Below are 71,640 nucleotides of genomic sequence, written 5' to 3' on the forward strand. Positions count from 1 at the left end.
GCTCTTATATTCTATGCCTCGGCTAATGAAGGCAAGTATCCCATATGCCTTTTTAACCACCTTATCTACCTGTTCCGCTGCCTTCAGGGATCTATGTACATGTACACCAAGGTCCCTCTGACCCTCTGTACTTCCTAGGGTCCTACCACTCATTGTGTATTCCCTTGCCTTATTTGTCCGTCCAAAATGCATCACCTCGCACTTTTCAGGGTTAAATTCCATTTGCCACTTTTCCGCCCATCTGACCAACCCGTTTATATCGTCCTGTGGCCTGAGGCTTTCCTCCTCGCAATTTACCACCCCACCAATTTTTGTGTCATCTGCGAACTTACTGATCATACCTTTTACATTCTCATCCAAATCATTTATGTAGATCATAAACAGCAAGGGACCCAGCACCGATCCCTGAGGTACCCCACTGGACACAGGCTTCCAGTCACAAAAGCAACCTTTGACCATCACCCTCTGCCTCCTGCCACTCAGCCAGTTTAGGATCCAACGTGCCAAGGCACCCTGGATCCCATGGGCTCTTACCTTCTTGACCAGTCTCCTATGCGGGACTTTGTCAAAAGCCTTACTGAAGTCCATGTATACCACATCCACAGCATTTCCCTCATCCACACACCTAGTCACCCCCTCGAAAAATTCAATCAGATTGGTCAGACATGATTTACCCTTGTCAAAGCCATGCTGACTATCCCCGATTAATCCTTGCCTCTCCAAGTGGAGACTAATTTTGTCCCTCAGAATTTTTTCCAATAATTTCCCTACCACAGATGTTAGGCTCACTGGCCTGTAATTCCCTGGTTTATCCCTGCTACCCTTCTTGAATAATGGTACTACGTTAGCTGTTCTCCAGTCCTCTGGTACATCCCCTGTGGCCAGAGAGGTTCTGAAAATTTGTGTCAGAGCCCTTGCAATCTCCTCCTTTGCCTCACACAGCAGCCTGGGATACATCTCATCCGGGCCTGGGGATTTATCCACTTTTTGGCCTGCTAAAACCGCTAGTACCTCCTCCCTCTCGATGCTAATATGTTCAAGTATATCACAGTCCCCTTGCCCGATTTCTATGTCTACATCGTCTTTCTCCATAGTGAACACAGATGCAAAAAATTCATTTAAAACCCCGCCTACATCATCTGGCTCTACACACAGATTGCCACTTTGGTCCCTAATGGGCCCTACCCTTTCCCTGGTTATCCTCTTGCCCTTAATATACTTTTAAAACATCTTAGGATTTTCCTTCATTTTGCTCGCCAGTGTTATTTCATGGCCCCTCCTCGCTCTCCTAATTTCTTTTTTAAGTATGCCCCTGCACTTTTTATACTCCTTTTTATGCTTCCTCCGTCTTTAGTCTTTTGTAACTGCCAAAAGCCCCCCTTTTTTTCCTAATGCATTTTTGTATATCCCTTGTCATCCAAGGTTCCCTTTGCTTGTTGGTCCCACCCTTGACCTTTACGGGAACATGTTGGCATTGTACTCTCTCTATTTCCCTTCTGAAAGTCTCCCACTGCTTTGATGTGGATTTTCCTATAAGTAGCTGCTCCCAGTCCACTTTGGCCAGATCCTGCCTTATCATATTAAAATCGGCCTTCCCCCAATTTAGAACCCTTATTTCCGGGCCGTCTTTGTCTTTTTCCATGACCACCTTAAATCTCATCGAATTATGGTCACTGTCGCCAAAATGCTCTCCTACTGACACTTCCACCACTTGCCCGGCTACATTCCCTAGAATTAGGTCCAGTACCGCCCCCTCGCTTGTAGGACTTTCTACATGTTGGCTCAAAAAGCTCTCCTGGATGCACTTTAAGAATTCTGCACCCTCTAAGCCTTTCACACTCTGACTATCCCAATTAATATTGGGGAAGTTGAAATCCCCCACTATTATTACCCTATTATTTTCGCACTTCTCTGAGATTTGCCTACATATCTGTTCCTCTATCTCCCCCTGACTGTTTGGGGGCCTATAGTACACTCCCAGCAAAGTGCTTGCCCCCTTTTTGTTTTTAAGTTCTACCCATATGGCCTCATTAGAGGAACCCGCTAATATATCATCCCTCCTTACAGCAGTAATTGACTCCTTAATTAATATTGCAACACCCCCTCCCCTTTTACACCCCCCTCTGTCTCGCCTGAAGATTCTATACCCCGGAATATTGAGCTGCCAGTCCTGACCCTCCCTCAACCATGTCTCCGTGATAGCAACAATATCGTACTCCCATGTGTTCAACAACAACTTCAGTTCATCCACCTTATTTGCAAGACTCCTTGCATTAAAATAAATGCCTTCCAGCCTTGCCATATTCCCTTTTGCCTTCACATATTTGCTCTGCCTTCCCAGCTGACTTGTTTTTTCCTCCGTATTTGGCTGTAAATCACCCCCTACTATAGCTCCACTCTGTATCCCATCCCCCTGCCAAGTTAGTTTAAACCCCCCCCCAACAGTGCTAGCAAACCTCCCCGCAAGGATATTGGTCCCCCTCTGGTTCAGGTGTAAACCGTCCGACTTGTACAAGTCCCACCTTTCCCAGAAGCAGACCCAGTGATTCAGGAAACTAAAGCCCTCCCTCCTGCACCATCCCTTTAGCAACGCATTCATCTGTTCTATCTTCCTATTCCTATACTCACTAGCACATGGCACCGGGAGTAATCCAGAGATTACAACCTTTGAGGTCCTGCTCTTTAATCTTCTACCTAGCTCCCTAAATTCTTGCTGCAGGACCTCATCCCTCTTTTTACCTATGTCGTTGGTACCAATGTGGACCACGACCTCTGGCTGTTCGCCCTCCCCCTCCAGAATGCCCTGCATTCCGATTGGGCACTTTACAGCCTTCTGGACTCAATATCGAGTTCAACAATTTCAGATCATAACCTTGGCCCCTATTATATTTTTCTATATATTTTTTATCCACACTTTTGGTTTGTGCCTTTTCCTTTTTTTTTCTCTCTCCCACATGGCAGCTGTCCCTCATTCTGCCAGCGCATTTCACACTTCATCTAGAGCCATCCTTTGTCTCTTTACCTGTCCTATTACCATCTCGTCTCGCCTTGAATATCTCTTAATGTCTCTCCACCTCTCACAGACCTTCCCTTTTGTTCTTTCATCCCCTCCCCCATTTCCCAGCCCCCAACTTGCTTTTTAATCTGTTCCATTTCCTGCTTTTTTCCAGTTCTGTAGAAGGGTTTCGACCTGAAACGTTAACTCTGTTTCTCTCTCCGCCGATGTTGCCTGGCCTGCTGAGTTTTTCCAGCGTTTTCTGTTGTTATTTTGGATTTCCAGCATCCGCAGTATTTTGCTATCCTCTTTAAAACCTACATCTTTGACAGTGCCTTAGGCCACATTCCTTGGTTCCCTCACCCACCTATTGCTTGAGTCTTACTCCCAACTGTGAAGCCTCTTGGGATGTGTTGCTATGTTAAAGGCGTGATACGTGCAAGTTGTTAATACATTTTGCTGACGAAAGACATCACTGAAATATCTCTGCAGAATTTTCGTACATTGTCATTCTTAAGATTACAACATAATGAAGTCCATAGAAACATAGAAGATAGGAGCAGGAGTAGGCCATTCGGCCCCTCGAGCCTGCTCCGCCATTCAATGAGATCATGGCTGATCATCCAAATTCAGTACCCTGTCCCTGCCTTCTCCCCATATCCCTTGATCCCTTTAGCCTTAAGAAATATATCCAACTCTTTCTTGAATATATTTAATGAATTGGCCTCCACTGTCTTGTTTGGTAGAGAATTCCACAGGTTCACCACTCTCTGGGTGAAGAAATTCCTCCTCATCTCTGTCCTAAATGGCTTACCCCTTATCCTTAGACTGTGACCCCTGGTCTGGACTCCCCCGCCATCGGGAACATCCTTCCTGCATCTAGTCTGTCCAGTCCTGTTAGAATTTTATGTTTCAATGAGATCCCCTCTCATTCTTCTAAACTCTAGCGAATCTAAGCCTAATCGACCCAATCTCTCCTCATACGTCATTCCTGCCATCCCAGGTATCAGTCTGGTGAATCTTCGCTGCACTCCCTCCATGGCAAGAACATCCTTCCTCAGAAGTCCATTTTAAAGCACATTGTATCCTAAAGGTTTAAAAGATACTGAAATGTTTATTGATCTAGTCTGCTTCCAACACCCTTGCTGGGAAGTGCTCATGTGGCCATTATGTGCGGATAGGTTCCAATTTGGCTGTGTTGTTCTCCGCAAGGAGTAGTCTACCAACACTCACTGCCAAAACTCAGATATGAATAATGGCTACTTGAACAATATTCCAGAGGGCAACCAGTACTGCTTGAGCCATACCCAAGTGAGAGTCAGTGCCTTCAGGAAAAGTTTTGTAAGATCCCAGAGGGACCCTGGTTCCAAATGATTGGTGGTTGACCTGTATTGGGGACGGTGATTTAACTTTATTCAGCACAAGCAAGACTTCATAGATTACAGTATTTGAGCAGCAGTTTACAGAGACTAATTACTCTGAGTAGGCTGCACCCTGTGTCCTCTTGTCTCTTATCTCTCTTCATCTCCCATGTGTCTCCTTCATTTTTCCTGAAATCTTCTCCACTTTGTGGCTGTTAAGACCCCCCTCTCATACCCTTGCTCTCATTCAAAACCTATGGAGTCCTCCTGAACCAATATTGTGCTTATACCCAAAACACACAATCCAATCATATAGATGCCACATCTGCAGCACCTTGGCTTACGCAGGTTCTAGTCACAAGGGCAGCAGACGCATGGGAACATCACCACCTACAAGTTCCCCTCCAAGCCACACACCATCCTGACTTGGACCTGTATCGCCGTTCCTTCACTGTCGCTGGACCAAAATCCTGGAACTCCCATCCTAACAGCATTGTGGGTGTACCTACACCGTATGGACTGCAGCGGTTCAAGAAGGTGGCTCACCACCATCTTCTCAAAGGCAATTAGGGATGGGCACTAAATGCAGGCCTAGCCAGCAACGCCCACATCCCATCAATGAATTAAAAAAAAACACTCTCACATCATCTGTTTTTGACCATCAAGACTCATAGCTGGGGCAGCTATGGCAACACAAAAGAAACGTGTCTCCATGGTGTAGAGATACAGCAGCCTTGCTGTTTCAGCGAGAGGCCTATGTTTTTAATTCACTGCAGACGTCAAACATTCCAAACGCAGTGGCAGCTAGACCTGACCTTGCATCCCGGGCTAGCCGCATTCTATGTCTCATCCTCACTGTTGGCTAATATCCAACTTTCACCCACAGCCTCCCTATTCGACCATGGCCATCCTTTTTCTCACCCCAGGCTGTCTAGTTACAGCTTACTCACACACGTTTAATTATTGTAAATCCATTACAGGTGATTATATCACAAAAGATAGAAAACAAGTATTCTAAAAACCAACTAATCCATGATAATTTTACAGGGGATAACATTTGTAAGCTAATGGAATATTGGCCTTTATCTCAAGAGGGCCAGATTTCAAGGGGGCTGGATTACAAAGGGGAGGAAATGATGCTTCAGGTGTCCAGAGCCATGGTTAGACCCCATCTGGAGCACTGTGTTCAGTGTCGGGCACCAAATCTCAGGAAAGATAGAATCTTACAGCACAGAAGGAGGCCATTCGGCCCGTTTTGTCTGTGCCGGCCATTTGAAAGAGCTGTCCAATTAGTCCCACATCCCAGCTTTATCCCCACAACTCTGCAAATTAGTCTTCTTCAATTACATGTCCAAATGCCTTTTGAAAGTTCCTATGGAATCTGAGTCCACCACACTTTCAGGTAGTGTGTTCCAGGTCTTAACAACCCTCTGTGTGAAGAAATTTCTCCTCTAGTTATTTTGCCAATTATTTTAAATCTATGACCTCGAGTTAACGACCCACTTGCCAGAGGAAACAGTTTCTACTTGCTCTATCAAACCCCTCATAATGTTGAATACCTTTTAACCTTCTCTGCTGTGAGGAGAACAATCCCAGCTTCTCCAGACTCTCCACATAACTGAACTCCCTCATTCCTGGTATCATCCTGGTAAACCTCCTCTGCACCCTCTCCAGGGCCTTGACATCCTTCCTAAAGCGTGGTGCCCAGAATTGTACACAATACTCCAGCTGAGGCCGAACCAGTGATTTGTAAAGGTTTAGCATGACTTCCTTGTTTTTGTACTTGGTGCCCCATTTACAAAGCCAAGTATCCCATATGCTTTCTTAACTGCCTTACCAACTTGCTCTGGCACCTCCAAAGATTTGTGAATATGCACCCCCAGGTCCCTCTGCTCTTGCACCTCCCTCAAAATAGTACCATTTAGATGATCCTGCCTGTCCATGTTGTTTCTCCCAAAGTGCATCACTTATCCACATTAAATTGCATCTGCCATGTATCTGCCCATTTCACCAGTCTGCCTATGTCCTCCTGAAGTCTGCTACCAACCTGTTCATTATTTACTACATTGCCAAGTTTTGTATCATCCGCAAACTTTGTAATTGTACTCCCCATACCCAAGTACCACCGCATCAGTCTACTCTCGATCATCAGCAAAGTGATGGAAGGTGTAGTCGCCAGTGTTATAAAGCGGCACTTACTCACCAATAACCTGTTCACTGATGCTCATTTTGGGTTCCGCCAGGACCACTCGGCTCCAGCCCAATGTTCCCTGTAATTTCTTTTGGCCCTGCACAATAAGGGGCTGCGCGGGCCATTCAAAATACCATGCACACACAGTTTTTACATTGAAAAGCCGGCAAGCCAGTTGCACGGTGATGTGCCTTCAATAACCACAAAACTAGAAGTTATAGGCTTTAACAAGTTGGCTTTTAATCACTAAGATCAGAGCTAACACCTCAACACACTGACTGGCTCGCAGGAATGAGTCATACAGATCCTGGGATCTTTATGTAAGAGAAGTCAGGGGCGGAGCCAAGAGCTGGAACATTCCAGGTTAGTCAGGAAAGAGGAAGTGAAACAATACACCGTGTGGGGGAGGGTAATATACATGAGTGTAAAACGAATACAGGCAAGCCAAACACATTTCATTACACACGGATTAAAGAGAACATTGTCCTGACTCATTAAAGCCTTGGTCCAAACATGGACAAAAGAGCTGAATTCCAGAGGTGAGGTGAGAGTGACTGCCCTTGACATCAAGGCAGCAGTTGACCGAGTGTGTCATCAAGGAGCCCTAGTAAAACTGAAGTCAATGGGAATCAGGGAGAAAACTCTCCACTGGCTGGAGTCATACCTAGCACAAAGGAAGATGGTTGTGATTGTTGGAGGCCAATCATCTCAGCCCCAGAACGTCGCTGCAGGAGTTCCACAGGGCAGTGTCCTAGGCCCAACCATCTTCAGCTGCTTCATCAATGACCTTCCCTCCATCATAAGGTTAGAAGTGGGGATGTTTGCTGATGATTGCACACTGTTCAGTTCCATTCACAACTCCTCAGATAATGAAGCAGTCCATGCCCGCATGCAACAAGACCTGGACGACGTTCAGGCTTGGGCTGATAAGTGACGAGTAATGTTTGCGCCGCACAAGTGCCGGGCAATGACTATCTCCAACAAGCGAGAGTCTAACCACCGCCCCTTGACATTCAACGGCATTACCATCACCAAATCCCCCACCATTAACATCCTGGGGGGTCACCATTGACCAGAAACTTAACTGGACCAGCCACATAAATACTGTGGCTACAAGAGCAGGTCAGAGGCTGGGTATTCTGCGGTGAGTATCTCACCTCCTGACTCCCCAAAGCCTTTCCACCATCTACAAGGCACAAGTCAGGAGTGTGATGGAATACTCTCCACTTGCCTGGATGAGTGCAGCTCCAACGACACTCAAGAAGCTCGACACCATCCAGGACAAAGCAGACGGTTTGATTGGCACCCCAGTGGTGAACCCCAGGGTTCAGTACTAGGACCACTGCTGTTTTTGATATACATTAATGACTTGGACTTGGGGGTACAGGGCACAATTTCAAAATTTGCAGATGACACGAAACTTGGAAGTGTAGTAAACAGTGAGGAGGATAGTAATAGACATCAATGGGACACAGATAAGCTGGTGGAATGGGCAGACACATGGGGGATGAAATTCAATGCAGAAAAGTGTAAGGTTATACATTTTGGTAGGAAGAATGAGGAGAGACAATACATGCTAAATGGTACAATTTTAAAGGGGGTGCAAGAACAGAGAGGCCCGAGGGTGTTTGTGCACAAATCTTTGAAGGTGGCAGGACAGGTTAACAAAGCAGTTAATAAAACATATGTGATCCTGGGCTTTATAAATAGAGGCATAGAGTACAAAAGCCAGGAAGTTATGTTAAACCTTTACAAAACACTCATTCAGCCCCAGCTGGAGTATTGGGTCCAATTCTGGGCACCACACTTTAGGAAGGAAGTGAAGGCTTTGGAGAGAGTACAGAAGAGATTTACTAAAATGGTTCCAGGGATGAGGGACTTCAGTTACATGGATAGACTGGAGAAGCTGGGGTTGTTCTCCTTATAGCAGAGAAGGTTGAGAGGAGATTTGATAGAGGTGTTCAAAATCATGAAGGATTTAGGTCGAGTGAATAAAGTAAAACAGTTTCCAATGGCTGAAGGGTCGATAATGAGAGGACACAGATTGGCAAAAGAACCAGAGGCGACATGAGAGAAAAACAATTTTACACAACAAGTGGTTAGGATTTGGAATGCACTGCCTGATAGGGTGCTGGATGTAGATTCAATTTTAGCCTTCAAAAGGGAATTGGATAAACACTTCAAGGAGAAAAAATTGCAGGGATATAGGGAAAGGGCGGGAAAGTGGGTCTAATTGGATTGCTCTTCGAAAGAGCTGGCACAGACTCGATGGGCCGAATGGGTTGCTTCTGTGCTGCACTATTCTATGATTCAGTGATCTTAAAGTTAGAGCTAGGCCATTTAGAAGGATAATCAGGGAGCACTGTTTCACATAAATGGTAGTAGAAACCTGAATTGGCTGCCGCAAAAGGCTGTGGTGCTGGGACAATTGGAGCTTTCAAACCTGGCATGGATAGTTAGGTTAGGGTATCAAGGGATATGCAGCTAAGGTGAATAAATGGAGTTGAGGTACATGTCAGCCATGATCTAATTGAATGGCACAGTGGATTGGAGGAGCTGAATGGCCGCCTCCTGTTCCTATATTTCTAACGTGGGGGAAGCAAAAACCATAAACAAAGACTTGCATTTATATAGCACCTTTCACAGACCACTGGACATCTCAAAGCGCTTTACAACCAATGGAATACTTTTGGAGTGTAGTCACTGTTGTAATGTAGGAAATGCGGCAGCCAATTTGTGCACAGCAAGCTCCCACAAACAGCAATGTGATAATGACCTGATAATCTGTTTTTGTGATGTTGATTGAGGGATAAATATTGGCCAGGACACCGGGGAGAACGCTCATGCTCTTCTTCGAAATAGTGCCATGGGATCTTTTACATTCACCTGAGAGAGCAGACAGTCCTCGGTTTAATGTCTCATAGCAGAAAGAGACAGCACCTCCGACAGTGCAGCACTCCCTCAGCACTGCACTGGAGTGTCAGCCTAGATTTCTTTGTGCTCGAGTCACTGGAGTGGGACTTGAACCCACAAACCTTCTGACTCAGAGGCAAGAGTGCTACCAACTGAGCCACAGCTGCCACCATACAAATGAAAGACTAACATTGTCACCCATCAATGCCACAGGGGAGGTGCCAGAGGACAGCTAACGTAGTACCATTATTCAAGAAGGGTAGTAGGGATAAGCCAGGGAATTACAGGCCAGTGAGCCTAACATCAGTGGTAGGGAAATTATTGGAAAAAATTCTGAGGGACAGAATTAGTCTCCACTTGGAGAGGCAAGGGTTAATCAAGGATAGTCAGCATGGCTTTGTCAGGGGGAGATCATGTCTAACCAATTTGATTGAATTTTTCGAGGGGGTGACTAAGTGTATGGATGAGGGTAGTGCAGTTGATGTAGTCTACATGGACTTCAGTAAGGCTTTTGACAAAGTCCTGCATGGGAGACTGGTCAAGAAGGTAAGAGCCCATGAGATCCAGGGCAATTTGGCACATTGGATCCAAAATTGGCTTAGTGGCAGGAGGCAGAGGGTGATGGTCGAAGGATGTTTTTGTGTTCTGGTCGCCACACTATAGGAGGGATGTGATTGCATTGGAGAGGGTGCAGAGGAGATTCACCAGGATGTTACCTGGGCTGGAGCGCTTCAGCTATGAAGAGAGACTGGACAGGCTGGGGTTGCTTTCCTTAGAGCAGAGAAGACTAAAAGGGGACCTGATTGAGGTGTACAAAATTATGACAGTGACAGGATTGGACAAAGTCAACATGGATTTACAAAAGGTAAATCGTGCTTGACTAATCTACTGGAATTTTTTGAGGATGTAACTGGTAGAATAGATAAGGGAGAACCAGTGGATGTGGTGTATTTGGACTTTCAGAAGGCTTTCTTTAAGGTCCCGCATAAGAGATTAGCGTGTAAAGTTAAAGCACATGGTATTGGGGGTAAGGTACTGACTTGGATAGAGAACTGGTTGGCAGACAGGAAGCAAAGAGTTGGAATAAATGGGTCTTCTTCCGAGTTGCAGGCAGTGACTAGTAGGGTACCGCAGGGATCGGTGCTAGGACCCCAGCTATTCACAATATATATTAATGATCTAGATGAGGGAACTAGATGTAATATCTCCAAGTTTGCAGATGACACAAAGCTGGGTGGGCGTGTGTGCTGTGAGGAGGATGCAGAGAAACCCCAGTATGATTTGGACAGGTTGGGTGATTATATTACATTTGCCATGCATCTGCTCATGTGGAAAAATGCGAGGTTATCCACTTTGGTGGCAAAAACAGGAAGACAGATTATAATCTGAATGGCAATAGATTAGGAAAAGGGGAAGTGCAACGAGACCTGGGTGTCCTCATGCACCAGTCGCTGAAGGTAAGCATGCAGGTGCAGCAGGCGGTTAAGAAGGCAAATGGTATGTTGGCCTTCATAGCGAGAGGATTCGAGTACAGGAACAAGGATGTCTTGCTGCAGTTGTACAGGGCCTTGGTGAGACCACACCTTGAGTATTGTGTGCAGTTTTGGTCGCCTTATCTGAGGAAGGATGTTCTTGCCATGGAGGGAGTGCAGCGAAGATTCACCAGAGTGATACCTGGGATGGCAGGAATGACATATGAGGAGAGATTGGGTCGATTGGGCTTATATTCGCTGGAGTTTAGAAGAATGAGAGGGGATCTCATTGAAACTTATAAAATTCTAACAGGACTAGACAGACTAGATGCAGGAAGGATGTTCCCGATGGCAGGGGAGTCCAGAACCAGGGGGTCACAGTCTAAGGATAAGGGGTAGGCCATTTAGGACAGAGATGAGGAGGAATTTCTTCACCCAGAGAGTGGTGAACCTGTGGAATTCTCTACCACAAAAGGCAGTTGAGGCCAATTCATTAAATATATTCAAGAAGGAGTTAGATATATTTCTTAAGGCTAAAGGAATCAAAGGATATGGGGAGGAAGCAGGGACAAGGTACTGAATTTGGATGATCAGCCATGATCTCATTAAATGGTGGAGCAGGCTTGAGGGGCCGAATGGCCTATTCCTGCTCCTATCTTCTATGTTTCTATGAGGGGCATAGGTAGGGTTGATAGAAAGGAACTTTTCCCCTTAGTAGAGGGGTCAATACCAGGGGGCATAGTTTCAAGGTAAGGGCAGGAGGTTCAGAGAAGATTTGAGGAAAAACATTTCACCCAGAGGGTGGTTGGAATCTGGAACTCACTGCCTGAAAGGGTGGTAGAGGCAGGAACCCTCACAACATTCAAGAAGCATTTAGATGAGCACTTGAAATGCCGTAGCATACAAGGCTACGGACCAAGTGCTGGAAAATGGGATTAGAATAGATAGGGCTTGATGGCCGGCGCGGACACGATGGGCCGAAGGGCCTCTTTCTGTGCTGTATAATTCTATGAATCTAATATTTTCAGGAGAATATATTTAGGAGATCAATTTATCCTGGTATTATATAGCAACATTATAAGGAAATTAAGAGTCTTGTTACATTTTTCTTGATTTATATTGTCTCAAATACACTCCAGTTGAGTGCATTGCACTGATTTCTCTGAGCAGAACCGAATAATTGACCGCAAGCTGTCCACTCGGAAATGAATGAGTGTTGCACGGACACGGAGCCGGCCGGTCCGATAGTGGAGCACACCACAATCTGGAGAATGGGGAGATCAGAATAGTAACTCCGTGTGATAGAACATAAACCCACCACGGTCACCACGACTTTCATTTACTATCGGTGAGTGGGCGCATGGAATGTGAAGGCGTTGCGAATAATGGGGATTAGACGTTAGCGGCGGGTTGATGATTTAATTGCCGCCGGGTGGAGATTCCCCCTGTGCTGCTGAGTGGTGCGGGCGGGGGGGTGACAGCGAGTGCGGCTGCGCAGGCGCGGTCTCTTTGGCTCTCGGTGTTGGCCGGTTCGCATCGTTCAGCTCAGTGTGCGCAGCGCAGTAAGTACCGAGTGGAGCCGGGCCCGGACCTGCACCCGGGGGATGGGGGCAAACGCCGGCAACCACAGCCTTATAAGCAGCCGCAGTCAGCGGCCCCTGGCGTGAAAAATCTCGAGAGTTTACGGCGTGTGACTGGGTAAAGAGGGAAGGTGGGGGGAGGGGCGACTGTCGTCCCCTGCCGCCGCACAACACCCGCTCCACGTGGTGCAGCTCCTGGCCAGGAAGCTGGCCCGGCTCTGTACTGAACTGCCCGGCACTGAACTACCCTGCCCTGCTCTGTACTGAACTACCCTGCCCGGCTCTGCACTGAACTGCCCGGCACTGAACTACCCTGCCCTGCTCTGTACTGAACTACCCTACCCTGCTCTGTACTGAACAGCCCGGCACTGAACTACCCTGCCCGGCACTGAACTACCCTGCCCTGCCCTGCACGGCACTGCACTATCCTGCCCTGCCCTGTACTGAACTACCCTGCCCTGTACTGAACTACCCTGCCCTGCCCGGCACTGAACTACCCTGCCCTGCTCTGTACTGAACTACCCTGCCCTGCCCTGTACTGAACTACCCTACCCTGCCCTGTACTGAACTACCCTGTCCTGCCCGGCACTGAAATACCCTGCCCTGCTCTGTACTGAACTACCCTACCCTGCCCTACACTGAACTACCCTGCCCTGCCCTGCCCTGTACTACCCTACCCTACCCTGCCCTGTACTACCCTACCCTACCCTACCCTGCCCTGTACTGAACTGCCCTGTCCTGCCCAGCACTGAACTGCCCTGCCCTGTACTGAACTGCCCTGCCCTGTACTGAACTGCCCTGCCCTGCCCTGTACTGAACTGAACTGAACTGCCCAGTACTGCCCTGCCCTGTACTGAACTGAACTGAACTGCCCTGCCCTGCCTGGCTCTGTACTGAACAGCCCGGCACTGAACTACCCTGCCCAGCACTGAACTACCCTGCACTGCCCTGCCCAGCACTGAACTACACTGCCCTGCCCGGCACTGAACTACACTGCCCTGCCCGGCTCTGTACTGAACTACCCTGCTCTGTACTGAACTACCCTGCCCTGCCCTGTACTGAACTACCCTACCCTGCCCTGAACTACCCTGTCCTGCCCGGCACTGAAATACCCTGCCCTGCCCTGTACTGAACTACCCTACCCTGCCCTGCACTGAACTACCCTGCCCTGTACTACCCTGCCCTGTACTACCCTACCCTACCCTGCCCTGCACTGAACTACCCTGCCCTGTACTACCCTACCCTACCCTGTACTACCCTACCCTACCCTGCCCTGTACTGAACTACCCTGTCCTGCCCGGCACTGAACTGCCCTGCCCTGTACTGAACTGCCCTGCCCTGTACTGAACTGCCCTGCACTGTACTGAACTGCCCTGCCCTGCCCTGTACTGAACTGAACTGAACTGCCCTGAACTGAACTGCCCTGCCCTGCCTGGCTCTGTACTGAACAGCCCGGCACTGAACTACCCTGCCCAGCACTGAACTACCCTGCACTGCCCTGCCCAGCACTGAACTACACTGCCCTGCCCGGCACTGAACTACCCTACCCTGCCCTGCTCTGTACTGAACTACCCTGCCCTGCCCGGCTCTATACTGAACTGCCTGGCACTGAACTACCCTGCCCAGCACTGAACTACCCTGCCCTGCCCGGCACTGCTCTGTACTGAACTACCCTGCCCTGCCCGGCACTGAACTACCCTGCCCTGCCCGGCTCTGTACTGAACTGCCCGGCACTGAACTACCCTGCCCTGCCCGGCACTGCTCTGTACTGAACTACCCTGCTCTGTACTGAACTACCCTGCCCAGCACTGCCCTGTACTGAACTACCCGGCACGGCACTGCCCTGCCCGGCACTGCTCTGAACTGCCCTGCCCGGCACTGCTCTGCCCAGCATGGCACTGCTTTGCTCTGCCCTGTACTGCCCGGCACTGCCCTGTACTACCCTGCCTGTATGGCCCTGCCCTGACTTGTACTACCCTGCCTGTACGGCCTGGCACTACCCTGCCCAGCATAGCATGGCCCTGCCCTGTAATGCACTGCCTGCACGGCACTGCCCTGTACTACCCTGCCTGTACGGTCCTGCACTACCCTGTCCAGCACGGCCCTGCCCTGTACGGCACTGCCCTGTACTACCCTGCCCAGCACAGCCCTGTACAGTTCTGCCCCTGCACTACCCTGAGTCAGTTCATCTCAGCCATGGGGGCAGAACAGCTGGCTTCAGCAGCCTTGGGGTTAGGTGAAACCCAACCAGGGTTATGGCCCCTGATCCCAGTCCATTGACTTCTGGGATGTGGGAAATTGGGTGGTTAGAATATTCCACTTGCTAAAAGGCAGTTGGATGCATTTAAGGGGAGGTTTGATGAGGGAGAAAGGGATATGGGGGCAGAGCAGGAAGAGGTAATTAGAGTGGGCGGAGGCTCGTGCGGAGTATAAAGACCAGCACAGAGCTGCTGGGCTGAATGGCCTGTTCCTGTGCTGTACATTCCGTGTAATTCCAGGTCCTTAGGCAGTCCCTCGGAACCGAGGATGACTTGCTTTCACATTAAAATTATGTGATTATAAAATTCCACATAAAAATCAGGTGCAGTGTTGCTGGAGTCCTGATTCACTCTTGAAAGTACAGACCTTGTGTTGCCACACGGGCTGATATTCTGGCTCAAATCGGTGAGTCCTGAGCCTGTTGTAAAGGGTTCAGGTTCGGCCACCTGGCTTTTTCCCCACCTTCGCAATGCGATTTGTACACAGGCTGTGTTTTTGGTGCTAGCTTTGCCTCAAACTTGCGTTGGCCATCCGTTTCTGATTATTTTGAAGTTAAAAGGAGATTTTTATAGGCAGGGAATCATTAATCAATTTGTGAGACTGCAATGTGTCTGGAAGAGCTGACTTAATAGCTCTATATATTTCATACAGGTTTTGGGTGGAGTTCAGTTTAATCTAAATACTAATAAAAATCCAGGATACCTTTCTGCATAATTTTTGTTTGATTTATAACATAAGGAATAGGAGCAGGAGTAAGCCATCTGGCCCCCCTCGAGCCTGCTCCGCCATTCAATAAGATCATGGCTGATCATCTACCTCAACTCCACTTTCCCGCCCGATCCCCATATCCCTCGATTCATTTTATGCACAGTTGCTGATACTGTTCTTTAGGTGCGAGTGAAAACTTACAATTGCTCTTGTTTGTGCCGCGTATATTAAAATATCAGTTTGAACGGGTGATTTCTCCTGACCTCGGGTTGGGTAGTGGGAAAGCTCGGATTTGCTTCATGGCCCCGTGGTAGGGAGGTGGGAAATCAGCCCGAGTTCCTGCTCCCGGTTACTGTCACCGCGGTGACCGTTGCTGGGGAACGTGTGGGCACGGGGCGCGGACTCTGCTGTGATGCTCTCCGTGGCCGAATAGTTTGGCTGTCACTCAGTCTCAAGTGAAGAACCAGCATTCCGAGAGAGAGATCAGAGGGTAAGCCAGCATTACCCCAGCAGGAGGAGAGAAATTGGTAACTGGAGTGAGGGAAGCGAGTTTTCTGTTTCTGATGCAAAATCACTAACTTGAGATTCGATGTTCAATGTAGAAAGTGCTGGTATATCAGACACTGCCGTGAAGTGCTGATATCCAGTTGTCCCTGTGTGGTGTCAATCCAGGCGTGAGGGTATCCATTGTCAGCAGTTTGAGACATTTGATTGTTAGGACTGTGCGCTGCTTACTCATCCCCCTGTGACATTCATCAGAGAACGTGTAGCGATTTTAGGATTATAGTTGATTTCAAAGGGCCCTGCGGCAAAACGGTACGCGGGACACGAGATTTGCCCGAGATGGCAGGGAGGGGTGAATCGCGACGCAGGCACACAGTGTCGCAGTGCCAGGCTTGCCACTGTCTGAAGTGGTACTGCCAAGTGTGAATGGCAGTTGTGGTACAATGGGAGCTTGTCGCGGTGACTAGGTTTGGGGGAGGGGGGGGTGGGTCTGACCAGCTGAGAATCGTCCCATTGTTTGGTGCCAATGAGCATTGTTGATGGTACCAGGGGACTCGGGCACCTGTCACAGCTGCTGCTCCTGAACGCGAAGTGGATGTGTGTGTGTTTCAGGATACTGTTGCTCATCAAACAAGGGGGCAGAGAAAAGGAAAGAAAGACTTGCATTTCTATAGCGCCGGTCACAAACTCGGGTTGTCCCAACGCGCTTTACAGTCAGTTAAATACTTTTGAAGTGTAGTCACTGTCGTAGGAAATGTGGCAGCCAATTTGCGCGCAGCCAATTTGCGCACAGCAAGCTCCCACAAACAGCAATGTGTTAATGACCAGATCATCTGTGATGTTGGTCAGGAGATAAATATTGGCTGGGACACTGGGGAGAACTCCCCTGCTCCTCTTCAAAACAGTGCCATGGGATTTTTTACATCCACCTGAGAGCAGGGCCTTGGTTTAATGTCTCATCCAAAAGGCCGCGCCTTCGACAGGGCAGCGCTCCCTCAGCACTGCACTGGAGTGTCAGCTTAGATTATGTGCTCAAGCCTCTGGAGTGGGACTTGAACCCACAACCTTCTGACTCCGAGCCGAGAGCGCTACCTGCTGAGCCACGGCTGACTTGCTTCCAGATCCGGGCTGAGATGTGTGAGGCCTGTGTGAGCAGAATTGGGCTCGTGGTCTGTCACTGCTGCTAATGACTTGATTCTCCATTTTACTCAGTGTCTCCTGCTGATCTCGGATGAGGTGGAGGTGGAGGAGGAGCCTCAGTGTTGCTGGGTTGAAAAGGAGAGTCTTCACCTCCACCCCACCTTCCTCTTTCTGGTCCGCCGGTGCTCGAAAGTGCATGCAGGGGGGCATCAGGTTTGTGCTTTGGTTGTGCCTTCATGGTCGAATAGCCTGCAGACCCTCATTGCTTAGGCTTGCATAGGAAGAATTACTCTGTGGGTGAACTACCAGAGAGAGAAGGGGGTGAGGAATTGCCAAGGACGGTGGGAGGGGAGAAAGAAGGTTTAAGGCTGTAGAACACTCTAGATGTTCATCTGTCCATAAACTGCTGACGTAAACTTTGCATGAACCCCAGGGATGGACAGTTGCTGTGTCCCTCGTTCGCTGCTGCCCACTGTGGCTGGTTTATGATCTGGAATGCAGGTGGTTAGCAGTAATGCTGTACGTTTGTATCGTGCCACTAAACCACTTTAATTTTCTTCTGTTTCTCTTTTCAATGCTGGCTGTTGTAGGATAAGAAGGTGAGTACCTGTCAAAGTACAGCTTCCTTTCTCCTCCCTCCCCGGGTCTTTTCCAAAGCGCCCACTGTATTGCAGGATTAACCTTGGTTAAAGACGGGACCTTGTACCTCAGGTCAATCCCTAACTTGCTATCAGGTTGAACGCTGGAAGTGTCCTCACAGTGCCTACTTGTTAGACTGCGGCTAATTTTACTAGTCTCCGTCTAACGGACCGAGGTTAAGCTCGAGTCCCTAATTTTGGGAGGGGTGGGGGGGATTTATAAACTGCCTTTATTTTATATGTTGAAGCGATACTTTTTCCTAGTGGGCTTTAGTGCCGTTTCCAGCACAGTGCTGCAGTCTAGGTAAATCACGATACCCCACTGCTTCCCCCTCCCCTTTCCCATCGCACCACTTGACCCTCTCCCTGTCGCACCACGCTACCCGCTTCCTCTCCCTCTCACACCATCCCCTTTCTCCCTCTCCCCTTCGCACCACTCGACCCTCTACCCCCTCCCCCTCGTGCCCCTTAATCCCCTCCCCATACACCTCGCGCCACCCGACCCGCTCCTTCTCCCTCCCCCTCGCACCGCCTGACCCTCTTGTCCCTCTCGGTACGCCTGGCCATCCCCCCCCCCGCCCCACACCCGTCTCTCGATGCGCACGAGTTAGTGCTTCAGGAAAGGAGGGGAAAGGACTATTTAAAACGTACGGCCTAGTCTTGTTTGGCGTGTGTGTCTTGAACACTGTGTTTCTGGTTTCCCAGCATCTATTTAAACACCAATTGTTCCGGGTCATAGTGATCATACTGCACAGGGGGCTAAATTGGGTTAGGAGGATTGCCCTCAAAAAGCAGGGCACTGTGATATCAGAAACACAGGCCAGGTCCCGCCAGAGTAAATGCTCTGGTGTTTTGCTGGAAGTCTGTCGTGCCCGGAGTTATCCTCCTGGTTTATCCGTGATGTGCCTCGTGATAGTTAGCGCTCAGTGAGCGATGCTGCCCTCTGCTTGTGTCTTTCTTTGTTTACCGTGTAATTTCTTTCCTCCTCCTTGTGTTGTGCTGCATGCTGCAGAGGATGAGGATCCGGAAGCACCCCTACCTGCTGGAGACCATCTGGATGGACAAGTACAAGTTCGACGAGGCGGAGAGGCTGTTCCACGAGGGCCAGCAGGCCTCGCTCATTGCCTCCACCGCGGGGCTGGCTGCCCAGGAGGCCCAGCTGCTGCGGGGGGCCTGGCCGCCGGCCGTGGAGGAGGGGCGACAGGAGCGCGAGGCGGGCAAAAAGAGGCGCAGGAAGCGTTCTCCGCGCGCCAAGCCGGTGCCTGCGGCGGACCCGGTCTGCTCTGATCGGCGCTCGCCGGAAGAGGCGGAACGCGCCCGGCGGCTGAAGATGGCCGATTCCGCGCCCGGCGGAGCAAACCGTCCCCCCGCAGCCTGCCACCACCTGATCTGCGGCGTCTGGGTCAACAAGTGCGCCTTTGACGAGGCTGAGCGCCTGTTCGTCGCGCGGTCGCAAGCCCGCGGCATCCCGCGCTCTCTCCTGATCCCAGGCCCCGGGGTCACCGCTGTTCCCAAGCTGTGGGCCACTCCGGACGAAGGCTACATCAGCGCCACGCCCGTCACCCCCGTGACCCCTGGCTTTCCTGGCCGCGCGCCCGCCAGCCCACCGGTCAACGGGACCTTCCCCAGCGCCAGCTGGTGCCTGCTGGCACCCGAGGTGTGGCTGGAAAAGCCGCTGTATGACGACGCCGAGCGGCTCTACTACGAGGCGCTGCCCGGCAGGCCACGCCAGGCAACGGGTCGGAGACCCCCCAGCGCCACCCTCGCCAAGTCCTGCCCGTCGCCCGCAGCGGGCCAAGAGCTTGCGGCTGCCGCTCGCTACCTTGTTCACGAGGACAGCGAGCCGGTGTGGTTCAAGAAACCTGCGTACGACGCCGCAGAATTACTCTACCACCTGGCCGGAATCCGGAGAGCGGCCGGCAAGACCCGGGAGCTGGCGTCCCACCCACCGCGAGCACACCTGCCGGAGAGACCTGCACCGCGCCCTGCGGGGCTCCAGGATAAGTAGGCTTGCATCATATTTAATACACCCTAACTTTTCACTCCGCCTCTCTTATTTCCAGCATTACATTGTCTTTTTAGTATCATTTTTTGAGTCATCCGTCAGCCAGTGTTAGCTCTAAATTGTTTTGGGGGGGCTTTGCGGGTCCTATAATGGGCTGCGTGGCACATTCCAAATGCTGCGCATGTGCGTTTTATTGTCGCTCAAAGGCCTGTGAGCCGGCTACACAGGAGCTCCAGAGCCCCGCGCGGCTTAAAGGGAACACTGCCTTCGACACGAGTTGGAACTGATTTCCTTTACTAGATGTGCAGCAAAATGTGAAGACGGCCTGCTCCCATTGAAGTCACGGTGGGGGGGGGGCTAGAAATTCATCCCACCCGACGTTCGGTGCCACTGACGCCCCAGGCGGATCTCGCCCCCACCCGCCCGTCTTTTTGCAGCTGATACGTGTTTTCCGGTGGTCCTTTCTCCCGCACGAACTTCCACCCACGTCGGGGGTGGGATCCAGAGCCAGTTGAGTGCGTTGGCTGAGAGGCGAAAGCTGTCCGCGGGGAAGGTGAGCCGCTGCCTTCATTAGTTTCCAGTCTTTGCAGCGGGTGTTCGGGTAATCCGGGGCCACCGGTAGCACTTCCCGCGAGGGCAGCTGTCGCTCTTCCGTTTTTGCTCCAATTCGCGGGCACTTCCCTGTCTGGAATGTGACAACTAAACACGCATTAACGAGCTGGGGAGCGAGGGGCAGTGGGGGACCGTATTATATGTGCCTCGGGGAGCATGGATCACTGCGAAAGAACGATGCGATCTATAGGCTCTGATTGTATCGGAGGTAGTGAGTGAAGCTCGGTCACTTTACATTTGTTACTGGATGGGGTCGCAGCACTTTGAGTAACAGACTGGGGGATGTTATGGTTATGAAAGGTTTATTGTGCCATTTTAGGTATCTTCAGTGAAGCATTTACACCTGCCCGAGGTCTACATGTTAATTTTATTTTCAATCCTGGGGTGTTGGCAAGGCTGGTGTTTATTGCCTGTTGCTGGTTGTCCTGAGTGTTGGTGTGGGACTGGAGTCACATATAAGCCAGACTGGGAATGGGCAGCAGATTCCTTCCCTAAAATGGCATTGGGGAAGCGGTTGGGTTTTTGCGATAATCTTACCGCTCCATGGTCACTTGTATTGACACCGGCGTTTTATTTTAAATCTGAATAAAAACTCTCAAACGGCCTTGTTCTCTGGATTATCAGTCCCGGTCCCTGGATTACTAGTTCAGCAACATAACTACGTGTACAGAATCATAGAATAGTACAGCACAGAAGGAGGCCATTTGGCCCATCGAGTCTGCGCCGGCTCTTTCGCACAGCAATCCGGTTAGTCCAACTCCCCCGCTCATTCCCCATAGCCCTGCAATTGCTGCTCAGCCACCCTAATAGACACCATGCAGATAATATTTACACCAACCACCCACCCTATCGTACACTTCCTATATGCCAAGGATTCTGGAAACAGTTACCCGCTCCTCTTGCCGTACAGTCACCAGTTTTCATCCCTGCTGGCCTCGCCCTTTGTGGGCTCGGCTATTTTTCCTTCCTTCCGGGGCCTCCTATTCTCCCTGCCCTTCGCTACGCCCGTGCAATCCGTGGCCTTCCCTGCGCGGCTGGTGCCCTTTGGCCACCCGGGGCCTCGTTGCCCGTGTGGGGTCCGTGCCCTCGTTCCTTCTGACCTGCTGCGCTCTGCGTTGACCGACCCACCAGGCATCTGATCGTTCAGTAGTTAACAGCAGATGTTCTACGTGAGCGGCACGAGGAGGAGCAAGGCGACGTTTATGTTGGGTGGGGCGAGGGGGCCCCTGCAACTGCTTCTGATGTGGGGTACTGCGCCTAAATGGTACCTCGTCCTTTCTTTTTCCGGACCTGTGCGTTTCGAGCAGTCAGTGTTTTTATTTCCAACCCGCCCAGCCCTTTCATCTCGTTTGTTACTTGAATCCCGTTTATGTCGCTGCTCCTTATTCTCTGCCTCTTTAATATAAATGACACGCGGCCTCAGTCAGTCACGACATGTAATAGTGTCTCAACCTTTTCCTGCCTGCCATAGCCTATAACCAAAACACCCTCTCCCCCTGTCGGTGTGAAATGATTATCTTGCTGAGAATGGCCACCGTTCGTCCCACAGACATGATGATGATGCCTAGTTAGCGGGCGTGGCGATCTTGCTGTAATCCGAGCAGTGCTTTTAACCACGTGATCGCTGGCTAACCACTCCTGGCAGTCGGTGATGGAAAGCCCCTTTAGTTGATTTGGCGTTGTGTTTGTGAGTCGGGGTGAGGGGAGAGAGCGAGCTGTGGCTGGGAGACATCAAGCGTTGGGCTGCAGATCAGTCGAGTTGCCGTAGCAAAGGAAAGTTGGACTGGGAATTTTTTTTGGGGGGGTTGTGGGAGCAGAGGACTGCATAGAAACATAGAAGATAGGAGCAGGAGTAGGCCATTCGGCCCCTCGAGCCTGTTCCGCCATTTAATGAGATCATGGCTGATCATCCAAATTCAGTACCCGGTCCCTGCCTTCTCCCCATATCCCTTGATCCCTTTAGCCTTAAGAAATATATCCAACTCCTTCTTGAATATATTTAATGAATTGGCCTCAACTGCCTTCTGTGGTAGAGAATTCCACAGGTTCACCACTCTCTGGGTGAAGAAACTCCTTCTCATCTCAGTCCGAAAAGGCTTATCCTTAGACTGTGACCCCTGCTTCTGGACTCCCCGACCATCGGGAACATCCTTCCTGCATCTAGTCTGTCCAGTCCTGTTAGAATTTTATAAGTTTCAATGAGATCCCCTCTCGTTCTTCTAAACTCTAGCCTAATCGACCCAATCTCTCTCCATACGACTGCATGTGTCAGGTGTGAGGCGGGTGCGCTCATTTTACATTCCGACTCCCGGACTTGGAATCTGAGGCTGTCTGGGATAGTTTAGGAGGGCTGGGGTTTGTGTTGGGCGCATTGAATGTGAGCGTGTGTAGCAGAACATCGGCTGCATGGTGCATGCATCCCAGCTCTGCTTGTGGTAGCACTCTTTAATTTTTTGCACTTGCTGCTTTATAAGGGGCGGGGGTGAGGAATTACAGCAGCTGCCCAGCACAGTGAAAAGGATTGGTCCTTCCAGCTCGCGTGATCAGCGATCGCATGCAGTTGAGGACACTTGTGATGCACTCCACGGTCGAGTAGCTCTCAGCCGAGGCTTGCGTGCAAAGAACGGTCGCTTGGTGAGGTGACCGCGCCTGCGGAACTATCGCGAGTCGACGTTGAGGGGGGTGTGGAGAGGCACACAAATACAGTGACCCACAGGTTAAGTTGGACTTTCCTGTACTTTGGAGGGAGGGTGCGGTCACAGGAGCTCCTGTCACCTTTTGTTATAAACCCCACTCCCTCGTGGCGGTGGTGGGGAACTCACCTTTGGGGTGTTAGCCGCCCACACTGTCCCGCCACCACTTAGTTTTGATGATACGAGCTATAAACCACAGTAGAAGCTAACGGTGTTATAACCATTTACCTCCTGTAATAGTGTGTTAGAGGAGCGAGCAGCAATTGTATGTTAGAATGGGGCAGCACTGGGGTAGGTGGGAGGGAGGCTCCACTTTTCTCTCTTGTCCTGGGCTATTATCTCTGTCTGTTAATAGCGGGGTGTTTTGTGGAATCATTGCGAATGTGCCTCTCATCAGATCTCTCCCACCTTGTAGGACCATGGCAGTTAACTTTTTGACAGAGGAGAAAATCTGGTTTGATAAATACAAGTACGATGACGCAGAGATGCACTACTACATTCAGCTGAACGGACCGACCACTACCACAGTGCAGAATCCTCCGGCTGTGCAGGTACAGTACAGTGCACTAGTATTAACCCCTGTGTGTGTGTGGTAACATTTTACACACTTAACTCGTGTTGTAAATGGGCGGCAGTATCAACCCCTTCGAGTAACGAACGTCTCAATTTCTGTCAGTAAAACGTGTCTTCTGTCATAAGAGCTGACTTGACCATGCAAGATGCTGATCTGTGTACCCGTTCGCTGTTTGCAAAAAAAGACAGTGTTGAAATGTGGCCGTTTTGATTGCAAACCGAAATGTGCCCAGGTCGGTCTGCGACTGAAGAGTAGCTTGATGCCCTGGCTTGTAACCCCTTATCGCGCTTAAACTTTCTCTTTCAGGTACTGAACCACCTGCGGTGCTTTCCCACGTTTACCATTTCTTATTTCATATCGAAACTTTCTTTTCACCTCCCGGCGGACTGGACTTTGTTATAGTAAAGTCTAAAATCCAACTGCCTGGATGCTTTCAGTGTAAAACATCTTGCATTTATATAGCGCCTTTAACGTAGTAAAACTTCCCACGGCGCTTCACTGAAGCGATTAACAAACAAAATTTGACCCCGAGCCGCATGAGATATTAGGACAAGTGACCAAAAGTTCGGTCAAAGAGATGGGCTTAAAGGGGGCGGAGAGGTTTAAGTATGGAATTCCAGAGCTTCCCCGGACACAGCCACCAATGGTGGGGCGATGGAAATCGGGGATGTGCAAGAGGCCAGAATTGGAGGAGCGCAGAAATCTCAGAGGGTTGTCGGGCTAGTTTCTGCCGTTGGCTTAACCTGCGGCAGAGTGCAGTTGGTTTTGTAGCAAACAGCACTCGATCAGGAGTGCCCAAATCACACTGCCGTGCATCACACTTTGCACTTGGATTTCTTACTTGGTTAGCGTCAGTGATTTGAGATACATGGAAATTCATTTGAACGTTGATTCAAACTTGATGCGCAGTACCTGACCCTCCAGAATGCTCAACAATGAATCCCACAAGAAACATGCTCGGACTCCCCCCTTTCACCCACCCCCCACCCCTCCTCTCTCCCGCCCCCCACCTCTCCTCTCGCTCTAGATGACCAGTGTCTTGTCAGTCTTCAAGTTAATGAGACAGATCTGCCCTGTATAGTAAGGAGCATTACACCCAAGTGTCCTCAAAAATAACCCTTAACTTGTTCCGTTTAATCGGACACCGAACTCTGTCTTCAGCACTGCAATAGTCGAGTTCTTTTATACACGCTATAGGAAGTGTGGTGGTAAGGGCTGTGAATTTGGCTACAATTGCTGATTGTACCAGAAATGGCTGCCGATTTCCTTGCCTGTACATCGTGCCCCCACGTCGCACGACTAACTTACTTGATGCCTAGACTGGAACCAGCTGCAGAGAGGCAGGCCCCAGCCTACAGTGACCTCAAGTGGGGATGTCACTGTCCAAGCCCCTCGCAGAGGCCCTGAACCCGGTGACGAGTACACTATGTGTAGACTTGGATGTCTACAACATCCATTTTGTGCATAGATCCTTGCCCCATGCTGAAAGCAGCTGAGGAAACTGAGACTTGGGGCAACAGCTGCTGGAAGATGCTAAGATGGAGCCCGGCTATAGGAACACACGCTGCTGTATCCAGGGTTCAGGACCTACCGCAATTGGATTGCAAAGAGGCAAGCAGCTGCCGCTTTAAGCTCCGCACCCCACCATTCGACAGGGTACGGTATGTACCCACGCTGTGGGCAGGGGGGATGGTTCGCTGCCCTTGTGTATTATTTTGATGAGTTGTGTCGCTCTTGCTAGTGAGGCATTTCTTGCACCTGCTGCAGTTGTCTAGTGGGAGGGTGAGCAGGGCCGAGGCGGTTTCAAGACGTCGAGCCTCTGATGGAGTCGACAGAACCGACGCGAGCACCGTGGCAGTCTCTGGAATCCAATACCTGAAACGGTTGGGTTGGCCACTCTGCAGTGATCGTTACTGGGACCTGGAGGAGAGACCACGTCGTGCCCCATAGCTCCAGATAACCCTACAAGCGGATGGCTGAGGGTGGTCCAGCTGGACAGCAGTGGGAAGCTCACTTGTGCCCCATCCCGAGAAGCTGGTTAAACTCAAAAGTAGCACCGAGAGCACTGGGGCTCCCCAGGTCTCAATCGTTGCTTACCTGCATGTAAGGGCTCAGACTTGGACAGTTGAGGTCCCTGTGTGTGAGAGAGAGCACGCGAGTGCTATTTATATCGGGCGTAAGGAAAGGTGATCTGTCGATTTCTTAGCTCTGTTTGGAGACTCTTGGTGGCATTTTCCGCACAGTTGGATACCTAACTGGCCAAAATGAGCACTGATGTGGGAGTGAGCTGCTGCTTTGGTCCCCTCGGTATGATTCTTAGATCAAGCATTGGTCGGAGCTAATTGGCGATCGTGCTGGCACCAGTTATTTTGGGGTTATTGAAGTTAATTTCAGCTCCCAGAGTAATGAGCAGCTTCCCACATAAACAGATCAGAGGAGAGACGGGTTAATGTTTCAGCTGTGGTCACTTGGTCAAGAATCTTCCAATGCTGTGTAGGTTTTTCTTCTAATTAACCTCATTAGTTTTGTTGCCTTTTGCGGACTGCGATGCCCAGAGTAAGCCACTAGATAGTGTAGTTTCATTCGTTGGTGTCTGTTGTGGGGGGAGGTAAAGAGGGTGAAGCTGAAGTGGCAGAAACAACAGCTGGTTGTGGTGCAGTCTTTGACGCACAGTTAGAAAGCTTCACGCTCACTCCCCCACTCCAGACGTCAGTAGTTATCGTGGTGTCATCGAATGCAATGGCGCTCAGAAACCCGCTCCTGACTCTTACAAATGTTATTAAATAAGTGTGGATTTTATGTGGGATAGGGCCTAAATGGCCGAGGATGGAAATGTTGGTGTTTGTCGGTGTTACCTGGACAGAACAGAGTCTCCATGTGTTTCTCTATGTTGCTGCGATAATTCTCTCTTGATCTCGGGAGTCAGATAATAATGTGTAGAATTCGGATGGTACAGGAGAATTGCCTCCTATAAATGGAACACACATCAGCTTGATTCTGACTGCTCTTTGGTAAAGCTGTGAATCCTTTTCCTGCACCCCCCACTCCGCGTTTGACGAATTTTCTAAAGTTCTAAAATTGCTAACCCAGGTGTCAGAAAATACATAGAAAACAATGGATCCTAATTTCCCATACACTCGCCATGCTGTAAATGTGTCGATTCATTCCTCGTGCCGCCTACCCCTAGTGCCTGACTTGGAGGGGAAGGGAACGCCACAATAAGTGCTGTCACTATTAATCACTTACCCTTCAAATTGTCCAGACTGATGTTCCTTTAACGCGTTGTTTATACTACTTGCCGTGGTGTCTGCATGCAAAGTTACTTCACCCTTTTAATTGTATTCCTTGTTTTCTGTTTTTTAAAAAAAATTAAAATCTGAAACTCCTCCCTTTTTGTTTACCCTATATTTTTGCCATTTCCCCAGCCGCTGTGAACCTCTGAATTCTTTGTCCGTCCTTCACGTGCCTGCCTAGTCCCGAAAGATTATTTTCTGCCGGGTGTGCTCTGGAGAAAGGGGAGGGAGAGCTACAGCAGGTGAATCCTGTGCAACTCCTGATCCTAGGTCTGAATGGAAAGCAAACTTGTGTCTTTTCTTCAGTTGCTGGGTGTCATTGTCTACCCTCCACCCCGAAGGCATTGTTCCATGGGCACTGACCGGTCTCCACTTCCTTAGCCGTACAGCCATTCATCGCGTGATATTCAACTTTGGTGAGTATCGCAACTGATGTCCGCAAGTGCCCCTCCAGCCGGGATCACAGGATGCCCCTTGGAATGAGAGGGGGGGGGATCCATGGCTGATTTCCCTTCCCTCTTCCTCCTATGCACGCTGAGATCTGTTAATTCTGTATAGATCTCCTTAGTCCGTAAGCCTCAGTGGCTGACCGACTTAACCAGCTTGAGCTTCCGGGGAGGGGAACGGCTTGATTTTAATGGTAAGTGTCCGCTATATATATTTTATTGGTGTACAACATTAAGGAGAGGTGGGTGGCACAGGGGAGGGGAGGGGGTGCGCTCTGATTAATGACGCACCTTCTAGTTGCAGCTCAGCTCGTCCAAAGCCTGTCTCCTGAGGTCTATGAGGGGCACTCCCGGTCAGTCAGGGACTTTGCGAGCATGTTGACATTTACCTGGAGTTTGGAGTACTCTGGTGTGGTGAAATGGCTGCTCCGCGGATCGGACTCTGGTCTGCGCCCACCCTATCTGCCGGCCGATTGGTTTGCAGGGCACCGCGCTTGCCTGTCTCCTGGTTTGCATTTCCCTCCCCCCTTTCGACGAGTGATTGTAACCCACGGACTTTTTTTTTTTTTTTTTTACTGTCGTTTGACCAGAGATCAAGCTTTTGACTAAATTCTTTCTGCACTACCTAGGAGAACGGAGCGAGTAACATCCTTCGAGACATTGCCAGAGCCAGGGAGAATATCCAGAAGTCACTGGCCGGAGTGAGTACCTGCTCCTCGTAGCTGGCCGCAGACTTAAGATGCCCATTTAGTTGTGCACAAAACCTTTCCCACAAAAAAAATCCCAAACCTTTTAACTGCTAGAAAGCTAGGTGATGATTTACACTGTTCACACCGCATTTTGTTTTAAAATGTCTGCACAAGTTGGTAGCTTTTCGCATCTGGCTAAGAACGCAATCAAGTGCTTTAATAGAAATAAATTTCCTTCAAATGTGTGATATGGTAATGGATCAAACATTTAAAAAAAAATATAAGACTAAGTAACTCCTGAACTGCTTCCAATCGGCTTAAAATGAGACTCTTTTTTTCCTCGACTAGTTATAACTAAAGTCGCATTCCACTTAACCCCACCCGTTAATGCTCCCTAGTGTTAGAAATAGGAGCAGGAGTAGGCCACACTGCCCCTCGAGCCCGTTCCATGTAGTAACTACTCACTGTACTGCTGGAATGCATGCCTCCGTATTATAATCTGTGACTCCTTAAACTACCAGGGAAACGGTATGAAAGTGCCTCTACTTCTCCCTAACAAGTAGATTATACCCGTTGCATCTGATTCGGGAGGGGAGGGGTACACGCCCCTTGACGTCTTCCGCGCTCTGCGGTACCTTGCACAAATATCATTCTGTGCATGTGATTCTTGTAGGGAGACTAGGAGGCTATCCAACCACGGGAGGCACTGCACCCAAGGTCCACACGTGCACACTTTCCATTAGGGATCATTGGATAGTGATGGGGACTGAGGGGCCTGGGTGTCTCTCCATTTCCTCCCCACCCATAGCTGAGGGGCACTGAAGTCAATCATGACTCATGGAAACATAACATTCTCACAGGGGCTGGGAGGATGTTCCCCCTGGCAGGGGAGTCCAAAACCACGGGTCAGTCTCAGGATAAGGGGTCGGCCTTTTAAGACTGAGATGAGGAGAAATTTCTTCACTCAGAGGGTGGTGAATCTTTGGAATTCTCTACTGCAGAGAACAATGGAGGCTCAGTTGTTGAGTATATTCAAGACAGAGATCGATAGATTTTAGGATATTAAGGGAATCAAGGGATATGAGGATAGTGCGGGAAAGTGGAGATAATGTAGAAGATCAGCCATGATCTTATTGAATGGCGGAGCAGGCTCGAAGGGCCTACTCTTGCTCCGAATTCTTATGTTCTTATGACACTTAACCACTACCCAGCACACTGGGGATTGAACCAGCAACCTTCTCGGCCTGTACAGATCGGTTCCAACCCGAGCAACGCTTCTACCAACCGGCAAAGGTCGAAGCCACGTTTCCCACCAGTACCTCCGCCTGTCATCGGCCAGGAACACGCGAGCCCATCCTCGCTGTAGTTCTCTCTCGCTATGATACCACCGCCACTCGCTGACCAGACTGCGTGTGCTGTGTTCCAACAACACCAATGTTCCATGGTTTGGGCGGGGGAGGGGTTGTGTTCGTATTAGTAAAATAGACAGCAGCTGTACCTAATAGTGAAATAAGGGGTTGCCGTATTTATTTTTTAAAGTTATCTTCATATTTTTAAGTACCACTTTTTTCCCCTCATTTGAAGCAGTGCAGGTGCCTGAGGTGGCCCTGAGTTTTTCTGATTGGCATTAGCACAAGACATCTTCTGCCATTTTACACCCTTTTTTTTGTCTTGTTGGGGAATTTAGTAGCTTGTATCACCCAAATAAAGGCACAGTTTAAATAGATTTCGAGAAACTTGCGCCTGAATCGGCCCGAGTCGGGTGTACTTGTGGGAAGGTCATTGGTCACCCATTGTCTCCCAGCCAGTTCCCTTCAAAGTGGGGGGGGGGCTGTCTATGGGACGGGATTCACCGGCCCTATGGGCTGTTGCGGGGAATCTTATTTGTTCTGGTTCGTGTGCACGCGTCTATATGGAAAGTAATTAACACCGAGCTCCAGACGGGACATTCAGATCTAGTTCACTCGGGTCTGCTGTGGACTCGTTTTCAGTGCGTCAGTCAGTCCCGTAAGTGGTCCTACTTTTATGGGAGCTAATTCCCACTACCCTGTATCTACTTGTATGATACTGAACCCAGGAGTGTTAACAATGATGAGAGGGCTGCCCTACGAGGAGAGATTGAATAGAATGGGCCTATATTCTCTGGCGTTTGGAAGAATGAGAGGTGATCTCATTGAAAGGTATAATATTCTTAGAGGGCTTGACGGGGTAGATGCTGCGAGGCTGTTTTCCCCCTGGCTGGAAAGTCTAAAACTAGGGGGCATAGGATAAAGGGGCGGCCATTTAGGACTGAGCTGAGGAGAAATTTCTTCATTCGGAGGGTAGTGAATCTTTGGAATTCTCTGCCCCAGAGGGCTATGGATGCTCAGTCGATGAGAATATTCAAGACTGCGAGCGATAGATTTTTGGGGCACGAAGGGAACCAAGGGATATGAGGATGGGGCGGGAAAGTGGATGTAGAAGTTCATCCATGGTCTTATTGATTGGCTCGAGGGGCCGAATGGCCTGCTCCTGCTCCTATAAATATTATGTTCCAATGAAACGCCCTTGTGATCTGAATTGGATACCCATGTCTTTTGGACGCGTACTTCAATCTGTCCGAAGGCAGCCAAGTTAACGCTTGGTTTGAATCATTGAGCTGCTTTACTCCACAGTATGGTGAATGTACAGTGTAATATTGTCAGATTCACTTAGTTCAATCAATACAAGCAATCTCATGAAAATAATGTACACGCTATGCTAACCCACTTTAGTGGGGAGTCTTGCTTGACTTGAACAGACTAGCCCCTCTGCATTCTGCCTTTTCTGGGGCCTTTCTGTCTCAGCTGCAGTTTAGACTATTAAAAGTGCTGGACCATTCTGCTTTATTCCTGACCCTTAAGAGATCAAAAACCTTCCAACACAATGGGTGTGAAGGATTTATTCATTCCGGAGACGAGCCATTGGATTGCTTAATATTTATAATCTATGAGGAAACAATGTGAAGACTTGTCTCATTAGCATCTTAAATAGGTTCCATCTCAGACACTCGATGTTTTGCACTATGCTTTTGAAACACATTAAAAGTTGTGTTTTAATAAAAGTTTTTATTTTCTCCCCCGCCCCCCAATCATTCTCTGGAAAATAGGTCAAAAAATCCCTGAAAGATGACAGTTAAGCGGGGATTTTTGTATGATTTCACTCACCCGATAGCTCAGTGAGTTCATGCGTGGCGGGGGATCCATCTCTCCAGGCGAATTGGCTGATCTTGGCTGGGTCGTTGGCCGATGTGCTGCAGTTGACTTCCACACTTCTGGGTTGGGGAGAGGCGAATTGTCCCAATATTCCCACAACGCAATCGGGCCAGACGTATAAGATAGTCACTAATCAATCCAATAGGGAATTCAGGGAAAATTCCTTTACCCAGAGAGTGGTTAGAATGTAGAACTCGCTACCACAGGGAGAAGTTGGGGTGACTAGCATCGATGCATTTAAGGGGAAGCTAGATAAGTACGTGAGGGAGAAAGGTTATGCTGATAGGGCGGGAGGAGGCGTGTGGAGCAGAAACACCGGCGCGGAACAGTTGGGCCGAAAGGCTGGTATCTGCGTTGTAAAAAGCGCCAGCGTGCAATCCAGGGTGTTCAGGTTTCCTGATTGTAGAAGTCTGAGGAGCTGCCAACAGCCCCCCCACCCCCCCCCCCCGGTCCTTTACCAGCTCATTCATTACCCATTACAACAACGGAGGGAGCCTGCAATAAGGGACGGGCCCTTGCCATCCTTTTCAAAATGGCAGCGTAGAGTCAGTCTGGTACACCGACACCAACCGAAAGAAAACCCCGTCTCAGGGTGGAGTGATAGAGTAACATAGAAGATAGGAGCAGGAGGGCCCCTCGAGCCTGTTCCGCCATTTAATGAGATCATGGCTGATCATCCAAACTCAGTACCCTGTCCCTGCCTTCTCCCCATATCCCTTGATCCATTTAGCCTTAAGAAATATATCTAACTCCTTCTTGAATATATTTAACGAATTGGCCTCAACTGCCTTGTGTGGTAGAGAATTCCACAGGTTCACCACTCTCTGGGTGAAGAAATTTCTCCTCATCTCTGTCCTAAATGGCTTATCCCTTATCCTTAGACTGTGACCCCTGGTTCTGGACTCCCCCGCCATCGGGAACATCCTTCCTGCATCTAGTCCTGTTAGAATTTTATGTTTCAATGAGATCCTCTAAACCCCAGCGAATATAAGCCTAATTGACCCAATCTCTCCTCGTACGTCATTCCTGCCATCCCAGGTATTAGTCTGGTGAATTTTCGCTGCACTCCCTCCCATGGCAAGAACATCCTTCCTCAGATAAGGCGACCAAAACTGCACACAATACTCAAGGTGTGGTCTCACCAAGGCCCTGTACAACTGCAGCAAGACATCCTTGCTCCTGTACTCGAATCCTCTCGCTATGAAGGCCAACATACCATTTGCCTTCTTAACCGCCTGCTGCGCCTGCATGCTTACCTTCAGCGACTGGTGCACAAGGACACCCAGGTCTCGTTGCACTTCCCCTTTTCCCAATCTATTGCCGTTCAGATAATAATCTGTCTTCCTGTTTTTACCACCAAAGTGGATAACCCTGCATTTATCCACATTATACTGCATTTGCCATGCATCTGCCCAATCACCCAACCTGTCCAAATCATACTGGAGTTTCTCTGCATCCTCCTCACAGCACACACGCCCACCCAGCTTTGTGTCGTCTGCATTACATTCGTCTGATATTACATCTAGTTCCCTCGTCTAGATCATTTATATATATTGTGAATAGCTGAGGTCCTAGCACCGATCCCTGCGGTACCCCACTAGTCACTGCCTGCCACTCGGAAAAAGACCCGTTTATTCCAACTCTTGCTTCCTGTCTGCCAACCAGTTCTCTATCTAAGACAGTACCTTACCTCCAATCCCATATGCTTTAACTTTGCATGCTAATCTCTTATGCGGGACCTTATCGAAAGCCTTCTGAAAGTCCAAATACACCACATCCACTGGTTCTCCCTTATCTATTTTACCAGTTACATCCTCAAAAAATTCCAGTAGATTAGCCAAGCATGATTTACCTTTTGTAAATCCATGTTGACTTTGTCCGATCCTGTCACTGTTTTACAGGTGCTCTGCTATTACATCTTTTATAATAGACTCTAGCATTTTCCCTACTACCGATGTCAGGCTTACCGGTCTATAATTTCCCATTTTCTCTCTCCCACCTTTTTTAAATAGTGGGGTTACATTAGCTATCCTCCAATCCATGGGAACTGTTCCAGAGTCTGTAGAATTTTGGAAGATGACCAGCAATGCATCTACTATTTCTAGGGCCACTTCCTTAAGTGCACTAGGATGTAGATTATCAGGCCTTGGGGATTTATCGGCCCTCAATCCCATCAATTTCCCTAACACCATTTCCCTACAAATACTGATTGCTATTAGTTCCTCCCTTTCATTAGACCCTATGTTCCCTGACATCTTTGGGAGGTTATTTGTGTCCTCCTTTGTGAAGACAGAACCAAAGTATGTATTTAATTGGTCTGCCATTTCTTTGTTCCCCATTATAAATTCCCCTGATTCTGACTGCAAGGGACCTACGCTTGACTTCACCAATCTTTTTCTCTTCACATATCTATAGAAGCTTTTACAGTCAGTTTTTATGTTTTCCTGCAAGCTTACTCTCATAATCTATTCCCCCCCTCTTAATTAATCCTTTTGTCCCCCTTTGCTGAATCCAAAACTGCTCCCAATCCTCAGGTTTGCTGCTTTTTCTGGCCAAATTATATGTACTCTCCTTGGATCTTATGCTATCCCTAATTTCCTTTGTTAGCCACGGTTGAGTCACCTTTTTTGTTTTATTTTTATGCCAAACAGGAATGAACAAATTCTGTAGTTCATCCATGCGATCTTTAAATGTTTGCCATTGCCTACCCTTTAAATAACGTTCCCCAATCCATCCTAGCCAACTCGTGCCTCATACCATCGTAGTTTCCTTTATTTAAATTCAGGACACTAGTCTCTGAGTCAACTACTTCACTCTCCATTTTAATGAAGAATTCTATCGTATTATGATCGCTCCTCCCCAAGGGGTCTCGCACAACAAGATTGCTAATTAATCCTTTCTCATTACATAATACCCAGTCTAAGGTGGCCTGATCTCTAGTTGGTTCCTTGACATATTGGTCCAGAAAACCATCCCGTATGCACTCTCGGAATTCCTCCTCCACAGTATTGTTACTAATTTGGTTAGCCCAATCTATATGTAGATTAAAGTCACCCATGATAACTGCTGTGCCCTGCACGCGTCTCTAATTTCCCATTTAATGCCATTCCCAACCTCAGCATTACTGTTTGGGGGTCTGTATACAACTCCCACTAACGTTTTCTGCCCATTGGTATTTCTCAGCTCTGTCCATACAGATTCCACATCATCAGAGCTATTGTCCTTCCTTACTATTGTGTTAATCTCCTCTTCAACCAGCAATGCTACCCCACCTTCTTTTCCTTTTTTCCTGTCCTTCCTGAATATTGAATACCCCTGGATGTTGAATTCCCATTCTCGGTCACCCTGGAGCCATGTCTCCGTAACTCCAATTATATCATATCCGTTTACATCTATTTGCGCAGCTAATTCATCCACCTTATTACGAATGCTCCTCGCATTAAGACACAAAGCCTTCAGGCTTGATTTTTTAACACTCTTAGTCCTTTTAGAATTATTATTTACTGTGGCCCTATTTGATTTACACCCTCGATTTCTCTGCCTTCCACTTTTGCTTTTCTCCTTCCTGTCTTTTGTTTCTATCCTTGCTTCCCTTTCCTCTGTCTCCCTGCACAGGTTCCCAACCCCCTGCCATTTTAGTTTAAACCCTCCCCAACAGCACTAGCAAACACTCCCCCTAGGACATTGGTTCCGGTCCTGCCCAGGTGCAAACCGTCCAGTTTGTACTGGTCCCACCTCCCCCAGAACCGGTTCCAATGTCCCAGGAATTTGAATCCCTCCCCCTTGCACCATTCCTCTAGCTACGTATTCATCTGAAATATCCTTCTGTTTCTACTGTGACTAGCACGTGGCAATGGTAGCAATCCTGAGATTACTACCTTTTGAGGTCCTATTTTTTAATTTACCTCCTAACTCCCTATATTCAGCTTTTAGGACCTCATCCTATTTTTTACCTGTATCGTTGGTACCTATATGCACCACGACAACTGGCTGTTCACCCTCCCCTCCAGAATAACTTTGAAAGGACTGCTAATTAATCAGCGAATGTATTTTGTTCATGAAATTAAATGAAAATGACTGCTTCAACTTTACGTAGAGTTTTAAAACATCTTAAAGCGGTGGAATAAGAGCTGCCCCTTTCAGACCCAGTAGAAACTTGGGTGCTCGTTTAAGAAGGGGGCTCTTTATATTTTTAAAAAATTGACGACAACCTTTTTTTAAACTGTGACCCTTTTTAACTAATAGGGTTCGACACGCACCGAAGGGAGTGGGGTAAATGAGCCCCACCCCCTGTTGAGAGTAATATAAAAAAAAATCACTGAATTGGCACCAAGGTTTGTGTCGCAATTAACTGGGCATCGCTCTCTCAAACTGGAACGTACTGTTCAAGCAAATCCGTGGAAAGGGACCAAAATAGCGCAGGAAAGATAATGAAGCCGACTCGGGTTCCTGGTATCTGTGTTGATGTGTTGTGTCGGTGGCTTTCAGTCTGCGTAAGAGAAAGTTGGTGCTTGCGGGAATCTCACAGTATGTGAATGTATTTCCATAACCAGATCTCGTCCGTTTGGGAGGCCGACAGTAATCCCAAAGAAACCGTCCGGGATAATGTCAACCCCATCTCGAGCCACGTGAGATTCCATGGCAACGCAAACCTGGATTTTAGGTGGCATGCTGCCCTCCCCCGTCACCCACCACATCACTAACCTCACCATTAACACCCACCTGTATTGCTGTTTGTAAAGTATTAAAAATACATAGTGTTGCGTTTTGAAGTGAGTTGTGTTGACCTGTGCATCGTGTGTTTTTCTTTTTCATTTTTGCATACCACGGCTTTCTTGTCCTACTGTGAGGACAAGATTCTCTCTCTCTACCCCTCTCCCTATTCCCCCTCTCTCTCGCTCGTGCGTGCACATTGTCTGTATCGGTCTAACTTCATGCTCTGTGTGTGTGTGTTTTTGTGGCGTTGATCTCTTCTACGTTTGACTTGCAGTTAACACTCGAGTGTTAAAAGTACTGATCGCTGAATCATTGCACCCTTTCATCTTCATCACAACCCCATGGACCCTCACTGTGTTATTCGAGAGAAAGGGGCACAGAGCGTGATTGTTCCTCGATTGTGCTTCTAGTTTGTAGCCGCGTGAGAATTGAAACAAACGGTTTTAATATGTGCTCCCAAAGTACTAAAGTTCGGTTGTTTTCCTTTTTTTTTACATCCTGAAAAGAATGTCTTGCTTGTAAATCATCAGACAGTAAGTACGTTGCTGCAGCTTTGGGGGTTGGTTGTGAGATTCTCTTGCTTCCCATCCTCTGCGTGGTTCTTCACCTTGTGTCTTTCCTTTCAATATAAAACGTGGCTTCCTCACTCCGGCTGGGTGCAGAGCTAAGCCACTCGCTCCTCATCTGTCAGGTGCAGGTCCCGATAGGGCAAGTGTTGAAAGGGCTGCCGCAGCCAGACTCCTGCCATGTTTTATTTAAAATCTTGCCATCAGCTCTTCTCTTTTCCCCCCCCCCCCCCCCCCCCCCCCCTTCACTACCAACCTAAAGCCTCTGGTCGGTGTCGAGCTAAGGGCCGCCCTGATCTGATCCGAGACGGCTACAGTCGCCCTCAGCATCCCTTGAGCCGGGGCAGGGACGCCAGTTGGACAGGGTACCCACTCCCCGATCGCTGTCCAGCGGCCTCTGGCTGTAGAGTGGGCCGTGGGTGCGCTCGGCCGTGATGCCCCGTGCGGTTCAACAGCCCACTGATGCTCACTGTCCAGGCTGCCGAGTCCTGCGGAACTGTGTTCCACGAAGGGTCAATCCCCTCGGGAGACATGGGGAAACATCGTTGTCTTCTGAAGAGAGCAGGGAATGAAGTGTCTCAGTGGAGACTCTTCAAGGCGGTGGGCGGGCAGACAGACAACACAGTAGCGTGTGCCTCTATTCAGCTGCTGATCGGCCTGCTGTGCGTTCCCAGCATTTTCTGTTTTTATTTCATATTCTCAGCATTCGCAGCTCTTGTTCGGTTCTCCTCTAATTAAAAATTCTCATTGCTCCAGAGTTTTTCCAGAGGCCATTCGGACAAGACTTGTTGTACCCTGTAACAGCTGTGGCCACTGAGCCACGCCAGCCGGGAACAGCCCTGCTCTGCCCTGAGCCGTGTCGGCTGGGAGTGCGGGGGTCTTGGTGCCGGAGGGGGAGGGGGGAGAAATTCCCCAGCCTTTCCACCGCAGAGAGATGTGGAAATATAGCGACCTAATTGGATAATTTACCCCTCTCCAACCAAAGGACCAGTCGGGGCCAAAAGTACAAATGATCAGGTGTTCTGAATTGTTACAAGGATATATATACCAAGGGTCCATTCAGCCCCTCGAGCCTAACCTGTGCCCCAACTCCATTCACCTGCCATTCCTCCATATTCCTTGATACCCTTGCCCGACAGAAATCATGATCTCAGGCTTGAAAATGTCTGTCGATCCACCGCCTTTTTAGGGAAAGTGTATCCAGATTTCCACTACTTTGTGTGAAGAAGTGCTTCCCGATTTCACCCCTAAACAGCCTAGCTCTAATTTTAAGATTATGTCCCCTTGTTCTGGATTCCACATCAGAGGAGGTATTTGCTGTACCTACCCTAGTGAATCCCTTTATCATTTTAAACACCACAATTCAATCACCCCTCAACCGTCTACATTCAAGGGAATACAGGCATAGTCTATGCAGCCTGTTTCCGTAATTTATCCCTTTAATCCACTGTATAATCCTGGTGAATTGGCACTGCCCTCCCCACCCCCAAGGCCAATACAGGAAACTTTGTGTTATCCGGAGGCTAACTGTCCAGAATGCTCGAGCCACCGGTAGAAACCAGGTGCCGTTTTCATTAGGCTTTTTTTCTTGTTGCTTTTTTCCTCAACCGTCAAGGTCTGCTGAAGCTGTTGCTAAGCTACAGAGACGCTTGGACTGTTTAGAAGCTGTAACAGGGTTTGTTGACAGATACGGAGCTCGGAAACTTCCGTATCTTTCAACATTAGCGCTGGAGTGTCCGGCAGCTTTGAGGGAACGGCAACAGCTCGGTCCCGTCGGTGCCGGAGAGCACAAAGTTTCCTGTATATCCTTTCCTGAGGAGCGGTGCCCAGAACCGAACACAGCTCCAGGTGGGGTCTGATCAAGACTCTCTGCAACTTCCTGCTCTTCATACTTCAGCCCACTTAAGACAAAGGCCTGAGATGGGGAACTCTCACATGGGGGAGCCCCTGTCCTGTAACTCTGTTGTACGGCACTCTAGTTAAGATGCTGTCGGCGTCTTTGGAGATGGGACAAAATCACCGTTTTTGTTTTAAACCTAAAATTTCTTCCTTTTAATCTGGATAACAGGCCCTTGCAGTGAGGTTTTTTAGCGTGGCAGTGTATAAACTGGCTACCGTGCCGCCGCCGCCACCCCCTCTCCCAAACACCGGGTACTTTGGCTGTTGGAGAGGCGGCTGTAGATCCTTACACTGTGGCTGCACTTCACCCTAAAATGGCAGCACTTTTGCACTTGTGCTTATTGAGTTTGGGCCGCCAGGGAACCGAGTCGGTGCACCGTTCCCAATGTTTGCATCGTTAAACCGGCTCCCGCTGGCAGGATCGTGGAGCCATGTTGGGGTCCACTGTTCCATCGGGATAAGGGGGGAGCGATCCGCACCGATCCAGCCCTGGTGCAAAAGCATTTAGTCTGCTTGGTTCGCTATCAAATAGTGGCCCCAAGGAGTCTCCTAGACCTTCAAGGCTCTTCCTAAAGAGGAGGAATGGGGACCCTGCACATACAGAACGTTGCTCTTTCCAGGTGGCTGTCTTATTTTGTTGAAGAATGTTGCCATATAATCAACTATCTCTTCCCGACGCACGACAATCAATTTGATTATCAGATGCTCAACAAATGTGCGGGCATTTCTGGGTTTCTTTCCTTTGCCTGCCCTGCATGTGTGAGTGCTTCCTGCTCGCTTCTTGGGTAGACCTGGTCACTTATTTCACTTGTTGCACCCCCTTGGTATGAGCTCGCTGTTGCAGTTTAACTGCCCTCGTTATCCAGAGGTGAGCAGAGACTCAGCATTGAATGCCTACTGCCCCTCGATCTCTTACCAATGGGGGATGGCGGGGGGGGGGGGCTAACTTTCTGTTGCCTGGCTGTGTGTCTCTTTGTTGCCTGGGACTAATTCCGACCTGTTCTGTTTTCAGAGCGCTGTGCAAGGTGCAGATATCGAGCTGTGCGCCCGGGTCACCAGCCTAGAAAAGGAGAACCAGACTTTACACAAGGGTACGTGGGGGGGGCTTGTTTGGCCACCGCCACTTTGGTTATGACCAATGTTCCCTCTCAATGTTTTTTTGCACGCGCGGTATCTTTGTATCTTGTAGTGAACAGCTTGTGAGCGGCCGGCGGGATACCTTCCTGAGTGCATGCACGCGGCCCAGAGGGGACATTGCTCGTGAATGTGTAAAAGGGCATGGTGGAGGGGTGTCGCTGCTAGCTGGCGCATTGCTCATGTGTCCTTCAACCACGCGTTCTCGTATTGGTCCAGACCCCGGGGAGAACGCCCTGCTCTGCTTCGGAACAGTGCCGTGGGGATAAAACAGAACACAAACATCGGGACCTCTGTTTTTTGTGGGGAGGAATGTGCATTAAGACTTGCATTTCCTGGAAGCATCCACACGCACATCCGCGTACTCTGTTGTTGATTTGTTTGGTTCATCTCCTCCCCTCCTGAAAGCAGTGTCTCCTGTCGGGGGGTCCGGTTCCTGGCCGGCCGGTCACAGTCGACCCGCTCACCCAGATGGTAATTTCTCCCCTCCGTTTATACAGTGAGTGGGGGATGCATCACAGCCGAGCCCAGTCCTGTTCTTACCCGATGTCCACAGGCCCGTACTTCACATAATGTATAGCACAGAAACAGGCCATTCGGCCCAACTGGTCCATGCGAGCCTCCTCCCACCCTGCTTCATCTCACCCTATCACCATATCCTTCCTCCCTCATGTTTATCCAGCTTCCCCTTAAATGCCTCTACACTATTCGCCTCAACCACTCTCTGGTAGTGAGTTCCACATTCTCACTAGTCTCTGGGTAAAGAAGTTTCTCCTGAATTCCCGATTGGATTTATTAGTAACTATCATATTTATGGCCCCTAGTTTTGGACTCCCCCACAAGTGGAAACGTCATCTCTTCGTCTACCCTATCGAACCCCTTCAGAATTTTAAAGGCCTCTCAGCTTTCTCTTTTCTGGAGAAAAGAGCCCCAGTCTGTTCGGCCTTTCCTGGTGGGTATAATCTCTCAGTTCCGGTACCATCCTTGCCTCCAGTGCCTCTACCCTTTTCATTATATGGAGACCAGAACTGCGAGAGAGGAGAGTTGCTCCGTATCTACCCTTTCCATTCTCCACATAATATTAACCCCTCTTCGAGGCTTCGGTCTCTCCGCTATAGTTCTGTGGCTATAATCTTTTATTATAGCTATCGGCCGGTTTCATCCGAACTCCCTGTAAGTGGTTCGTCTGCAGGTGGAGCTAGAGTACTGAATGTGGAAGGCTGAGCGTGTGCTTGACTCACAGTCTCTCATTGTCCCCTCGGTTCCACTCATTGCAGCTCGAGCAGAAACAAACACATTCTCCGTTAACCTCCATTGTCGCTGCTCCGGGTACCTGCCTGAATTGTCACTGGGCCAAGCTCCTTTACACAAGGTCCCCGCCTGGTAACCACAGTCTCCTCCTGACACGCTTCCACCTCATTTTAGTTTTCATTTGTTCACGGGATGTGGGCATCGGCCAACATTTATTGCCCATCCTGAATTGGTGGTGAGCCGCCACCTTGAAAAACAACTGAGGAGTTAAGAGCCAACCACATTGCTGTGGGTCTGGAGTCAAATGTAGGCCAGACCGGGTAAGAATGTCTGATTTCCTTCCCTAAAATACATTAGTGAACCAGATGGGTTTTTACGACAATCCGATAGTTTCATGGTCACCATTACTGACGCTAGCTTTTTATTTAATTGAATTTAAATTCCCCAGCTGCCGTGGTGGGATTTGAACTTGTGTCTCCAGACCATTAGTCCAGGCCTCTGGATTACTAGCCCAGTAACAGAACCACTGTGCTACCGTACCCCATTGTCCAAGAAAAATTGGAGTAAGTTCGTATCGTACTTGGTCTCCCCTCATGTGTCCAGGATATGATGTTCCCTACGTGCCACACAAAAATGATCAGATTCTCGATTACCCGCCAATCTCTTATTCACTGAGGGGGAGGGGGTTGCCCTGGATAGCAGAAGCTCCACTGTAAGCGGATTTGATTTCTGCACAGTCTGTGTATGTGTTGTATTTTGACACCGCTCCTTGTTCACTCCTGGCTAGTGGTGGAAGACCTGCGGTTAGCACTGTCCAAGCTGGAGGTTCGCCTGTCGACAGTGGAGCGGTCCTCGGCCAGCACCAAGCCTGCAGTCTGCCCACCAGCCCCACACAACAAGGTAAGATGCCTTCTCATCTCCTCCTCCCTCCTGAAGGGATTGACCCCGTGTAGGAGTGTGGATTGATGGGCACCCGTCACCTCGACAGTCGAACGTCGGTGTGCTATTCCACGATGATGGACATCGCATGGCCCTGTCCTTGCCTGATGTGCATGTCGCTGGATAACGCTCAGTAACACACTACCAGACCGCTGGTGCGTTTACAGACAGGACTATCGGGAGAACTCGGTGACAAATTCTCACTCATTACCCCAATATAAACAGAGCAGTAAATTGCTGCATAATTGAACAGTGAGTGTTTATGGGTGAATTATGGAGGGCCCCTGGTAAATGGGGGGACTTGGGGGAGAGGCCCCCGGTAAATGGGGGGACTTGGGGGAGAGGCCCCCGGTAAATGGGGGGACTTGGGGGAGAGGCCCCGGTAAATGGGGGGACTTGGGGGAGAGGCCCCCGGTAAATGGGGGGACTTGGGGGAGAGGCCCCCGGTAAATGGGGGGACTTGGGGGAGAGGCCCCCGGTAAATGGGGGGACTTGGGGGAGAGGCCCCCGGTAAATGGGGGGACTTGGGGGAGAGGCCCCCGGTAAATGGGGGGACTTGGGGGAGAGGCCCCCGGTAAATGGGGGGACTTGGGGGAGAGGCCCCCGGTAAATGGGGGGACTTGGGGGAGAGGCCCCCGGTAAATGGGGGGACTTGGGGGAGAGGCCCCCGGTAAATGGGGGGACTTGGGGGAGAGGCCCCCGGTAAATGGGGGGACTTGGGGGAGAGGCCCCCGGTAAATGGGGGGACTTGGGCGAGAGGCCCCCGGTAAATGGGGGGACTTGGGGGAGAGGCCCCCGGTAAATGGGGGGACTTGGGGGAGAGGCCCCTGGTAAATGGGGGGACTTGGGGGAGAGGCCCCCGGTAAATGGGGGGACTTGGGGGAGAGGCCCCCGGTAAATGGGGGGACTTGGGGGAGAGGCCCCCGGTAAATGGGGGGACTTGGGGGAGAGGCCCCCGGTAAATGGGGGGACTTGGGGGAGAGGCCCTCGGTAAATGGGGGGACTTGGGGGAGAGGCCCCCGGTAAATGGGGGGACTTGGGGGAGAGGCCCCCGGTAAATGGGGGGACTTGGGGGAGAGGCCCCCGGTAAATGGGGGGACTTGGGGGAGAGGCCCCCGGTAAATGGGGGGACTTGGGGGAGAGGCCCCCGGTAAATGGGGGGACTTGGGGGAGAGGCCCCGGTAAATGGGGGGACTTGGGGGAGAGGCCCCGGTAAATGGGGGGACTTGGGGGAGAGGCCCCCGGTAAATGGGGGGACTTGGGGGAGAGGCCCCGGTAAATGGGGGGACTTGGGGGAGAGGCCCCCGGTAAATGGGGGGACTTGGGGGAGAGGCCCCCGGTAAATGGGGGGACTTGGGGGAGAGGCCCCCGGTAAATGGGGGGACTTGGGGGAGAGGCCCCTGGTAAATGGGGGGACTTGGGGGAGAGGCCCCCGGTAAATGGGGGGACTTGGGGGAGAGGCCCCTGGTAAATGGGGGGACTTGGGGGAGAGGCCCCCGGTAAATGGGGGGACTTGGGGGAGAGGCCCCCGGTAAATGGGGGGACTTGGGGGAGAGGCCCCCGGTAAATGGGGGGACTTGGGGGAGAGGCCCCCGGTAAATGGGGGGACTTGGGGGAGAGGCCCCCGGTAAATGGGGGGACTTGGGGGAGAGGCCCCCGGTAAATGGGGGGACTTGTGGGAGAGGCCCCCGGTAAATGGGGGGACTTGGGGGAGAGGCCCCCGGTAAATGGGGGGACTTGGGGGAGAGGCCCCCGGTAAATGGGGGGACTTGGGGGGAGAGGCCCCCGGTAAATGGGGGGACTTGGGGGAGAGGCCAAACACTAATAAATCCAATCGGGAATTCAGGTGAAACTTCTTTACCCAGAGACTAGTGAGAATGTGGAACTCACTACCACGGAGAGTGGTTGAGGCGAATCGCATTGGTGCATTTTAAGGGAAGCTCGATAAACACATGGAGAGGAAGAAGGATATGCTGATAGGGTGAGATGAAGTAGGGGTGGGAGGAGGCTGGTGTGGAGCATTAACACCGGGTGGGCCAGTTGGGCCGAATGGGCTGTACATTCTGTGTAATTCTATTCTATGTAATGGTGCAGCTTTTGTGCCAAATACCTCAGCAGGGTGTGTGACTGGCAGTCAGTACACCAGTTGAAAGGGAGTTGTACGTAAACTATAAATGTTCAGAAAACAAGGAAAGACTTGCATTTATACAGCGCCTTTCACGACCATAAGAACATAAGAAATAGGAGCAGGAGTAGGCCAATTGGCCCCTCGAGCCTGCTCCGCCATTCAATAAGATCATGGCTGATCTGATCCTAACCGCCAATCCACTATCACATAACCATCTCCTGAATCTAACAGAATTAGACACACGAAACAGGAGCAGGATCAGGCTACACGGCCCCTGGGCCCGCTCCGCTACCCACAGGGCCATGACCGATCCGAACCTAGACTCATGTCCAAATTCCTGCCCGCTCCCCGTAACCCTTAATTCCCTTTTCTTCTAGGAAACTGTCTATTTCTGTTTTAAATTTATGTAATGATGTAGCTTCGACAGCTTTTTGGGGCAGCATATTCCATGGACCTACTACCCTCTGAGTGAAGTAGTTCCTCCTCATCTCAGTTTTGAAAGAGCAGCCCCTTATTCTAAGACTATGCCCCCTAGTTCTAGTTTCACCCATCATCGGGAACATCCTCCCCGCATCCACCCGATCCAACCCCTTCACAATCTTATATGTTTCAATAAGATCGCCTCTCATTCTTCTGAACTCCAATGAGTAGAGTCCCAATCTACTCAACCTCTCCTCATATGTCCATCCCCTCATCCCCGGGATTAACCGAGTGAACCTTCTTTGTACTGACTCGAGAGCAAGTATGTCCTTTCTTAAGTATGGACACCAAAACTGTACGCAGTATTCCAGGTGCGGTCTCACCAATACCTTGTACAACTGAAGCAATACCTCCCTATTTTTATATTCTATCCCCCTAGCAATGAAAGCCAACATTCCATTGGCCTTCTTAATCACTTGCTGCACCTGCATACTAACCTTTTGAGTTTCGTGCACCAGGACCCCCGGATCCCTTTGTACTTCAGTACTTTCCAGTTTCTTGCCATTAAGATAATAACTTGCTCTGCGATTTTTCCTGCCAAAGTGCATAACCTCACACTTTCCAGTATTGTATTCCATCTGCCAAGTCTCTGCCCACTTACTTAGCCTGTCTATGTCCCCTTGCAGGTTTTTTATGTCCTCCTCTCTCACTACTTTCCCTCCCATCTTAGTATCATCTGCAAACTTTGATATGTTACACTCGGTCCCCTCCTCCAAATCGTTAATATAGATTGTAAAGAGTTGGGGACCCAGCACTGTCCCCTGCGGAACACCACTGGTTACTGATTGCCAGTCTGAGAATGAACCATTTATCCCAACTCTCTGCCTTCTGTTAGATAGCCAATCCTCTATCCATGCCAGAATATTACCCCCAATCCCGTGATTTTTTATCTTAAGCAATAATCTTTTGTGTGGCACCTTGTCAAATGCCTTTTGGAAGTCTAAATACACTACGTCCACTGGTTCACCTTTATCCACCCTGTATGTTACTTCCTCAAAGAACTCCAGCAAATTTGTCAAACATGACTTCCCCTTCATAAAACCATGCTGACTTTGTCTTATTAAACTATGATTATCCAAATGTCCTGTTACTGTCTCCTTAATAATGGACTCCAAAATTTTACCTACCACAGATGTTAGGCTAACTGGTCTATAGTTTCCAGCCTACTGTCTACTGCCCTTTTTAAATAAGGGTGTTACATTAGCAGTTTTCCAGTCTGCTGGGACCTTTGCTGAGTCCAGGGAGTTTTGGAAGATTATTACCAATGCATCCACAATCCCTACCGCCACTTCCCTCAAGACCCTTGGATGTAAGCCATCAGGTCCAGGCGATTTATCCGCCTTGAGTCCCATTATTTTACCGAGTACCACTTCCTTAGTGATTTTGATCGTGTTTATCTCCTCCCCCCCTATAGCCCCCTGCTTGTCCAGTGTTGGGATATTCTTAGTGTCCTCTACTGTAAAGACTGATACAAAATATTCATTGTGTTTTTGCCATCTCCATATTTCCCACCATTAATTTCCCGGTCTCATCCTCTAAGGGACCAACACTTACTTTAGCCACCCTTTTTCTTTTTATATAACTATAAAAACTCTTACTATCTGTTTTTATATTTTTTGCTAATTTACTTTCATAATCTATCTTCCCTTTCCTAATCAATCTTTTTGTTATTTTTTTGCTGTCTTTTAAAGTTTTCCCAATCCTCTATCCTCCTACTAGATTTGGCTACCTTATATGCCCTTGTTTTTAGTCGAATACTATCCTTAATTTCTTTACTTAGCCACGGGTGGCTGTTTTTTCTTTTACACCCTTTTCTTCTCAGTGGAATATACTTTTTTTGGAAGTTGTAAAATAACTCTTTAAATGTACACCACTGATCATGTATCGTCTTACCCTTTAATCTATTTTCCCAATCCACTTTGCTCAATTCTGCTCTCATACCTTCATAGTCTCCTTTATTCAAGCTTAGCACGCTTGTTTGAGATACAACCTCCTCACCCTCGAATTGAACATGGAATTCAACCATGTTATGGTCACTCATTCCAAGGGGATCCTTTACTAGGACATTTTTAATTAATCCTGTCTCGTTACACAGGACCAGATCTAAGGTTGCTTGCCCCCTGGTCGGTTCAGTTACATACTGCTCAAGAAACCCATCCCTAATACACACAATGAACCCATCCTCAAGGCAGCCCTGCCCAATTTGATTTGTCCAGTTAATATGATAGTTAAAATCCCCCATAATTATAGATGTTCCCTTATTACAAGCCTCAACTATTTCCTGATTGATACTCCGTCCAACCGAGTTGCAACTGTTCGGAGGCCTATAGACTACGCCCACTAGTGTTTTTTTCCCCTTATTATTCCTTGTCTCCACCCAAACTGTTTCATTATCCTGATCTTTTGACCCAATATCATTTCTCTGTATTACAGTGATTCCTTCCTTTATTAACATAGCCACCCCACCTCCCCTTCCTTCCTGCCTGTCCTTCCTGATCGTTAAATAACCTGGTATGTTTAATTCCCAGGCATTGTCACCCTGCAGCCATGTTTCTGTAATGGCCACAAGATCATACCCATATGTAGCTATTTGTGCCATTAACCGGATGTCCCAAAGCGCTTTACAGCCAATGAAGTACTTTTGGCGTGTAGTCACTGTTTGTGGTAAACCACTGTTTGTATTCCACTGTGTACATGCCTGGACATGCCTCGGCTGACTCCTCCCACAAGTCCTAGTATAAAGGTGACTGCTCCCCAGCCCTTTGTATTTCTGGACCGGTCGACCACTCGAGGCAGACCTTCATTCTTTTGTTAATAAAAGCCTTTAGTTACTCTCTTAACTCTCAGTCTTTTATGAGTAATTGATAGCGCATCAATTTTATTAACAAAATTTTTATAATGGAGAAGATCCTCACACCAGCATGCCTGGACTTAGATCATCGGGAGGCGGACTCATCCACCAAGTTTACTCACTGGCTTAAGTGTTTCGAAAAATTCCTGACCGCCTCCGCAGCAATCAAATCGGACGAGGACAAACTGGATGTCCTGACCGCCAAAGTGAACCACCGAGTGTACTCTGTCATCCAAGACGCGACCTCGTACGCGGACGCTATCAAGCTCCTCAAGGACCAGTACACGCGCCCAGTGAACGAAGTGTACGCCAGGCACCTTCTGGGGAGTCGTAAACAACAACCTGGGGAATCGACCGTGGAATACCTTCAGGCACTGTCTGTGCTTGGCCGGGCCTGTGGTTGTAAGGATGTAAAGGCCGCCGTGTACACAGAGGAACTTATCCGGGACGCTTTTGTAGCGGGCCACAGATCCAATTACACCCGACAGCGACTGTTGGAGCAGAGTGACCTCGACCTCAACAAGGCCTCTGAACTCGCACTATCATTGGATGCAGCCTACCAGGGCATGGATGCCTACTCCTCTGCACCGTGGACGCCGCGGGGAATGACAGCCTGGGACACGGTAGGACCGCCTCATAGCGCCGTGCCACCCCAGCCACACCCCAGCAACGGCCCAACTACCGCAGCAGTGTCCCAAGGCCAGAAATGCTACTTCTGTGGCCAGGCAAAACACCCCAGAGCGCGCTGCCCGGCGAAAAACGCGACCTGCTCGGGCTGCGGGAAGAAGGGACACTACGCTAGCGTCTGCAGGGCCAAAGCCACCCCGAACCCCAGCAGCGCCGCGTGTGGGCCATGCGGGCCGCCATCTTGGGCCTCCCCGGCCATGTGCGAACCACCGGTACAGCAGCCATTTTGGACGCCTCCAGCCACATGGGGATCATGGACGCCGCCATCTTGGACGACAGCCGGAACGCAGCAGGCCCCCGACACCGCCTCATCTGATACCCGCAGCGACACACCGACCCCTACGCTGGCATCCGTTACACTGGACCAAGCGAGACCGCACCAGCTGGCCAGTTCCACAATGGACATTAAGGTAAATGGTCACGATACAATCTGCCTTTTTGACTCTGGGAGCACGGAGAGCTTCATCCACCCCGACACGGTGCGGCGTTGCTCTCTCCCAGTCCTGCCTGCGCACCAGCAGATTTCTATGGCCTTCGAGTCCCAGTCGGCGGACATCGGCGGCTACTGCGTGGTGACACTCGTAGTAGACGGGACTGTGTACGATCATTTTAAACTTCTTGTCCTGCCCGACCTCTGCGCTGCCGTCCTGCTGGGGTTAGATTTTCAGTGCCACCTTAAAAGTGTTACGATGGCGTACGGTGGACCCCTACCCCCACTCGCAGTCCGCAGCCAGCAGCTTCCAAATTGCCCGCCGCGCACCAGGTGCAACCTCTCCACACTCAGTCACCCCCCCCCCCCCCCCCCCCCCCCCACTGTTTGCTAACCTCACCCCCGACTGTAAGCCCATCGCCACAAAGAGCAGGCGATACAGTGCCGGGGACAGGGTTTTCATTAAAACCGAAGTGGAGCGGCTCCTGAAGGAAGGGATTATTGAGAGCAGCACCAGCCCCTGGCGAGCCCAGGTTGTGGTCGTTAAGACCGGCGAGAAGCAGCGCCTGGTCATCGACTACAGCCAGACAATAAATCGCTACACCCTGCTGGACGCATACCCACTCCCCCGCATAGCTGATATGGTCAACCAGATCGCGCAGTACTGCGCCTTCTCGACCATTGACCTGAAATCAGCGTACCACCAGCTCCCTATCCGCCCTGAGGACCGCCAGTATACTGCCTTTGAGGCAAACGGCCGCCTCTATCACTTCCTTAGGGTTCCCTTTGGCGTCACCAACGGGGTCTCCGTCTTCCAAAGGGAGATGGACCGGATGGTAGATCAAAATGCGTTGCAGGCCACTTTCCCATATCTGGACAATGTGACCATCTGCGGCCGTGACTTGCAGGACCATGAAGCAAACCTCTCAAAATTCCTCCGCACCGCCCAACTCCTGAACCTGACACATAACAAGGAGAAGTGCATATTCCGCACAAACCGCCTCGCCATCCTTGGCTGTGTTGTGGAACACGGAGTCATCGGCCCCGACCCCGACCGGATGCGTCCCCTTATGGAACTCCCACTGCCTCAAGGCCCTGAAGAGGTGCCTAGGGTTTTTCTCCTATTACGCCCAGTGGGTCCCCTACTATGCGGACAAGGCCCGTCCGCTGATCAAGTCCACCTCTTTTCCCTTGACGGCAGAGGCCCGCTTAGCCTTCCACCGTATCAAGGAGGACATTGCCAAAGCCACCATGCACGCAGTGGACGAATCCATCCCCTTCCAGGTGGAAAGCGACGCGTCCGACTTTGCCCTGGCCGCTAACCTCAATCCGGCGGGGAGACCCGTGGCCTTCTTTTCACGAACCCTCCAAGGCCCGGAGACCAGACACTCCGCTGTTGAGAAGGAGGCCCAGGCGATTGTGGAGGCTGTGCGTCATTGGAGGCACTACCTGGCCGGAAAACGATTTACCCTGCTCACTGACCAGCGTTCAGTTGCTTTCATGTTTAACAACAAGCAGAGGGGCAAAATCAAAAATGACAAGATCTTGAGGTGGAGAATCGAACTTTCCACCTACAATTACGAGATCTTGTACCGGCCCGGGAAGCTCAATGAACCCCCGGATGCGCTATCGCGTGGCACCTGCGCCAGCGCGCAGATCGATAGACTGCGGGCCCTCCACAATGACCTCTGCCACCCGGGGGTCACCAGGTTCTTCCACTTCATCAAGGCCCGCAACCTGCCTTACTTTATTGAGGAGGTCAGGACCATGACCAGGAACTGCCAAGTCTGCGCTGAGTGCAAACCGCACTTTTATAGACCAGACAGGGCCCACCTGATAAAAGCCACTCGCCCCTTCGAGCGCCTGAGCGTTGATTTTAAAGGGCCTCTCCCCTCCTCCGACCGCAATGTGTACTTCCTCAATATTATTGATGAGTACTCCCGTTTCCCGTTCGCCATCCCCTGCCCGGACATGACCAGTGCCACGGTCATTAAATGTCTGAACGACCTCTTCACCCTGTTCGGTTTCCCCAGCTATATCCATAGCGACCGGGGCTCATCGTTTATGAGTGACGAACTCCGTCAGTACCTGCTAACTAGGGGTATTGCCACAAGCAGGACCACCAGTTACAACCCCCGGGGGAACGGACAGGTGGAAAGAGAAAATGCGACAGTTTGGAAGGCCGCCCTGCTAGCCTTAAAGTCTAGGGGCCTTCCAACCTCCCGCTGGCAGGACGTGCTCCCCGATGCGCTCCACTCTATTCGGTCACTGCTCTGCACTGCCACTAACGCCACCCCTCATGAGAAAATGTTTGTCTTCCCAAGGAAGTCCACATCGGGGACATCGCTACCGCCATGGCTGACGTCCCCGGGGCCGGTCCTACTGAGAAGACACGTGAGGACCCATAAAACGGACCCCCTGGTCGAGAGGGTCGGCCTCCTCCACGCCAACCCCCCGTATGCTTGCATTGCATACCCGGACGGGTGGGAGGACACAGTCTCCATAAGAGACGTCGCACCCTCGGGGGCCGCAGTAACCCACTACTCACTACCACCCCCCCCCCCCCCCCACGATCCGGTATCCAGCCCCAGCAGACGGCAGGCCTGGGCCCCGCGACCCGCTCGACATCTACGAGGACGACACGCCTGTGCCACAGCCTACGCAGGACTCGACGCCGGAAGCTCCACTACCCCTGCCGTCGCCACGCCGATCACAGCGGCAGACAAGACCTCCGGAGAGACTCCAATACACTAACTTTTAATACACTGCACCCCGCCGGACTCAATTTTAAACAAGGGGTGAATGTGGTAAACCACTGTTTGTATTCCACTCTGGACATGCCTCGGCTGACTCCTCCCACAAGTCCTAGTATAAAGGTGACTGCTCCCCAGCCCTTTGTATTCTGGACCGGTCGACCACTCGAGGCAGGCCTTCATTCTTTTGTTAATAAAAGCCTTTAGTTACTCTCTTAACTCTGTCTTTTATGAGTAATTGATAGCGCATCACTGTTGTAATGTGGGAAACGCAGCAGCCAATTTGCGCACAGCAAGCTCCCACAAACAGCACTGATAATGACCAGATAATCTGTTTTAATTATGTTTGTTGAGGGATAAATATTGGCCAGGACCCCGGGGATAACTCCCCTGCACCTCTTCGAAATAGTGGCCGTGGGATCTTTTACATCCACCTGAGAGAGCAGACGGGGCCTCGTTTTAACATCTCATCTGACAGTGCAGCACCCCCTCAGCACTGCACTGGAGTGTCAGCCTGGTTTTATGTGCTCAAGTCCCTGGAGTGGGACTTGAACCCACAACCTTCTGGCTGAGAGGCAAGTGTGCTGCCCACTGAGCCACAGCTGAGAAAGGAAAGACTTGCATTTATATAGTGCCTTTCACATTCTCCGGACGTCCCAATGCGCTTCACTTGAATGACTCTTGCAGTGTAGTAGCTGTTTAAGGTCTCAGCCCTGGCTCATTGGGTAGCGCTCTCTCTGAGTTACAAGGTCATGGGTTCTGCCCCACTCCAGATACTCGAGCACATAACCTAGGCTGACACCAGCACTGAGGGAGAGCTGCACTGACTGAGGTGCCTTCTTTCGGATGAGACGTTCAACCGAGGTCCCGTCTGCCCCCTCGGGTGGATGTAAAAGGGTCGGTGATCCCATGGAATTATTCAAAGATTAGCAGAGGTGTTGATGTGTTCTGCTGGAATTGACTGAGGGGCGAACATTGACCAGGGCACAGAAGCTTTCTCCAAAGGCCATGGGTTTCTGGTGTCTCCTGGGAAGGTTGAAAGGACTGCGTGGGCGGTGATTTTATCCTGTAAACACACTGCTCTCCCTTTTTATATAAAGCCTGCCCCAAAGAAGGCCGAGGAGGATGATGACGACATTGATCTTTTTGGAAGCAGTGATGAGGAAGAGAATGCGGAGCGTGAAAGGATGCGCGAGGAACGGGTACGCCAATACGCAGAGAAGAAATCCAAGAAGCCCACCCTCATCGCCAAGTCCTCCATCCTGCTGGACGTGAAACCTGTAAGATATCCTCCTTTCACCCAACCCCATGTTACATTTCCACCCCCACCCCACCCCGGTAGGAAAGGATTGTCCCTCTTGCCCCGCCAATTTCCACTCCCATGTACACCAGCGACTCTCGTACCTGGTTCATGAGGTCTGCCTGACTAAATGGTGAGTGTCAATGGGCTATTCGACTAAAGGGCAGTCACAGCCAAGCCTGATCCTTTCCGGCCGGTTCACTGGACAGTGATTGGGGGAGGGGGAGACCCGGTTCACTGGACAGTGATCGGGAGGGAAGGGGAGACCCGGTTCACTGGACGGTGATCGGGGGAGGGGAGACCCAGTTCACTGGACGGTGATCGGGGGGGGGGGGGGGGGGGCGGGTTCACTGGACGGTGATCGGGGGAGGGGAGACCTGGTTCACTGGACAGTGATGGGGGGAGGGGGGACCCGGTTCACTGGACGGGGGGGGGGGGCGGGTTCACTGGACGGTGATCGGGGGAGGGGAGACCTGGTTCACTGGACAGTGATGGGGGGAGGGGGGACCCGGTTCACTGGACGGGGGAGGGGGGGGACCCGGTTCACTGGACAGTGATCGGGGGAGAGAGACCCGGTTCACTGGACGGGGGGAGGGGGGACCCGGTTCACTGGACAGTGATCGGGGGAGGGGGGAGATCCATTCACTGGATGGTGATCGGGGGAGGGGGAGACCCATTCACTGGACGGTGATCGGGGGAGGGGAGACCCGGTTCACTGGACGGTGATCGGGGGGAGGGGAGACCCGGTTCACTGGACGGTGATCGGGGGGAGGGGAGACCCGGTTCACTGGACGGCGATCGGGGGGGAGGGGAGACCCGGTTCACTGGATGGTGATCGGGGGGAGGGGAGACCCGGTTCACTGGACAGTGATCGGGGGGAGGGGAGACCCGGTTCACTGGCCGGTGATTGGGCGGGGGGGGGGAGACCCGGTTCACTGGGCGGCGATCGGGGGGGGGGGGGGGGAGGCCCGGTTCACTGGACGGTGATCGGGGGGGGGGGGGGGAGAGACCCGGTTCACTGGACGGTGATCGGGGGAGGGGAGACCCGGTTCACTGGATGGTAATCGGGGGGTGGGGGAGACCCGATTCACAGAGTTGAGGGAGATGAGCAGATCCTACACTGGAACAGGGAACAGTTGGTAACTGGCTTTGTCCTTTCAGTTCCCCACGTCCCATATCCTGAAATGTCCTCCATTACTGACTCTGGCCAATTGTAGACAGATGACGTGAAGTCCTTTTTATATAAAGAGATACGATGCATGGTGAACCCAGTTGTTGTGATCTTGAATGCGCTGCCTGAAAGGGTGGTGGAAGCAGATTCAATAATAACTTTCAAAAGGGAATTGGATAAATACTCGGATAGGGAAAATTCACAGGGCTATGGGGAAAGAGCGGGTGGGGGGGGGCTGCGGAGGGACTAATTGGACAGCTCTTTCAAAGAGCCGGCACAAGCACGATGGGCCGAATGGCCTCCCTCTGCATTAAGATTCTATGAAATCTCCCCGTTGCTGCCGTTTCAATGCGTTAAGTTTCCGTGGTTCGGACTTGTGAATTGATTCTGCAAATGGTCAACACCCCCAAATGGAACTAGAGCTATGGGTGTTGGATAGTGGCGTGTCGTGCCTTGCCCACCCTAGGGGTGAGCACCCCAGCTGATTCTGTGGCTGTCTCTGGCAGTACATCGCACATCCAATCCACCCACAAAACCGTTGCGGGTTCAGTCCTTTTACCGGTATAAATATTTTGGGGTGGATTTTCCTGCGTATTTGCGCCCAGAGACGCGTGTAATCGGGGCGTGAAGCAGATACAAGCGTAAAAGATGGCGGAAACTCAAGTGCACGCAATTACGCCACGCCCGAATTTCCTCACTCTTTTACGCCCGTCTATCGATCGCTACGCCCGAACGCATCTTCTTATAATGGCTCCACCCCCAACAGGCTACAGAGCTGTACATGTAAATTTCCTGCAAGTACGCTGGTTCAAAATGGGTGTAAAATGAAGCCCAGAATTTTCGGAGCAGCAGGAAACGGTCGCTTGTTGGTGTTTTAGTGCAAATATTTTTTCTCTGAGCCTTTTTAAAATCCTCACTGAGACCTACCCAGTATTTTCAGTTTCTTCAAATGCATTTTTATGGCATCGATATAAGTCAGGTTAAAAATGGAAAAGCTTCCATCTTGCGTGTTCTTCAACATGCTGTGCCTGATGAGCATTAAGGGCGGTTAGATGGCTTGAAACTTCAATTTTAATACTAAAAGAAGAAATATTTCGGCGCTTTTCCTGGGCCCCGATTGTGTACACTGAATTTTACCTTCTGGACATTAATGAAATTGGCACGAAATTTGGGTGCATGAATGGGTGTAACTTCCAGATTACAGCCCCCACAGGAAATTCACCCCTTAGACTGCTGAAATTTTGTTTTTTTATGAGCAGATAACATTCAAAGCCATTGCGATTGATTAAAATGGACAGGCTTTAGGTGGTCCCATCTACTGTTGAGGTTTACCGGGTTTTCAGGTCCGACGGGTATCTGAGCTACAGGCGCTTTATAGACAGGGCGGAGCCACGGGGCCCAGGTTTGGCCGGTTGCGGGCAGTGCGGTTGACTGCAGTTGTACTGCGGTGAAGCCAGGACCTGAAATGTGCGCCTGTTCTCCGCAGTGGGACGACGAGACCGACATGGTGAAACTGGAGGAGTTTGTGCGCACGGTGCAGATGGACGGCTTGCTGTGGGGAGCCTCCAAACTCGTCCCGGTCGGGTACGGGGTCAAGAAACTGCAGATCCAATGTGTGGTGGAAGACGACAAGGTCGGCACCGATCAGCTGGAGGAAGAAATCACCAAGTTTGAAGATTACGTGAGTGTTGAAAGCTATTCCCGGGGGGAGACTGTAAAGCTGGCTGTTGGGGTAGGAGGGGGTGGTGGAGCTCGGAGCATCACTGGAGCTGGGTTTATTTGCAGTGTTGGAATCCGCCACCTCCACCAGCTAGAAGGGCAAGGGCAGCAGGCACACGGGAACACCGCCACCTCCAAGTCACACGCCATCCTGACTTGGAAATATAGCGCCGATCCTTCATCGTCGCTGGGTCAAAATCCTGGAACACCCTCCCTAACGGCACTGTGGGAGTAACTTCACCACACAGGCTGCAGCGGTTCAAGAAGGTGGCTCACCACCACCTTCTCATGGGCAACTAGGGATGGGCAATAAATGCTGGCCTTGCCAGCAACGCCACATCCCATGAATTAATTCTTTAAAACTTAGAATAAGGGTTGTTTGTGTGAGTGAAAGATGGTAACGTGGAGGGCACTATGAGGATCCCGGTGTACGTTTATACGAGTGAAAGCGACCACATAATACGTGAGGGACAATGTTGTGAATGGTTTATGGGCAGTCGGGATCCTGTTATAGAGAGAGAGTTGGGCCCAGTGACTAACTTCTTGCTACCTGTCTGGCCCGGACAGAGTTGACTGTTCCCAGGCAGCTGGGGGCCCTCCAATTGTTTGTGCAAATGGTCATTTGTCTTGTGTGAGCCTGGACATGGTGTGTTGCTGGGCTACTCAAACCTTGGGGGCATCACAGGCAAGCCAAATTCTAACCTTGCCCCACTGATATACACATGGACTTCCAGCAGGCCACACCATTGATCAGAGCGTGCCTTTATACAGCGTCTTTATCGTCCTCATAACATCCCAAAGCACTTCCACCGATTACTTTTGGTGGAACTTTGCACCAGCTCCCCATCATGACCCCATGCCCCGAGGTCAGAAGGTAATTGTAGTGGCCGTTGGCACTAGACTGACTGAGAACAGCTAACGCAGCACAATCCGAGGATTAAATCCGGGATCCTTGTGTGTGGATATTGTGGAGCTATAGCCTGGAGCGGTGACTGTTCAGCGTGTTGCTGGGAGTCTGTTCCAGCTTTGTATGAGGTCTCTGTCTCCTCATTGTCTGAGTGCAGCACGAGCTGGAATGATGCACTGCTATGGTAGAACATGTTCAATTTCCACCTCCACTTCTCTGTCCTTCTCATCCCCCACCACCAACACAGTTGTGTATTGGTTATGTGACTAGACTAATAATCCTGAAGGTGAGAGTTCAAACCCCACCATGTATCCGAAGCTGCTGTGTGAGGCAAGGGAGGAGATTGCAGGGGCTCTGACACAAATTTTCAGAACCTCTCTGGCCACAGGGGATGTGCCAGAGGACTGGAGAACAGCTAACGTAGTACCATTATTCAAGAAGGGTAGTAGGGATAAACCAGGGAATTACAGGCCAGTGAGCCTAACATCAGTTGTAGGGAAATTATTGGAAAAAATTCTGAGGGACAGAATTAGTCTCCACTTGGAGAGGCAAAGATTAATCAAGGATAGTCAGCATGGCTTTGTCAGGTGAGATCATGTCTAACCAATTTGAATTTTTCGAGGGGGTGACTAGGTGTGTGGATGAGGGTAGTGCAATTGATGTGGTCTACATGGACTTCAGAAGTCCCACATGGGAGACTGGTCAAGAAGGTAAGAGCCCATGGGATCCAGGGCAATTTGGCACATTGGATCTAAAATTGGCTTAGTGGCAGGAGGCAGCGGGTGATGGTCGAAGGTTGTTTTTGTGACTGGAAGCCTGTGTCCAGTGGTGTACCGCAGGGATCGGTGCTGGGTCCTTTGCTGTTTGTAGTGTACATTAATGATTTAGATATGAATGTAGGAGGTATGATCAGTAAGTTCGCAGATGACGCAAAAATTGGTGGAGTGGTAAATAGCGAGGAGGGACGCCTCAGGCTACAGGACGATATAGACGGGTTGGTCAGATGGGCAGAACAGTGGCAAATGGAATTTAACCCTGAAAAGTGTGAGGTGATGCATTTTGGGAGGACTAACAAGGCAAGGGAATACACAATGAGTGGTAGGACCCTAGGAAGGACAGAGGATCAGAGGGACCTTGGTGTGCATGTACATAGATCCCTGAAGGCAGCAGGACAGGTAGATAAGGTGGTTAAAAGGGCATATGGGATACTTGCCTTCATTAGCCGAGACATAGAATATAAGAGCAGGGAGCTTATGATGGAGCTGTACAAAACGCTAGTTAGGCCACAGCTGGAATACTGTGTGCAGTTCTGGTCGCCACATTATAGGAGGGATGCGATTGCATTGGAGAGGGTGCAGAGGAGATTCACCAGGGTGTTACCTGGGCTGGAGCGCTTCAGCTATGAAGAGAGACTGGACAGGCTGGGGTTGCTTTCCTTAGAGCAGAGAAGGCTAAGGGGGGGACCTGATTGAGGTGTACAAAATTATGAGGGGCATAGATAGGGTAGATAGAAAGGAACTTTTCCCCTTAGTAGAGGGGTCAATAACCAGGGGGCATAGTTTCAAGGTAAGGGGCAGGAGGTTTAGAGGGGATTTGAGGGAAAACTTTTTCACCCAGAGGGTGGTTGGAATCTGGAACTCTCTGCCTGAAAGGGCGGTAGAGGCAGGAACCCTCAACATTCAAGAAGCATTTAGATGAGCACTTGAGACGCCATAGCATACAAGGCTACAGACCAAGTGCTGGAAAATGGGATTAGAATAGACAGGGCTTGATGGCCAGTGCAGACACGATGGGCCAAAGGGCCTCTTTCTGTGCTGTATAACTCGATGGCAGTTTGAGAATTTCAATTCAGTTTTTAAAAATCTGGTATCAGTAAAAGTGACCATGAAGCTGTCAGTGTGGTTAAAACCCAAGTGGCTCACTAATGTCCTTTAGGGAAGGAAACCTTACCCGGTCTGGGCCTATATGTGACTCCAGTCCCACACCCAACGTGGTTGAATCTTAACTGCCCTCTGAAGTGGCCGAGGAAGCCACTTGGTCGCATCAAATGAAGGATGGGTAATAAACACACACACAGACACAGACTGGCATGGACAGACAGGCGCCTGTACACACATTCACGTTACCGGCCTCAACTGATGCTAGTTTGGGAGGAAGCACCCACTCAGTTTGGATACAGTTGGCGTGTTGCTCATGGAGACCGGGGGGGTGGGGGGGTGAGCGGGGGCCAAGGAGAAATATTCATGGATTCGAGAAGAGGAAAGTTAAAATTCCTCCCCGCGGTGACGCAGCAAATTTATCCTGGGAGTGGCTGGCTGGTGTGTACAAACGGGGAAGGCGCCGGCTTCAATTCCCGGCCGGCTGATCTCAACCGAAGCACGAGTAGGATTGCCACACTTTGCCCCGGCACTCCTGGGAAGAGAGCATAGCCTGGCGTTCCTCTTCCCTCTCCCCATCGGTGAGGATGTGTAGAGGAGTGGGCTCGGGACAGGCCGGGCTCGGCTCGTGTCGCCTCTGTGGTGGAGCCACGTCACCGATACTGCTGGGGGGTGCAGCCCGGCCATGGCCTGTCCCCGGGTTGCTTCTGGTGGAGCCACGTCACTGATACTGCTGGGAGGTGCAGCCTGGCCATGGCCTGTCCCCGGGTCGCTTCTGGTGGAGCCACGTCACCGATACTGCTGGGAGGTGCAGCCTGGCCATGGCCTGTCCCTGGGTCGCTTCTGGTGGAGCCACGTCACCGATACTGCTGGGAGGTGCAGCCTGGCCATGGCCTGTCCCCAGGTCGCTTCTGGTGGAGCCACGTCACCAATACTGCTGGGAGGTGCAGCCCGGCCGTGGCCTGTCTTCGGGTCGTCTCCGTGCCCACAGAACACAATTGGCCCCCGTCACCCTATTCCTGTGTAGCTCAATATGGCGGTGGGGAGGGGCGGGGGCTGCATCGGCATGTTTTTGCTCCTTGGTGCTGTGCGTTGCCGTGACGACTGGTGGTGACGCCTTTAACTTTGTGGTAAAATGGTGCTCGTGCTAATCAGCATCTTTTTGTTCTTCCATCATTTTTCAGGTGCAAAGCATCGATGTTGCTGCTTTTAACAAGATCTAAAGACTGCTGATGCTTTCCAAATTACTGAGGAATAAAGAAGGGATTTTGTGCAGAAACGAATCATCTGTCCTGTCTTGTCTTGTCTTTATCGCACCCTCCAGTCTTACTGAGGAGCCGCAGTGAATCGGCACTGTCCCCACTGAGCCTGCAAAGATTAGGAGGGAGGACTGGCTAAATCGCGAAGCGGTGGTTAGGTGATGCCAAGCTTGCTTTTAAATACCTGTAGATTGTGGGAGATCTGTGTCGCTGCTACAGAGATGAAGCAGTTCTGTCTTGTTTCTCCAGCCCGACAACCTTCCCCGATATCTGCGCTCCTCCAATTCTGGCCCCTTGTGCATCTCCAATTTGAATCGCTCCACCATTGGCGGCCGTGCCTTCAGCTGCCGAGGCCCTAAGCCCTGGAATTCCCTCCCTGAACCTCTCCGCCTCTCTCCTCCTTTAAGACGCTCCTTAAAACCCACCACTTTGACCAGGCTTTTGGTCAACTGTCCTATTCTCCCCTTATGTAGCTCAGTGTCAGATTTAGTTTGATAATGCTCCTGTGAAGTGTCTTGGGATATTAAACTATGTTAAAGGCACTATATAAATGCAAGTTGTTGTTTTAGTTACCTCTTTAAATCAGGCACTATATGTAAAATCTTAAATTTGCTGCCTCAAACTATTTCATTGCATATGTTTCAAAGTTTGCTATAGTTTCTGGTAACGATATGGGGAGAGGGCAGGGACAGGGTACTGAATTTGGATGATCAGCCATGATCTCATTGAATGGCAGAGCAGGCTCGAGGGGCCGAATGGCCTACTCCTGCTCCTATCTTCTATGTTTCTGGGAGTAGACAAAAAACCAGAGGCTCAAGAGGGAGCCCAGCACATGACTTTCAAACCTACACTGACTGGGAACTGATATTGTGTCTGATTTAAAGGGACAGCTATGAGACCAAAACGGGACAGAACTGCTTCCTATTCATTGCCAAGAGTTCTGCATTTGTAAGGTGCCATGAAAGAGTTAAAGTAGAGCATGGTGTGATGAGTCCTGTTTTTATCGGAGGGAAGAACCGTATTGGGCTCCAAACTATAGGACGATATTGAGACTTTAGATTCACTAGCGCGCTGTCGGGTATAAGGGAATACTTGGAAAATTGGGGCTTCTTTCATAGGAGCAACAGATTACGGGGCAGTATGATGGAAGTGTTTAAAATGATGAAAGGCTGGGACAGGGTAGTCAGAAGCAGACTATTTCCAGTAGTTATGGGGGGGGAGCGGTCTAGAACGAGGGGCCAGTGAAAGATTTAAAACGGAGCAGGCAAAACTTCTTAGTCATGCGGCTGTGGGATTCACTTCCAGAAACTCCGTCAACATTCAGAGATTAGATTGGGTAGGAGGATGAAGGGAATGGAAACAGACCGGGTAAATGAGATTGGGACTATTTGCTCGTGTGGAGGGGTAAATTCCAGCGCGGACTAGTTGGGCCGAATGGCCTGTTTCTGTGTTGTAACTTGTAATAAGGAATAGTATGTGGGATGATCTAACCAACAAGGGGGCGGGGTAGTGGGGGGCAGGGGGGATAAGGTCCAACAGATTACGCAAGTGACACTGAGGGAGGGTGTACCTCAGCACACTGGAAGTGCTCACGGGACTGAGCCATGCAGGCTACATAGACTAGGCTTAAATTCCCTCGCGTATAGAAGATTAAGGGACGATCTAATTGAGGGGTTTAGGTGATTAGATAGAGAGAAACTATTTCCTGGGATGGGGGGGGCGGGGGTAGCCCAGAACAAGGGGCCATAACCTTACGATTAGAGCCAGGCCGTTCAGGGGTGATGTGTGTTGTCAGGAAGCACTTCCTCACACACAGGGTGGTGGAAATCTGGAACTCTCTCCCCACAAGATGTTGGGTCAGTTGAAAATTTTGAATCTGGTGGATAGATTTTCGTTAGGAACAAAAAAGCTTGCATTTATTTCGTGCCTTTCACATCTTCAGGACGTCCCAAAGCAGGTTACAGCCAATGAAGTACTGTTGAAGTGTAGTCACGGTTGTAATGTAGGAAACGCGGCAGCCAATTTGCGCACAGCAAGATCCCACAAACAGCTGTGTGATAATGACCAGATAATCTGTTTTTTAGTAATTTGTCTTTCAGAGGAGAAAATCTCAGAACTCCCTACTTAACAGCACTGTTGGGAGCAGCTTCACCGCACGGACTGCACCGGTTCAAGAAGGTGACTCACCACCACCTTCACAAAGGGCATTTAGGGATGGGCAATAAACACTGGTCTTGCCAGCGATGCCCACATCTCGTGAATGATTAAATAAAAGAAAAAAATCAAGGCTGACACCTCATTGCTGAGGGAGTGCTGCACTGTCGGAGGTGCAGATGAGATGTTAAACCGAGGCCCTGTCTTCCCCCTCGGATAGACGTAAAAGGTCCCATGGCACTGTGTGAAGAACAGCAAGGGAGTTCCCTCTAATTTATTTTTCTGTGCGCGGCCCCTTTAATTTTGCTGTGTGGACGTGCGTGCGGTGGTATCTCTTCCCCTCGATCAACACCACTGAAAACCGATTATCTGCTCATTTATCGCATTGCTGCTTGTGGGACCTGTTTGAAGGTTTGTGATCGGGTGGAGGGCAGGAGTGATTAAATGACAAAAGGGAGGATGGTGCAAGGCAAAAGGAGGTAGTAATTGAACAATGGAATGCCTTCAAAGAGGAAATGTTTTTTTTATAAACACACAAATCGTAAACGGGTAGTCTAAAGGAAGGGTGGGGCCGATTAGGGACCAAAAAGGAGATACTAAATGAGTGCTTTGCATCTGTCTTCACTGGAGAAAAGGATGCTGCTAATGTAGCAGTAAAGGAGGAGGCAGTAATGATATTGGATAGATGAAGAAGATATGCTTAAAAGTTTGGCAGTCCTCAAAGTAGAAAAGCCATCTGGTCCGGATGGGATGCAACCTGGGTTACTGAGGGAAGTAAGGGAGGAAATTGCGGAGCCTCTGGCCACAATCTTCCAATCCTCCTTGGATATGGGGGTGGTGCCGGAGGACCAGAGGATTGCAAATGTTACATCCCGTTCACAAAAGTAGAGAGAGATAAACACAGGCCAGTCAACCTGACATCAGTGGTGGGGAATCTTTTAAGAGACAATAATACGAGACAAAATTAATTGGCATTTGGAAAAGTATGGGCTAATAAATGAAAGTCAGCGCTCACTTGTTAAAGGCAAATCGTGTTTGACTAAAACATGATCGAGTTTTTTGAAGTAACAGAGAGGGTTGATTAGGGTAATGTGATTGTGTATATGGACTTTCCAAAGGCGTTTGAAAAGTACCATATTATAGATTTGTTAGCAAAATTAAAGCCCATTGGATTAAAGGGACAGTGGCAGCACGGATACAAAATTGCCTAAGACAGAGAGTAGTGGTGAAGGTATCTTTTTCTAGACTGGCGGGAAGTATACAATGGTGTTCCCCAGGGGTAGGTACAGGAAACTTTTAACCGGCACCGAAATATCTGGAAATCTCTCTTAACCGGCAAAATTCAGGAGTAGGTTCAGGTAAGTTTTGCTATATATTAGTGGCCATGTAACCGGGATTCCTGGATCTGTGGCCGTGTAACCAGGACTCCTGCACCTGTGGCCGTGTACGGGGCTCTCGTACCTTGGTAGGTATACCTCGACTTTTTGATCAACTGGCACCACACCGGTCCCGTCGGTGCCGGATAAAAAAGAGTTTCCTGTATTAGGATTACTGCTTTTTTTAATGTATATTAATGACCTGGACTTTGGTATACAAGGCAAAGTTTACAGATGATCCGAAACTCGGAAATGTGGTAAATAGGAGGATAAAAACAGACTTCAGAAGGACATAGACAGACTGGTAAAATAGGTAGACACGTACGGTTGAAACTTAACCCAGGGAAGTGTGAAGTGATACATTTTGGTAGGAAGAATGAGGAGAGGCAATATAAACTAAAAGGTACAATTTTAAAGGGTGCAGGAACAGAGAGACCTGGGGGTTCACATACAAATCTTTGAAGGTGGCAGGATAAGTTGAGAAGGCTGTTAAAAATGCATACAGGATCTTGGGCTTTATTATTAAAGGTAGAGTATAAAAGCAAGGAAGTTACATTTAACTTTTATAAAACACTGGTTAGATCTGAGAGTATTGTGTTCAATTCTGGGCACCGCACTTTAGGAAGGATATATTGGCCTTGGAGGGGGTGCAGCGTAGATTCACCAGATTATTTCCAGGGCTAAAAGGGTTAAATCATGAAGACAGGTTGCATAGATTAGACTTATATTCCCTCGTGTATAGAAGATTAAGGGGTGATCTAATTGAGGTATTTAAGATGATTAAAAGATTTGATAGGGTAGAGAGAGAAACTATTTCCTCTGGTGGGGCAGTCCAGAACGAAACATAGAAGATAGGAGCAGGAGTAGGCCATTCGGCCCCTCGAGCCTGCTCCGCCATTCAATGAGATCATAGCTGATCAAATTCAGTATCCGGTCCCTGCTTTCTCCCCATACCCCTTGATCCCTTTAGCCTTAAGAAATATATCCAACTCCTTGAATATATTTAATGAATTGGCCTCTACTGCCCTCTGTGGTAGAGAATTCCACAGGTTCACCACTCTCTGGGTGAAGAAATTCCTCCTCATTTCTGTCCTAAATGGCTTACCTCTTATCCTTAGACTGTGACCCCTGGTTCTGGACTCCCCGACCATCGGGAACATCCTTCCTGCATCTAGTCTGTCTAGTCCTGTTAGAATTTTATAAGTTTCAATGAGATCCCCTCTCATTCTTCTAAATTCCAGCGAGTACAAGCCCAATCGACCCAATCTCTCCTCATATGTCATTCCTGCCATCCCAGGTATCAGCCTGGTGAATCTTTGCTGAACTCCTTCCATGGCAAGAACATCCTTCCTCAGATAAAGCGACCAAAACTGCACACAATACTCAAGATGTGGTCTCACCAAGGTCCTGTATAACTGCAGCAAGACATCCTTGTTCCTGTACTCAAACCCTCTCGCTTCGCAGGCCAACATACCATTTGCCTTCTTAACTGCCTGCTGCACCTGCATGCTTACCTTCAGCGACTGGTGCACAAGGACACCCAGGTCTCGTTGCACTTCCCCTTCTCCCAATCTATTGCCATTCAGATAATCTGCCGCCTTGTTTTTGGCACCAAAGTGGATAACCTCGCATTTATCCACGTTATATTGCATCTGCCATGCTTCTGCCCAATCACCCAACCTGTCCAAATCATCCTGGAGTTTCTTGGCATCCTTCTCACAGCACACACGCCCACCCAGCTTTGTGTTGCCTGCAAATTTGGAGATATTCCATCTAGTTCCCTTGTCTAGATCATCATTAATATATATTGTGAATAGCTGGGGCCCAAGGACTGATCCCTGCGGTACCCCACTAGTCACCGCCTGCCACTCGGAAAAAGAGCCGTTTATTCCAACTCTTTGCTTTCTATCTGCCAACCAGTTCTCTATCCAAGTCAATACCTTGCCCCCAATCCCATGTGCCTTAACTTTACACGCTAATCTCTTATGTGGGACAAGGGGGCATAACCTTAAAATTCGAGCCAGGCCGTTCAGGGGTGATGTCAGGAAGCACTTCTTCACACAAAGGGTACTGGAAATCTGGAACTCCTTTTATAAAAATAAAAAAAAACGAGGCTGGGGTTCAATTGACAATCTCAAAGCTGAGATTGATAGATTTTTGTTAGAACGATAAAAAGCAAGACTTGTATTTATATAGTGCTTTCACAACCTCAGACATCCTAAAGCACTTTACAGCCAATGAAGTACTTTTGAAGTGTAGTCGCTGTTGGAATGTAGGAAACGTGGCGGTACTGAGGGAGTGCTGCACTGTCGGAGGTGCTGTCTTTCAGATGAGACATCCCATCCGCCCTCTCGGGTGGACGTAAAATACCCCATGGCACTATTTCAAAGAAGAGCAGGGGAGTTCTCCTCAGTGTCCTGGGCCAATATTTATCTTTGAACCAACATATCTAAACACAGATTACCTGTTCCTGGGACTAGGGACAGGGTCACTGGCAAGGCTTGGAAGCTAAGCAGAGCCAGGCCTGGTTAGTACCTGGAGGGGTGACCATCAGGGAAGACCAGGTGCAGAAGGTCACGGAAGGAGCCCCGAGGAGGGGCGGTTGGGCAGAAGGTCACGGAAGGAGCCCCGAGGAGGGGCGGCTGGTGAGCAGGCCCGGGCGTTGGGCTGAAGATTGTTGGACAGGAGGAATGGTGGAAATGGAATGGCGGCGCGCACAGACGCAGCGGCTTTGCTTCTCCCAGGACGGAGCTATTTACGTTTAATGTTAATGTTATTTGTACTGGACTCATGGGAGCTTGCAAGATCACATTTTGTTATTCATGTACTTGTGCATTGTACAATGACAAAGTTGAATTATTATTATGTTTGTGGGAGCTTGCTGTGCACAAATTGGCTACTGCATTACAACAGTGACAATACTTCCAAAAAAGACTTAATTGGCTGTAAAGCGCTTTGGGACATCCTGAGGATGTGAAGCTTTGGTTGTCTTGCTCATGACCGTTCAACATCTTGGTTCATATGCAAAGGGCAGAAGCACTTTCAAAAGGGCAAGTTAGTACTTGCTTGAAAAAGGGAGCGACCAGGAGAACGGAATTAGACGAGGTTGACCTGATGTGCTAAATGGCCTATTTCTGGGCTGTAAAATTCCATGATTCTACCACACACACAACAACAATTTGCATTTATATAGTGCCGTTAATGTAGCAAAATGTCCCAAGGTGCTTCACAGGACCGTTATCAAACAAAAGTTTGACACTGAGCCACATAAGGAGATATTAGGACGGGTGAACAAAAGGTAGGTTTTAAAAAAGTCAAAGGGGGAGGGGTTTGGGGACGGAATTCCAGAGCTTTAGGGCCTAGGCAGCTGAAGGCACGGCCGCCATTGGTGGAGCGATTAAAATCGGGAATGCACAAGAGGCCAGAATTGGAGGAGCGCAGAGATCTTGGAGAGTTGTAGGGCTGAAGGAAGCTATGGTGGGGGGGCATGGAGGAATTTAAAAACAAGGATGAATATTTTAAAATCGAGGCAATGCCAGACTGGGAGCCAATGTAGGTCAGTGAGCACTGGGGTGATGGGTGAACAGGACTTGGTGCGAGTTAGGATACGAGCAGTAGAGTTTGAATGAGCTCAAGTTTATGGAGGGTGGATGATGGGAGGCCAGCCAGGAGTGCGTTGGAATAGTCGAGTCTGGAGGTAACAAAGGCACGGATGAGGGTTTCAGCTGAGATGGGGCCTGCAGGATGGATGAGCAGGCTGACCATGGTGCAGGAGGTCATTCAAGTGGGGAGAGTGAAAGGGAATGTAGTTGTGGTAGGGGACTGTAGTCAGGGGGATAGATACTGTTCTCTGCAGCCACAACCGAGAGTTCTGAAGGTTGTGTTGCCTGCCAGGATTAAAGACATCTCGAGGCTGGAGGAGGAGGGGGAGGATCCAGTTGTCGTCCACGTAGGAACCAACGACATAGGTAGAACTAGGATTGAGGTTCTGCTGAGGAATTTGAGGAGCTAGGATCCAAATTAAAAAGCAAAACCTCAAAGTTAATAATCTCTGGATTGTTAACTGAGCCACGTACAAATTGGCATAGGGACAAACAGATTAGAGGTTTAAATGCATGGCTCAGAGTGGTGTGGGAGGAAGGGATTTCGGTTCATGGGGCACTGGCACCAGTACTGGGGAAAGAGGGAGCTGTTCCGTTGGGACGGGCTCTTAAACCGGGCTGGGACCAGTGACCTGGCGAACCGAATAACTAGAGCAGTAGACGGGGCTTTAAACTAATGAAGGGGGGGCGGGAGGAAAGAGTAAATTTAAAAGCAGCAAGAGAAATATCAAGGCTCCAGAGTAGAGTTTTGGGTAAAAATACGCAGTGGGTCAGGACGGGACAGGGAGTAACAAAGGTAATAAGGCATCAGTGACTAAGGTGACATGGAAAAAGAGAAATAAGTTAAAGGCACTATATCTGAATGCATGAAGCATTCACAACAAAATAGATGAATTAATAGCACAGATAAAAATTAACAGGTTTGATCTAATAGCCATAGTGGAGACATGGTTGCAAAGTGGCCAAGGTTGGGAACTAAATATTCCAGGATACATAACTTTTAGATGGGATAGGCAAAATGGAAAAGGAGGAGGGGGAGCCCTGATAATAAAGGACGGGATAAAGACAGTAGAGAGAAAGGATCTTAGCTCCGAAAATCAAGAAGTAGAATCAGTTTGGGTGGAGCTAAGAAACAGCAAGGGGCAGAAAACATTGGTGGGAGTTTATAGGCCCCCAAACAGTAGTAATGTAGGGCAGAGTATAAATCGGGAAATTAGAGGCGCATATGACAGGGGTAGTACAATAATCACGGGGGGCTTTAATCTACATATGGACTGGGCAAACCAAATTTGCAGTAATAGTGTGGAGGATAAATTCATGGAATGTATACAAGATAGTTTTCAAGATCAGTATGTTGAGGAACCAACTATGGAATAGGCTAGTTTAGATCTAGTATTGTGCTAGAGAAAGGGATAATTAATAACCTTGTAGTAAAGGGGCCTTTAGGGAAGAGTGACCATAATATGATAGTATTTTATATTGAGTTTGAAAGTTACTTAGTTAAATCCGAAACTAGGGTCTTAAATCTAAACAAAGCAAACTAGATAGGTATGAGGGGTGAGTTGGCTAAGGTAGATTGGGAAACGACATTAAAAGGTATGATGGTGGACGAGCAATGGCTAGCATTTAAAGAATGAATACATAATTTACAACAAATATACATTCCTTTAAGGCACAAAAACCCCACAGGAAAAGTGGTCCAACCGTGACTAACAAGAGAAGTTAAAGATAGTATTAGATCAAAGGAAGAGGCTTATAATGCTGCCAAAAAGAGTAGTAAGCTTGAGGATTGGGATGATTTTAGAATTTAGCAAAAGAGGACCAAGAAATTGATAAAGAAAGGGAAAATAGAATAGGAGAGTAAACTAGCGAGAGATATAAAAACAGACTAAAAGCTTCTGTAGGTAAGTAAAAAGGAAAAGATTAGTGAAAGTAAATGTGGGTCCCTTACAGGCTGAGACAGGAGAAATTATAATGGGGAATAAGGAAATGGCAGAGAAATTAAACAAATACTTTGTGTCTGTCTTCATGGAAGAAGATGCAAAAAACTTCCCGGAAATAGTGGAGAACCAAGGGTCTAGCGAGAATGAGGAACTGAAAGAAATTAATATAAGTAAAAAGGTAGTACTGGAGAAATTAATGGGAGTGAAAGCCGATAAATCCTCTGGAGCTGATGGCCACATTCTAGGGTTTTGAAAAAGTTGGCTATAGCGATAGTGGATGCATTGATTGTCATTTTCCAAAATTCCATAGATTCTAGAACGGATCCCGCGGATTGGAAGGTAGCAAATACAACCCCACTAAGAAAGGAGGGAGAGAGAAAGCTGGGAACTACAGACCAGTTAGCCTGACATCAGTAATAGGGAAAATGCTAGAATCTATTATTAAGGACATGGTAACAGGGCACTTAGAAAATAATAATAGGATTAGGCAGAGTCAACACGGATTTATGAAAGGGAAATTGTGCTTGACAAATCTGTTAGAGTTTTATGAGGTGGTAACTAGCAGAATAAATAAGGGGGAACCAGTGGATGTGGTGTATTTGGATTTTCAGAAGGCATTCGATAAGGTGCCACACGAGGTTATTAAACAAAATTAGGGCTCATGGGATTGGGGGTAATATATTAGCATGGATTGAGGATTGGTTAACGGACACAAAACAGAGTCGGAATAAATGGGTCATTTTCAGGTTGGCAGGCTGTAACTAGTGGGGTACCGCAAGGATCAGTACTTGGGCCTCCGCTATTCACAATCTACATCAATGATTTGGATGAGGGGACCAAATGTAATATATTCAGGTTTGCTGCTGATAAGTTGTGAGGAGGATGTAAGGAGGCTTCAAGGGGATATAGGCAGGCTAAGTGAGTGGGCAAGAACATGGCAAATGGAATATAATGTGGAGAAATGTGAAGTTATCCACTTTGGTAGGAAAAATAGAAAAACAGTATTTTTTAAATGGTGAGATTGGGAAATGTTGGTGTTCAGAGGGACCTGGGTGTCCTTGTACACACATCTGTGTAAAACTGATAGATTTAGATGAGGAAAGATGGGAAGAGGCTCATGTGGAGCATAAACGCTGGTATGGACTGGGCCGAATGGCCTGTTTCTGTGCCGTATATCCTATGTAATCCTATGAATCACTGAAAGTTAACATGCAGGTACAGCAAGCAATTAGGAAAGCAAATGGTATGTTGGCCTTTATAACAAGAGGAATTGACTAAGAGTAAAGATGTCTTACTGCAATTATATAGGGCCCTGGTGAGACCACACCTGGAGTATTGTGTACAGTTTTGGTCTCCTTACCTAAGGAAGGATATATTTGCCATAGAGGGAGTGCAACGAAGGTTCACCAGACAGGTTCCTGGGATGGGGGGATTGTCCTATGAGGAGAGATTGAGTAGACTAGGCCTATATTCTCTAGAGTTTAGAAGAATGTGAGGTGATCTCATTGAAACATACAAAATTGTTACAGGGCTTGACAGGGTAGATGCAGGGAGGATGTTTCCCCTGGCTGGGGAGTCTAGAACCAGGGGTCACAGTCTCAGAATAAGGGGTCGGCCATTTAGGACTGAGATGGGGAGAAATGTCTTCACTCAGAGGGTGGTGAATCTTTGGAGTTCTCTACCCCAGAGGGCTGTGGAGGCTCAGTCGTTGAGTATATTCAAGACAGAGATCGATAGATTTTTGAATATTAAGGGAATCAAGGGATATGGAGATCGTGCAGGAAAGTGGAGATGAGGTAGAAGATCAGCCATGATCTTACTGAATGGAGGAGCAGGCTCGAAGGGCCAACTCCTCCTATTTCTTATGTCCTTATGGGCGATGTTACGGAGGTAGAAGTAGGAGGTCGAGGTGATGGAGTGGATGTGTGGTTGAATGCTCATCTCAGGGTCAAATAGGACGCCATGAGTGCGAACGGTGTGCAGTTTTAACAGAGGAGCGCAGGACCCGATAGTGCTTTAAGTGGTCCAGCCAGATCTGGCGATGAATGTCTGAACCAGAAGTCTGCGTCCCTTGGACCTAAGGGAGTGGAGATGAGGGCCGTACCAGGAGGAATGACCAGGGGGAGAGATAGTAATGGTTTTAGTGGTAGCAAGAACATCAAAGGTGGAGGTGAGGGTGTGATTGAGCAGATCAGTAAGTAAAGAAATGTGGTGAATGGAGGGCCAAAGGCTAGAGAGTTGGGAATTTGAAAGTGCTGCTGTAAGTGACTTTGGGGAGAGTTTTTTCCAGGGGCAGACTCTAGAAGGAAGTGGGGCTGGGAGGGGGAACGGGGATGTGAGTGGAGAGGGATACAAGGAAGTGATCAGAGGTGGCCTTATCTGTGATTGACACGATTGTAGTAGAGAGGCCATGTGAGATGGCAAGGTCGAGGGGTAGCCATGAATATGGAGGGAGAGAGTATGGAAGGATATCAATAACAGCAACTTGCATTTATATAGTGCCTTTAACGTAGTAAAATGTCCCAAGGTGCTTCACAGGAGCGTAAAACAAAATGGATAGGAGGCTAGTGAACTCTGGAGAGAGGCATGATGAATTGAGATGGAGGTTGAAATCACCGAGGATGAGAAGTCGCTCGGCGCAGAGGCTGAGGGAGGAAAGCAGTGAAGGTATCTCGGTGATAACATTTTAATAGTACTTGGGTGGGCGGTAGAGAATGAGAATTTTAAATGAGAGGTGAGAGGGGGTGGAAAAAGGTGAGATGCTCAAAAGGAGAAGGAAGTGCCAGAGGAGTAGGGGGACAGACCAAGGTGTGATTTGGTGATGAGAGCCACACCGCCACCACGGCGGTCTGGGCGGGGTAGGTGGTGGAAGGTATAGCCAGGCGGGGAGGCTTCATTTAGGGGTAAGGTGTCATCACCCTTCAACCAAGTTTCCGTCAGGGCCATGATGTCGATGCAATCATCCACGATAAGCTCATGGATGGCAAGGGCCTTGTTGACAAGCGAACGGACATTCTGAAGGGAGATGCGGAGAGGGTCGGTGATGGCTGCCCCACTGCCAGAGTCCACAGGATCAGCACTGGGAGGGGTGAGTGGGACGGGAAGGAAATTGGCGAGATTAGCCCCCAGCGGTTGTGCTGGGCAGGAAGGTCGACGAGAGAGTAGGCTAGGACAGTAGGGGTTGCTGCTGGT

The 71,640-nt window shown here is 49.6% G+C and overlaps 1 protein-coding gene across 10 annotated transcripts; it reads left to right on the forward strand.

The window, feature by feature from the left end:
* The first annotated feature begins 12,436 nt into the window (after nt 1-12,436).
* On the forward strand, nt 12,437-59,397 carry LOC147116920 (uncharacterized). Of its 10 annotated transcripts, XM_085987377.1 has the most exons (12): nt 12,445-12,494; nt 18,774-19,765; nt 23,487-23,622; nt 28,014-28,085; nt 35,860-35,934; nt 36,529-36,555; nt 39,500-39,578; nt 41,660-41,772; nt 47,327-48,367; nt 52,241-52,420; nt 55,098-55,292; nt 59,299-59,397. In XM_085987377.1, exons 2-12 carry the CDS (start codon nt 18,777-18,779, stop codon nt 59,335-59,337), a joined length of 2,946 nt encoding a protein of 981 aa, XP_085843503.1. In that variant the 5' UTR covers nt 12,445-12,494; nt 18,774-18,776; the 3' UTR covers nt 59,338-59,397. The 10 variants fall into 10 exon arrangements, with proteins under 10 accessions (XP_085843497.1, XP_085843501.1, XP_085843499.1 ...); XM_085987371.1 differs by lacking the exon at nt 28,014-28,085 and having other exon boundaries at nt 12,437-12,494; XM_085987372.1 differs by lacking the exon at nt 35,860-35,934 and having other exon boundaries at nt 12,440-12,494.
* The last annotated feature ends 12,243 nt before the right edge of the window (nt 59,398-71,640 follow it).

Source organism: Somniosus microcephalus, chromosome 5 (genome assembly GCF_052327205.1).
Source record: "Somniosus microcephalus isolate GS21.2 chromosome 5, FLI_Smic_1.0, whole genome shotgun sequence".
NCBI lineage: Eukaryota > Metazoa > Chordata > Chondrichthyes > Squaliformes > Somniosidae > Somniosus > Somniosus microcephalus.

What these genes read in the sequence shown, in the direction of transcription:
- LOC147116920 (XM_085987377.1), top strand. Translation starts at nt 18,777, where the DNA reads ATGAGGATCCGGAAGCACCCCTACCTGCTGGAGACCATCTGGATGGAC. An exon ending in TGCTTGTAAATCATCAGACA is followed by an intron (nt 36,556 to 39,499) that starts GTAAGTACGTTG and finishes TTCTGTTTTCAG; the next exon opens with AGCGCTGTGCAAGGTGCAGA. An exon ending in GTTCCACAATGGACATTAAG is followed by an intron (nt 48,368 to 52,240) that starts GTAAATGGTCAC and finishes TTTTATATAAAG; the next exon opens with CCTGCCCCAAAGAAGGCCGA.